The following is a 72089-nucleotide window of genomic DNA, read 5'->3' as shown; positions in this document are numbered from 1 at the left end:
CAAAATATTATCTATGCCAAATCATTATCGACTTTAGCATTAGACAGGTCATTCATCTGATGATGCAAATTGTATTTATAACAATACAAAAAATTAACTTACTCTTTGTTATATTCAGCAATAAAAATACCTCTTCACCTGCCTCCACCACCACAGTCTTTCATACTTATCATTCTGCCAATTCACGTCCAATCTTTCAACCGAACATTCAATGCTCCACGGTTCCCAAACCACTTAACTTGCTGTCACTTACACCCCCCCCCCCCCCCCCCGAAAAGAAATGACCCTTCCATCACCCACTACTTTACATTATCAGACCACGGTTCATTTCTCTGCCACCTTCATTTCAACTCTAATGAAATTTTTCTCTCAAAGCGACTACCACCATGTCTACCGCTTCAAGCAAGGTAAGCCTAAACCCAAACCTGACTGCATGTTCATTTATTTCCTGATTTTTCTCTTGCATTTGGTTACATTTTTCATCCATATCCCGAACCAAAATTCAACATCCTGCCATCTATGTTTTCTTGAGTTTTCGAATTCCAATTTAGGACAGACATATTGAACAATCCTGCTTTTGAATCCATCATTGTCTCACTCAACTTTCTTTCCTGTGGCAAAGCCCTAATTCAATTTTCCCTGCTTCTGCTTCATTTATTTGTGCCCATTGTGTTAGGTTTCTTGCATACTACGTTATCATCTATCTTACCTTTTAGATATTAGTAACTTTTAAATGTTATTTTTGTCCCTCACACTTTTTGCATTCATGTTGTGCTTTTATCGCAATCCATGTTGAAATTGGACATTTTGTTGATACTAATTCAAAAACCTATTCTACTCATTCTGATGTTCTATTATTAAATACATAGTCAGAAATTTATATATTAATTTACTTTTGTTCATTGGTAACGAATCCATAAAATTATTCAATAATTTTGAATGATGCTACTATATTGTCACTGTCAATGAACCCTAGGTAGCATGTCATCTTGAATAACATTTAATTCATGCATGTAGGAAAAAATAGCTTATGCATATCCTATGTGATTATACCCTATCCAAAACAAAACAGATACAATATTAAGTTAAATCTTTTTAAATGTCTATTAAATTTTGTAGCATTCTATTACCATTATTTCGAACTATTGTATTAAGATTCTAAGTAGTTCAGTTATCTGCACAATCTATTACATTGTTTTTATGATGCCGACTCTGCCCTTTCAAACTTTCTTGCTTTTGGTCCTTCATTACCATTTTGAAGTGTATCTTCTTATTTGTTCTATCATATCATCTCTGATATACATCATCTATTATATTCTCTTTATAATCCTGATTCTGCTCTTTCAAAGTTTCTTGCTTTAGACCTTTAATTCGAATCATGAAATGCATTTTCTTATCTGTTCGATCATATGATATTTGTATTTGCTTTTGCTGCATTTTCTTATCTCTGCAATGTTCTGTATTCCTTATTTTCATGCTTTGCTTCTAATTTCCTGCGTCTTATATTATATGCATCTTCTCTTATCTTATTTTAATTATCCTAAATTAGAATTGTTAAATCCAATTACTACCACATTGCAGCAACACAACAATTTAGACCTGCAGACAATTGAATTAGTCAATATACATGTTTTTTAAATGCTAAGCCCATTTTTTTCCTCATTGTACTGCAGTTGAGATTGCCTGCTATCAGACAACCATTGATATTGCAGTTTAAAGCTGCCTTCCATTGTGACAAGGTTAAATCAAAGCCTTCCTTTCCATATTTTATCTTTTGTGCTTCTGATATTGTTTTCCTTTTTTAAACACTTTCCCCCATTGCAGGACGCCATAGAAATACCAGGCTTCTATCAGCGCCAATGGTTACCAAATTATCCTGAAATTGTTGAATTTAAGTATGATGGGGAAACCTACGAAATTCAAGTCAGACAACAGAAAGACAAACTTTACTTTGCTGATGGCCTAACAAGATTCAGGACAGAACTGCAGATTTATGAATCTGTCACGATAAATTTCCTGGCCTGCGACCACCCTGCAAAATTTGACCTCCACTTCACTCCACCATTAGACCAGCAGAAATGCAAAAGGCGCCGTGCAACAAGAAAACACATCTGGACATATGAAATCACCCAATCAATGCTAGGCGCACCATATCCACTGGTAAAATATTCATATCCATATATATCTTCCATACAAATATTAATTTCAATGCCTAACTCCTTTTTTTCCCCTGTAGCAACTTCCAACCTCTGTCACACAATGCCTAATCCACTGTGGTGATCATATGACAATTCTCAGAAGATTCGGACCTCCACTGCAATGGAATGTAGTTGTGCTCGACAAAGGCATCGGTGACAAGTATGTCACTCTCCCTTGGTACAAATTCCTTCAAGAAGGTGATTTTAGCCATGGAGACGAGCTCTCATTCTATTATAGGCGTGCTGAGAAGATCTGGGAGGTTGTCATCAAGCGTGCAATTGATTGGGATGATAGTGATATAGATTAGGAAAATCTATGGTGTCATTTTGCAAAACAATGTTTGTTTATGTTTATTTCAGACATCTTTATATTTATCTTCAAACAATTTGAGATTACAACAATTTAATATGAATGTTGCTTCTTTTATCTTTTTATAATGTCTTTTTTATTATTCTTCCATCGAAAATCATTTAGACAAAAGACCCGTGCATGCGCACGAGTTACCGACTAGTTTTTCTTATAAAGGAAAAGACTTCAATCAGGATAACTTTTACAAATATTGTTGAGAGTGACCTTGAAGCGCAAGATGGAACAAGTGGAAGAAGAGAATCAGTTCTCATGTGTGTTCTGCAGCAAAAAGTCCTCGAGTCCTCAAGCTCTAGGAGGACACCAAAATGCCCATAAAAAAGAGCGAAACCTCCTGATCAGTATGAAAAAAGAGAAAGAGATGAATGCTTTTGGATTTAGCCCTACAAATGTTCCCATGCAAGCTAGGACACCGTTTTATCTGTATTCATCACATTTATAAATTCCCTTCCAAGCAAGGACATGTACATCCTCTTATAATGGTGCATACATGCACCCCATGACAGAACTTGGCTATTGTATTAACCAAGGATTTTCCTTCTCAAATCTCCATTAATTACTCAGAGTGAACTACAAGATCCATTGTTGGTTCTTCTTCTAGAATCAGTGTTGGTTTTGGTCAACTTCAGAAAAGTCCAAGTGAATCAAACAAAGATTCGCGTCACGTCAGAAGTTTGGAATATGTCACCAAAACTTTGAAGTTTTGCAAATTTGACACATTTTGATCATATATATATATATATATATATATATATTCTGATTTGGAGGTTCATTTTATCGTTTTTATATATAGCAAGAAGGAATGAATATATCAAATAAGTCAAATATTTTATCCCATTGCACATAGTCTTTTTGAATCAAATCATAGCTACTACTCCTCAGCCCATAAATCTATTTACCAGTACACGTTAATTTTTATAATTTATAATTAAATCGAATATCAAATTTTTTATTTATGTATGATCTCACTTTAGTTCTTACAAAATACATAAAATAGAAACGAACTTTCATAATTTTAAGAATTAATTCAAACTCAAAAAATTTACAAACAATATTCCAGTGAATGAAAATTTTAGGGACCAAGTTCTTTATTTACTCCTTTAACTTTTTTTTATAAGAAACTGACAAGCTATATACCAAATAATGTTAACAAAAAAAGGTAAAAAAAAAAATCAAGATGGAAAGAAATAAAGACTTAGTGGAATAATAAAATATTTAACCATATAAATAGAATTTTGATTATGAATATTATTTAATATATGACCGTTATTCAAATTTGGTTCCTCCGAATCATTTGAGCTAAATTTATTTCTTTTTACATTTTTCTCTTTATAAGAATAACTTTTGAATTATTTAAATTGTTTATTAAAAAATTAAATGTATATGAATACAATTTATAATAACAAATTTTTTTAAGGTTTTTAACGTCTATGTCTTAAAAGTTTTTATAAAAAATTGTTTAAATAATATATAGATTTGTATTAAATTATTTGATTTAATATTTCCCTTTTATTCACAAAAGTTATTGAAAAGAATATAATTATTGGATCATTGGTACGCACAGTAGCGGATGCTGGAATTTTTATCATTTTGAAAAAATAGTTTTAATTTGGTTACAAAAAGTTTAGATATATTTTTAGTGTTTGATAAATTAGTAAATCTTATTTTCGATTCCTTGATAATTTTTTGTATTAAGTCCATATTAAAACAAAAATTTGTTTTAGTTCTTATAAAATTTTGTTCATTTCGTATCATTTTCTTTAAAAAAATATTGATAGAGACTAGTAGCAAATGATCTACATGCTATAGAGACAAAAAAAATAAATATATCAAAAAGATTAAAATAAAATAATAAGGACAAAAAAATATTATATTTTATTAGGAACTCAATAAAAAAGCAACTTTAGTATGAATCTAAAATGAAATTTTCTAATTTATAAGGGACTAAAACAAATTTGAGTAAAACAAATCTAATTTGGTTAATAAATTTTCCTTAATTTATTTATTAGGTTTAATTTGGTTAATTTATTTTTAAATATTCTAATTAGGTCCATTATTTTTTTTCAATAGATTCAATTTGGTGTCATCTAAAATCAATATTGGTCTCATTTTTTCAGAGATAACGGAAGAAAAATAAGACCAAAATGAACCAATTTTAAAAAATAAATGACTTAATTGAATATTTCAAAAAATAAAAGGACCAAATTGAATCTAATAAATAAATTAAGAGAATAAATTGAACCTAAAAACTAAATTAGATAAATAAATTAGTAATCAAACCTAAATTAAAAGGATAAAATAATAGATTTAATATCAATTTATTTATTTTTCTTTTTTACATTCATTTTTAAAAAATTAGCTGATGAGGCAATACCAATTTTTTAATGGAGCACTTTTTTTATTATAGATAAACAAATAAATAAAAACATTATTTTGGAGGCAATGGCCCGACGACATTCAATTACTGTTTTGAAGGGAATGATCCATACAATAGCTTACTAATGAAGCTAATGAGTATCGCCCATGCGTTGCATCATAGCATGGGACAAGCACACCCTGCAAAAAAAAAGTGAAAAAAAAAATTGTTCCGACCTATTAAAGTGAAATGTAAATGAAGTAGAACAAATTTTTGCATGATTTAACTTCATTTCATTTGTTAAAAAAAAATTCATTTCTGTATCCTAAAAAAAAAAAAAAAGATAACTTTTCTGTGCCACATATTACAACAATTAATTTGTATTGTAATTATATTACATATACAACCAAATATCTAATTTTAACTCTCTTTAAATCTCTATCCTTAAGTAGACAATAAATTTATGGAATATCTATGTTTACATTTAAACATAAAATAGGATGATTGAAACTGGAAGTTTTCTTTTTTTATTTTACCAACAAGATCTAACATATTTCAAGAGTTACTCTCACGATTTTCAATTATGAAAATATCTTATTTTTAACAAAATTGAATTTTTTTAAAAAAATAAATAAGTGATAAATAATAAATAATAAGCATTTACACAACTTTTACATTTATAAACTTAATATATTATCTCATTTTTATCTATAATAATTTGTACATATTTATTTCTTTTTATTTCTCTCCTTTTATTATCACATCTCATGTTATATTTTAATTGTCACTCTCTCCTCTTCCTATCTATATTAACACTCAAGATGGATACACTAAAGATTACATCTTTGACCATCCAATTCACTCCCATCTCACTTGAATAAAAATTAAAATCACGAATTGAGAGTGTGCTCTCTTTATGTGGCATATGCAGAACTTAAAAGTCAATCTCTTAGGATATTTGATTTTTTTTGCTCCATCCTTACCCGAATCCAATCGCATGAGACTTGCATATAAAAGGAAAAGAAAGTTCTGAAGTGAGTTATGTCATTCACTTATACACAAACCCTAGCGCAACAGCTATGTAGTGATTATTGTTCTTTGGGTGTTGCTAGATGCATCCAGCATAATGCTGGTGCACTCAACATTTTTTTAAAATGTCAAAATTGTCTCTGTGCTTTCTTCGCATTTGTGATGAGTGTGCATGAGGGTGGTTCGTAAATCGTACGAATCAAGTTGATCCGTAAGACTTTTATGGATCAAGTTGATCCGTAAAAGACTTTTAAAAAAACTTACGGATTAACTTGATCAAGTTGATCTGTAAGCCTTTTACAAATCAACTTAAAAGACTTAAGAATCAAGGATATCTCAGTCTTTTTCCCTTAAGTTCTGGTGTACCAGCAATAATACTGGGTACACCTAACAACCCCCTTATTTTTTGCTCATCCCTACTCCACCTACTCATTGCAGTGTATTTCTTTCTCATCCTTCATCTTCCATTCCGTTAAGTCACTTTTTTTTTTCTTCCATCTCTCACTCCGGTTCTTTAATCTTAACCCTCTCGTTCAATTTGGTTCTTCAATCTTGAACCCAATCGTTGGATTGAGACCTTCCATCACTTTTCTGCTTCATGGTCTTACCATTGACACATTTGGTCTCATCGAAGGTGATGATTTCAACATGTAGATTACTGTGAAGGAGGTTTTTTTTATCATTAACGCTTCACCTCATGAAACATGTAGATTGATGTAGTGTATCTACGCAACTAACGGATTGATAAAAGGAACATGCTTTGTTAAGAATTTAAGATTAAAGATTAACATTTGGCATCTGATTGACAATAGTATCTACAATGGCCAACATGTGGTTGCGGTAATGAGAATTTAATAAGTGGAAAAAAGGTAAACAACAAACTAAAATCTGGTAACAAAAATTGATTTGGGCACAAAAATTGAATAAGGCCACTTAAAGTTCATGATCGACACAAATCGAAGCTTGTTTGGGCGGAGACGGGCATGATGTTTCTCTCTTTGGATTACTGCAGGTTGGGATTTTTGGGCCCGAATCCGCCCGTACCCACCCGATGATCACCACTACCCAAAAGCAAGGCACGGCGTGGTCTCACCTCCTGCTAGCACTCATCTTCAAAAATCCCAACTTGATTGTTTCACTGCATAACTCTAATTATTTTCGCCAAATCACTTTTTTATTTTACTACATTGTAATTATTCATGCATAAAAAAAGTGAAATTATTCATTATATATGAAATTCTAAGTAGTTCTCTTTTTATTTGTTTTATCTTAATCTTTTTATTACTTTTAAGTTCGTTTAATGTTAATATCATAGATATATTTATACACAAAAGATCAATAGAAATAGAAGCAAAAGTTAAAATAATATCATTCACCAAGTTTCTTTAAGAAAAAAAGTATAAGATTTATGAATTAAAAATCTTAATTTCATTATTATATTCATTTTATATTAAAATTCAACATGTATTATTTATTTAATTCATTTAAGTAAAAGAATTAGATCACTTAAATATATATGTATTTTCATAAATATTTAACTAAATTATATTTATATTGAGTATTTAAATATATGTATTTTTCTTAAATGTTATTCTAGATAAATTATATTTTTTTATAAATACTTAACTAAATTATATTCATATTGATTATATTAATATATGCATTTTTCTTAAATGTTATTCTAGATAAATTATATTTTTTATAAATTAATATATACAAATTAGTAAAATAAAAAAATTAAAACAAAAAACAATTAATTTATAAAAAAACTGTAAGAAAAAAATAGAACAACAATTTAGAAAAAAAACTAAAAGAAATAACAAAAAAAATTAAAAAGAAAAACTTAGTTCTCATCCTGAACTGAGTTTTTCTTAAAAAAAAAAACTAGTTTAGAAAATGATTTCCCAGAAAGCGATTTCTAAACTAGGCAAAAAAAAAACCTATCAGTTCCTGGCGAACCGATTTCTTAAAATAAAGAACTCTTTTTTTTTTTTTTAATTTCATTTATTGTGGTTCTAACTTTCATTTTTTTACTTTGATTTGTCAAGCTCTAGGGTGTGAGCTAGTTATAAAATACTAGCCACATTTATAAAATATAAGCTAACATTCCTACATGTTTATAAATTAATATACAATTATCAATAATCCCCAAAATTGTAGTTATCGTATATCTTGTGCAGTATTTATTTTAACTCGTAACAACAGAGTATCTATAGATCACCCTTAAAAGTCAGTATTTGCCACATTATCCTGTGTGTGTAACATATAGATTATATAGCTTAATGAGTATATGAAAAATTACCCATATAAATTGTGAATATGAATTTTTAGTTTTAAGTTTAGTTCAATGTTTCATTTACAAGATACTTTCCTAATCTATGCATATTTATCACATGTATATCTTTTACGTATAATTCTGTGCATTTTGGTAGAAAATCTTATGACCCATGTTTTGATACTTCAATTTACGATCTTAGGTAAGATCTCAATTTTGACAACATTGGGTATAACTATTTATTCAAGTTTTCTAAAACTCCAAGCACAACAAAGCATTTGATGAATGCAGCAAAATGAACATTTAATAGCAATGCGCCCCTTAGCAGTCATCATCACACATGCACAAAAGCAGGTAGCTCATATGGCACTGAAAAATTCAGGCTTGAAAGCTCTAGAATACATACCACTGCTTAGATAGAGTTGGCCTGATAAAAGCATAATAATGTCCACCATGCACACCACCACTGTGAACCAAAGCGCTGTGGAAAAAAAAAATAATCGGTCAAATAATGAACATCACAGATAAAAATATGCATTTACATAAAAAACAAGATAATTGCACACTAATGGACATATCATCAGCACTGAGAAAGAAAAATTACAAAATTCTATGAAATTTATTGATTATTATTTTTAAAGGGTAACTTTTAAACTTTAACATTAACAATCCTAGTTTACTGTCCCAGGTTGATTCAAAAATACTATCCCCCACTTGATTTGGAAAACTCAGAAGGCCTATGAGATGGATCTCCCAAAGAGAAATTGTTTTCTTCTTTCCATTCTCTATCCTCACATCATTTTCTCCTTATTCAACTTTATCTTCTTTTTCTTTCTATAGATTTTAGAAGTCATGGAATATGGATTGTACTAGGCTTTCATGGAACATGGATATCACAACATATATACCGAAATTGGCTTCTACAAAAATCCAAGCAAAATTGGGCATCATGCACCAAATCACAATCACCAAATAAAATATCATGAAACAAGGAGAACTCCTAAAGAACTCCAATACCAATTTGTCACTCAGTTATTCCCTCTCTGCCTCTCTGGCAAACAATGCATGAAGTGGCTCCCTGAACTATTAAGAACTATTTAAATTGATCATATAAAAGCCAATAAATAGAGTAACAGAAAAATGCGGGGGTTTCTCCACAGATCAAAAGAGTGAGAAAGCAACAAGTACCTTCCATGGGTTGGTGATTATTCTCAGCCAAATCCATGTGCGAGAGAAGCATCTTCTTGTCCTCCTGCTACTGCTACAAAAAAACCAAAACAAAAAAAATCATCACTATCACCCTACTTCGGATCCAGTAAAGAACCCACTCCAATCAAATCCCCCGAAATCCGAGCACGAAATGCATCGTAATTGAAGCAAATTCCACTCGCGCAGATCAAAACCACAACCTCTAACATGAAACCCCCATCCACTCCACGACAATCCAACCATCCCCACCCAAAACGACATTCAAATTGACACCATTTGCCAAAACAACAGAAATGAATGAAAGTCATCCAAGCAAATAAGAGAAAGCGAAAAACTACAAGCGAACTTGAAAACACGCAAGTGATTGGAAGCGCGAGGGAGTTGTAGAGTGAGGAGGGTAAAGGAACGTACGTCAATGGGAGCAGGAGTCATCACAGTCATGGCGATTGCGAAAATTGACCTAGTGTGGCGTTGCTTGTGGAAGAGAGAGAAAGGGGGAAGAGAGCACTGTGAGAAAACGAGATCACCAGAAGCTATTGCTCAAGACGAGAGGGAGAAATGTCTTGGGTTTTGATGAAAGCATGTCAATACTCCTAACCTCCGATGGAGAATTAGTGGAGGCGGAAGGTGAGGGCGAAAGGCGAGGAGAAGAAAGTGACTCAGGTTAGGATAGGGTGTTCATTTACAATATTGAGTTTGTCCATGTTGGGGGATTTCATGACAATACCATATCTCAAATGTACGTAATATTGAACGTAAGCTAAAATTTCTATGATGTTTGATAGCTTTTCCATTATATAAGATCTTTTAGTCAGATCAAGTTGGATCGTGTTGGGGGATTTTATGACAATACCATATCTCAAATGTACGTAATATTGGACGCTGAAATTTCTATGATGTTTGATAGCTTTTCCATTATATAAGATCTTTTAGTCCGATCAAGTTGGATCATGCATGGTCTCATATATAGTACTGGTCCACATAAATATCTATATAAATTATTGTGTATATATAAGAAGTGTATTTTAAATTGTAATTTAACTAATAATTAATTTTGGGTTAAAATATCTTTCTCAACTATGCTAATTATCATGAAAATTATTGTTATCAAATATGCTTGCCAAGACCTAGGGCCAGTTCTATGCCAAAGTATCTATCTTCTTTTTACAGATAAGGATTACTTTCAGCCTCTTCTTTAAGATCTTTTTTCATTATCAGATCCCAATAATGGTTGCCTTTAGGCTTTTCTTTAATTATTTATTCTTTGTATTCTCCTGCCTTCTTTTCATAGGAATAGGTGGTAGATAGAAATCCAGAAATTGCACTTTGTATTGCTTCCACCAAAATGCTTGTATATATTCTCGATTTAATGAAAAGATGCAACACCAATTCATTCGTCTCAGATTATTTACTGTTGTTTTAAATCAAGTATGTTGTTGTGGTCCATAAAAGGGGACACACAAGTTGAATACAAGGGCTCGTGTCAATTGTCAAGGGGCCATGCATGCATGCATGGGTCAAGTATAGCCAGATAAAGGCAGACACTAAAGGCTTTGCACCTTTGGTAAGAGTGATGAACCCGATCATACATGTCCATTCATGTTTTTTATAAACCTAAGAGAATTTTTAGTGTTCAAGATCTAGTCTTTATTAGATATTCCACTAAAAATAGTAATTTAAATTGATAGAAAATTAAATCAAGAGAAGAATTAAACAAAAATTTAAATTAATTAATTAAAGACCAAAAAATTAAAGAACCCAATAATATTATAGAAGTAAATTTAAAATATGAGAATGTTGGGACCTTAACCTACCGGAAATACTTTTTGATGTAATATTAATAATTTTTTTTCTATTTATAATTATTTCAATTTACACCTGCATCTACTAGTATACTCTAACTTTGGTCCCCCGCATGAAAGAGCCTAATTTATCTATTTTCTCTCTCAAATCCCTTTGCAGAGCTAAAATAGTAAATTGCATTAAGAATAAATATGTATCACAGGCTAAATAAATATCAATTTATTCCTAGTGATGACTTTATTTAGATACATTTTCCTAGTTCTATTAGAAAATAACATCTCCCAATACTACCCCTAAAACTTACCATGCAAATGGGTGATTAAGGCACAAACAATAATATTAAGCACAAGAAAAGATAATACAAATGTAATATTCATAAATAGATAGGAAGAGAAATTACATCAAGAATAATTGGATGTCAAGTTCTCAACAAAGGGAGTTTAACCTCTTATAGTCATAGGAGGTTTTACAATTCAAAGAGGAGAATATTTAGTGAAGGGAAGTAAGATAATAAAAGGGGATAGAAGGAAGGAATGACTTTTAATGATTACTTCTTCTTCTTGCATTTGTCTTCTATAAGAAATTGTATTCTCTTGGGATTTCTCTGTGTTTTTCCTTCTTCTTTCTTCTTCTTTTATAGATGCAGATTAGCTTAGCTAAGCGGGCTTCTGAATTAGCTTGCTTTCCTTAATTAACCTTGTTTTTCTTAATTAGCTTGCTTTTAATTAGTATATTTTCCTTAATTAGCCCTGCTTTCCTTAATTATCTTACTTTTTTGGGCTTTATTTTATTCACTAAGCATCATAAATTCATCACTTTTAATATATTGTATACAAAAACTTAAATGATGTTAATTTAACAATTATTTACTCAAAAAGGAAGAATTAGAAGAGAAAAATTACAAATTCCTATATATTTTAACCACAAAATATACTCATAATTAGCAGTTATCAATGTCAAACACTCAAACCCCTTCCACTGTAAATTCTCAAAGTTCTAAAACATTTCCTTCAATCCCACCAAGCAATCCTACCATGGTTTCAAATGATGAAGTTGGTTCACAATTTTCACAAATTTCTACCCAAATTGGGCTAGAAAAGATTGTCGTTGAGGAAATAGGAGGATCTTCTATAAAAAGGAAACCTCGACTCATCTTTGCAATTGAAGAAGATACACACCCCATTAGTTCATGGCTAAACATCTCAATTGATTCAATTGTTGGTATTGGTCAAGGAAAATAAGTGTTTTGGTTGAGAGTCACGAAAGGTTACAACAAATTTCGAGGTAAACTCTGCAAAAGAGCAATGAATCAACTGAAATTATGATGACAAAAAATTAATTTGGGCATGCAAAAGTTCAAGGGTCATTACAAGTAAGTGGTATCATTGAAGAAAAGTGGTTGCATGGATAACGATGTCATGTTTCATGCATGTGTCATTTTGAAGGAAGACGAAGGAAGCAATTTTGGTTTGGAACATCCTTGGCGACTTCTAGAATATCAATCAAAATGGTTAGACTAGTTTACTGAAAATTGCTTTAAAAGGATGAAGATTTATGCATCTGTGGCATATTCATCATCATCTAATCCAAAAACACTGATCAAAGATGCTGAAGCTGACATACCATCTCCAATTGTCCGTCCAGTGGGGCAAAAGGAAAAGTAAGGGGAAAATAGTAAGAACATCTACCAATTCTATGGACTTGATTGTTGTGGAGGAAACAATCAGGGAAAGAAATATTCTCAACGCCAAACTAACAGTCATAAGGGAAAAATAATTGAAAAATGAGTATTACAACATTTTAATGAAGGACACATTTACAATGTCCAAAACTTAACTCGAAGACCATCAAGCCTTTTGTACAATAATTAGGTGTAAACTAGGAATCTAGTATTAATTTCATAGGTAGTTTTAATTTGTTGTATCCGTATTTTAATTTGAATTTTTAGGAATTGTGTTTGACTTGTCTTCTTTTTTCATTTGTAACCATAGTGTTGTTATGAAACTAGTCGTTGCATAAGTAGTCGTTACAAAACTAGTTGTTATGAAATAGTCGTTATAAAACTAGCCGTTATGAAACTATCCATTGCATAAGTAGTCGTTGCAAAACTAACCGTTGTATAATTTGCTATTTAACTATTCAATTCTCATTCGTTGTTGTACGTCTCCTTCAAACAATATTCTTCTTTTACTCGTTTATGTAATCAATCATTCATACAACATATCAAAATAATGACTTTCATAGAGTTTGGAAACAAATTGTTTATGAAACACTTGACGATGATAATGATGAACAAATCATGAACTACTTACGTGCGATGCAACAACAAGGAGGCAATAATAGTCAACACAGAAGGCCTAGAAGAGTTATTAATCACAATCGTGAAGATGGACATCTATGATTGATGAATGGCTACTTCTCAGAAAATTTTGTACACACAGAGACTCAATTCCGACATAGGTTTCGAATGCGATAAATATTGTTCATTCGAATTGTCAATGCTATTAGTAATCATGATGAGTATTTCCAAATGAGACCTGATGTTGTTGGTAGAATGGGTCTCTCACCATTGTAGAAGTGCATTGTAACTATTCGTATACTGTCATACGAATTACCTACTGATTGTGTGGATAAGTACATTAGAATTGACAAATACACTACAACTTAATGCTTATAAAAATTTGTAAGAGGTGTTAATGAGATATTTGAACAAGAGTACTTGAGAAGACCCAACAACAATGACACCAATTGCCTACTATAAATTGGAGATGCACAAGGATTTCCAAGTATGTTAGGTTCTATTGATTGCATGCATTGGGAGTGAAAAAATTGTCCAGTTGCATGACAAAGTCAATATCGTAGAGGTGATCATTGCAAACCCACAATAATACTTGAAGTTGTCGCTTCACAAGACTTGTGGATTTGACATGCATATTTTGAAGTTGTAGGTTCAAACAATGACATTAATGTGTTAAACCAATCGTCTGTGTTTGATGACGTTTTGTATGGTCGAGCTCCTCTAGTACAATTTATAATTAATGGAACTTCATATAATATTGGGTACTATCTTGTAGATGGTATTTATCTTGATTGGGCCACATTTGTGAAGACCATACAAATGCCATAAGGCCCCAGAAGAAAATTATTTGCAAAATGTCAAGAAGCAACAAGAAAGAATGTGGAACAAGCATTTAGTGTGCTCAAATTTCAATTCGCATTTATATGTGGTCCATCATGTGCCTGAAACATGGATACAATGAAGGATATAATGTTGACATGCATTATATTGCATAACATGATTGTCGAAGACGAACAAGATACATTCAGTGATAATGTTGATGTTGATTATGATCATGTATATAATGAAATTCCAAATGTTGAAGAATCTCGTGGTGTTCCTCATAACTTTGTTACATACTTGCAAACAAGATGTGTTATGCATACAAGAGAAATTCATCAACAATTTTAAACAAATTTAGTGGAACATATTTAGAAACGTTACGGTCACAACAATAATGAAATTTAATTTTTCTTTGACATTAATGTGTTGCATTTTTTTATTACCAAATTATGTATTTTTCATCTGTTTAACAATTAGTCATAAATAAAAATTAAATTTATGTTCATTTTTCTATTTATTAATATTTATAAATTTTTTTCTTCTATGTTTCATTAAATTTAATTATTTAATTAATTATATTTACTTTAATAAATATTTAAAAGTTGAAAAGTTATCTAAGATCCCAAAATGAGATCTACCACTAAAGGAAAACATGAGAAAAATCTTGAGAGATCTTCAATCCTACATGACGTTGTAGGGTGTACCAAAAAGTGGTCTAAGATTTTAATTTGAAATCTACCATTAAAGATTCTCTAACAAACACATCTCAAGTATCTCTATCTCTCTATCTCTTTCCATGTGTCAATTATCAAATCATATTATTTATAAAGCCTATATTTTTTTTTTCACTTTCATCTCTCTCACTAGGTATTTATTAGCACATTGGTGTTTATCTATAATTTTTCCCTTTGCTAATTAATGAGGGAGCATTTGAGTTTGAATTTTCTGGTGGCGTGCACCACGAGTACTTTATTGAGCTATTGACCAAGGGAATTGCATGTACGGGGGCATAGTTTTGGTATGGTATTGTGTGCAAAATAATTTAGGAGGGTTTTGATGTGTACAGGGTGAGTATACACATAAGGACATAGGTATTTTGCTTATTGTTAATTACGAGTTTTAGGTGTGTTCATAAAATGCAACTTATGATGGATCGGTGTTAGTACCATTGCATTAGAGTAGATGTTGAGTACATGGGACACTTTTAATGTAAAGGGTTAACTTTGTATGTAGGGTTTTTTTTCTTTCTGGTTTTTATATGTTGTATACTTTGTTGTTGGTAGTATTTTATGCAACAACCGAATATTATGTAAAAAGCTTAGGTACCCTTGTGTTGGAATTTTCTATTCTAATAATTAATGTGGGTTAATATTATAAGATAATTATATTAGTTATTTATTATTAGTAAATTTTATTTTATGTGATTAAAGTAAGTGAGTCTGTTAGACAACTAAATCAGATGATATAAACTTAAATAAACAGATGTCACTGTTGGTCCATTAGGAGATAATGAGAACTCTATTAGGTTAACACGCTATAAGAATGTTATGGTCTCCAATATATCGAGTCGTCATACATAGTTTTTATTCTCCCCATCTAAAGAGTTACGGAGGTACTAGTGAGAAATACAGAGATTTCGATCGAGGAAGAACCATGAAGCTACTGGTTACCGTTAGATTCAGATAATCTAACGTAATGTGTTCTTGGTGATTATTGGTATTTTATAAGGATCTCTAAAAATTCCAACACCTTTACTTATACCTCACTTGAATAAAATTTATTTATTTATCTCATAAAAAATACAAGCAATATTATTAGTCCATTATATATAAGAAATTAATTATAATATTTGTTAAAATATTATAATTAATTTTAATATACAATAACAATAAATTCTTATCCCATTAGGTTTATAATTAATTTTAATATACTAAATTAAATTAATTATAATATAGTAAATATTAATGTTTATTACAGTTTAGTTTATTTATCGTTGAATGGATATAATATAATTCCCATTCAGCCAAAAAAACGATATAATATAATTAAGTCAATATGATAGTGTTGTTAAAATATTTATTTGCATGTTAATGGATTGATATGTTTCAATATAATGTGAATGGTATAGATATCTACAAACAAGGATCGGGTTAAAGCTTTTTTTTTTTTTAAATGTAAATTATATTAAACCCAAAATGATACAATAATAAACGGGGCATACCCCGCAATTAGAGAAAATTAAAAGTCTTCCTAATACAAGAAAACCTATATCAAGATCCTAAAATAAATGCAAGTGCGCTTGTCTATACATAAGAAACTTAATCTTACTAATAACCTCTATTACAAAAAATTGATAATCTTCAAAAATCAACTTGTTCCTAGGCAGCCAGATTAAATTCCAATAATCACCAAGAACACATTACATTAAATTATCTGAATCTAATGATAACCAATGACTTCATGGTTCTTCCTCAATCGAATTTTCTGTATTCTTCACTAGGACCTTTATAACTTTTTAGATGGAGAGAATATTTTGTATTGAGTATTGAAGTAGCAGCTAAACCACACTTTCCACTCTAAACAAACTCACACAAACACACACCAAACCTGTTTCATGCGAGATGACTAGACAGTAGTTGTACCATTCGTGCTTACTAGTAGCTTCAAAACCCTAGCCATGGAGAAAAAACAGAGGAGTAAGAGAGAGTAGTACCAGAATCCAGATCCAATGATGGTGCCGTGCCTTTATTTGAGAGTGTGGACTATGAGTGGTCCCTTTGTGCAGTGCAAAGAATATTTTATTATTTAGCTGGTGACCCTCAGATGACACGGGTAGAATTTAATATTCAAAATATATAAACATAAGTCTAAATAAATTCCTAAAATATTGACAAGAGAACAATGTTACCACGTTTTAATTCTAAAATTAGCATTCCTTCCTTGATAATGTATCGCTAAAAAACGAAAAATTAATTGTCTCAATTGACTTATGTTTATATATTTTAGGAATTTATTTAGACTTATGTTTATATATTTTGAATATTAAATTCTACCCGTGCCATCGGAGGGTCACAGCTAAATAATAAAATATTCTTTGCACTGCCCAAAGGGACCACTCATAGTCCACACTCTCAAATAAAGGCACGGCACCATCATTGGATCTGGATTCTGGTGCCACTCTCTCTTACTCCTCTGTTTTTTCTCCATGGCTAGGGTTTTGATGCTACTAGTAAGCACGAATGGTACAACTACTGTCTAGTCATCTCGCATGAAACAGGTTTGGTGTGAGTTTGTTTAATACTCGATACAAAACTCTGACAAACGTTGGTTAATTTCTTCAGTCCGCATGAAATATATTTATTTAGAATGTGAATTTATATGTTCGGGTTAATTAACTATCTAATACGCTCCGATAAGTGATACGGCTACGCGGTACTCGGATGTTTCAAAGAATTGCTACACTAAGGATACATAGGCACTACGTTTTGGTACACTATTTAAATTTATTAGTAGATTCTATCATATAAATCAATATTCTGCTAATATTCTTTATCTTATAAATTACACAGTCAAATAGTATAAAAGATTATAAATAATTATTAAAATATGTTCATTGATATAGTTTTTCAATCACACTTCAATAATAATATTTTTTTAGTTACTATAAAAATATAAAATAACTTAATTTTATAAGTGATTTTTTAAATTAAAATTTTAGTTATTGTGAAACTTTTTCCCACGAAAAGAAAACTAATCTATACAAACAAATTTGAATTTCGAAACAACCGACCGTAAGTACGAACCAATTTGCGGGCTGATAAAAAGAAAAAAAAATCTAATTCACGGTTTATGTTATCAAGAGGACTATTACTTCGCGCACCCAACATAATTGTGGGTATAATTAACACAACAGTATGATTCCCCTTTTATTCTTTCATAAAATTATATAAATTATTGGACGTACAGATTCATCAATATAAATTTTAAATAAAAATCATAAGTTTGATAAAAATTTCATTAACACCTCTTTTTTAAATAAAAAACAATGATATTTTTTAACACCCTTATTTTGAAAATTCCATCAACGCCTCTTTTTTTTTTTTTTAATATATCTTTCTCTTACTACATTATATCAACTATCATACTTATAATTTCTTTCTCTAGGTGTTAATCAACATTTATTTGGGGTGATCATATATTTTTTTCCTAAAATAAATTTAGAGAGAGCAACAAAATGTGGAGGCTGAAGATAGCAGATGGTGGAAAAGATCCATACATTTTCAGCACAAACAATTTTGTAGGAAGACAGACATGGGAATTTGATCCTGAGGCAGGAACTCCAGAGGAACGAGCTCAAGTTGAAGCAGCTCGTCAAAATTTCTATAACAACCGTTTCAAGTTCAAGGCCTGTGGTGACCTCCTTTGGCGCTTTCAGGTACTAATCACTTTATTTGAAGTTTGCATTTAATTTACATCAGACTTTCTTTTTCCTTTTTGAGTAAGGATTGTGACATACTTGCATCAAACCATATATATACGTATCCGAAACAACAAGAAGCTTAATCAACCAATTGGATACAAATTATTAATATGTTAGAATTAAAGTTAAAATATTTGGATAATAATTATCTGAATTCGATCCTAGATGAGAATAATTATTTTGTCATATTTTATTTATCTTTCAGATAAATTTAAGTCAGACTTTCTTTTTTTATTTAAACCAGGAGATTAGAAAAAAAATTATTGTCATAAACATCATATTTAATAATAAATAATATATGCTCATACACAAGGAGAGGCATTTACTTTTTAAGAAATAAATAATCGTGTTTGTATTATTATTCAATAACAATTCAACTCTTAATTATGGAGAATTTTTGTTAAATAAATCAAGTTCATAAAGTTTTTCATAATTTAAAATGTAACTTTATAATCATGTATAATCTTTTTATTATGAACCATAAAATAATAAAGGTCAATTGTAAAATTAAATATGATTAATATTTACGATTAAATTATTATTATTATTATTATTATTATTATTATTATTATTATTATATTGCATTGTGCTATTATTTTTCTCATTTTTATAACTTTTTTTCCACTGATTAATGTTTCCTGCCTCGTGTAGATTCTGAGAGAAAATAACTTCAAAGAAACAATATCTAGTGTGAAGATAGAAGATGGAGAGGAAATTACATACGAAAAAGTCACAGCCACGATGACAAGGGCCGCACATTATCTATGTGCATTACAGACTAGTGATGGTCATTGGCCTGCACAAATTGCAGGAGCTATGTTTTTTGTTCCTCCTTTGGTAAGTACTAAATATTCGTATTAGTACATTTTCTTGTTATTTATCTATTAAATGAAAATAATAAGTTATAAATGTAAAAATATATATATACTGATCTAAATATGCAAATCAATTTAAATGACATATTCAGATCAAACATCGTAAATTAAAAATATTACGAGCGTATCTCCAGCCATTGCGAATTGAACGCGAAATGACACACACACGAACCTGAAAGACAGTTTTGTTCTTTCAGACCCTTACTCTGAATAGATGGTGTAATTTTTCTGAATAGAGAAGTGAGTTTGATGATACAAAATTGAGAGCACCCCATCCTATTTATAGAGTCTGTCCATCACAGAACTCAACTTGTTATCAGAACGTGAAATAAGAAGTTATCAGTACGTGAGATAAAGGATGAGTACGTGATTTGTTACTGAAGGTGGTTGCAAATATATTTGCAAAGATATGGGTTGAATGTGTAAGGAAAATGGATCAGATTCAAAAATAACTAAATTTTCTAAAATAATAAAATATAAAAAGAATGTGCAACATGAACGTAACGTGCGCTTCCAACATTCTCCCACTTGGTCCATTTAACCCAACATCAACCATAACAAGAAACATAATATATGAGTCATGGCGATAGGTCCTCTGATGATGAGTAGTATCTTTCATGTACCACAATATATCAAGTCTCTCAACACTAGCTCTCAACTTAATGAATAAACCATATGTTTATTTTATATCTAAACCGAATGGTTTTTCTCAAAATAAATAAATATGTGCACAAAACCATATGAGAAAATATCTAACTGAATAAGAGTTTCATTGAAAATAACAAATGTGCGTACAATGAAATTACATCATGGAACCAAGTCCTATTCGTACTACATGATCCTTAAAATTCTTTGGTGGCATGCCTTTAGTTAAAGGATCAGCAATCATCAACTCAGTGTTGACGTGTTCAATGACCACTTTCTTTTCTTTAACACGTTCTCTTATGGCTAAGTACTTGATGTCGATGTGCATACTTTGACTTCCACTTTTGTTATTTTTAGCCATAAACACCGGAACAAAGTTGTCACAATACAACTTTAATGGCCTAGCAATAGAGTCCACAACTCTAAGGCCAGATATGAAACTCTTCAACCATACACCATGCGTGGTAGCCTCAAAACAAGAAACGAACTCAGCCTCCATAGTGGAAGTAGCAGTTAAGGTTTGCTTGGCACTTCTCCAAGATACAGCTCCACTAGCTAACATAAAAATATAACCAGATGTTGATCTTCGTGAATCAACGCAACCAGCAAAGTCTGAGTCGGAGTAGCCAATCACTTCCAGACAATCAGTTTGTCTGTACATGAGCATGTAATCCTTTGTTCCTTGAAGGTATCTCATCACTTTCTTTGCAGCTTTCCAGTGGTCAATACCTGGATTACTTTGATATCTTCCCAAGACTCCAACAGCGAATGCAATATCAGGTCTAGTGCAAACCTGAGCATACATAAGGCTTCCAACTGCTGAAGCATATGGAATATTTTTCATGTGTTCCCGCTCAAAATCATTTTTGGGGCATTGACTCAAAGCAAGTTTGTCACCCTTCACAATGGGAGCTACACTTGGTGAACAATCTCTCATATTAAATCTCTCTAAAACTTTGTTGATATAGGTTTCTTGAGACAAGCCTAAAATGCCTCGAGATCTTTCTCTATGGATCTTTATGCCTATGACATAAGATGCCTCTCCCATATCCTTCATATCAAGGTTCTTTGAGAGAAATTGTTTCACCTCATATAGCATACCCTTATCATTAGTCGCAAGCAGAATATCATCTACGTATAATACAAGGAAACAAATCTTACTCCCACTAACCTTCTGGTATATACAGTGATCGATGACATTCTCTTCAAAGCTAAATGAAGAAATGACCTCATGAAATTTTAAATACCACTAACGGGAGGCTTGTTTCAATCCATAGATGGACTTATTAAGCTTGCAGACTAAGTGCTCACCAACACTAGATAAGAATCCCTCAAGTTGTTTCATGTAAACCTCGTCTTCTAGATCACCATTCAGGAACGCCGTTTTCACATTCATTTGATGCAGCTCAAGATCAAAATGAGCTACTAATGCCAGAATTACTCGAAGAGAGTCTTTCTTAGATACAGGGGAAAAGGTCTCTCTGTAATCGATTCCTTCTCTTTGAGTGAATCCTTTAGCAACAAGTCTTGCCTTATGTCTCTCAATGTTGCCTTCTGAGTCTTTCTTTGTTTTGAAGACCCATCTACATCCGATGGCTTTTACACCAACAGGCATTTCAACGAGATCCCAAACTTGGTTAGATGCCATAGAATCCATCTCATCTCTCATAGCATTATACCACAAATTTGATTCCTTAGAACTCATGGCTTGTGAAAACGTCTCAGGATCATTTTCGGCTCCAATGTTGTAGTCTGATTCTTGTAGGTACACTACATAATCACTAGGAATTGCTGTCTTTTTTACTCCAGTAGATCTTCTTAATGTTGTTTGGTCATCTTGCTGAGGAACTTGTTCAACTGGTTCTTTACCAGTTTGTTCAATATCATCATGTTGTTCCTCACAAACAACTTGATCTACATGATCACTTTCAACAGCTTGTGGAACTTCAATCACTGGTTGTCTAACACCCATTTTAACTTGAGGGGTGGGAATGACTACCAACCTATTACTTGTCCCAGAAGGTTCAACTTCATAGTGATCCCTTTCATAAGAAATGTTCTGAAATTGATCACTCCCACTGATCAAGTCATTTTCAAGAAACTTTGCATTCCTTGATTCCACAATCCTAGTGTTGTGGGATGGACAATAGAACTTATACCCTTTAGACCTTTCAGCATATCCAATGAAATACCCAGTAATAGTCTTAGGGTCTAGTTTCTTCTCTTGTGGATTCTAAATTCTTACTTCAGACGGGCATCCCAAACGTGTATATGTCGCAAACTTGGTTTCCAACCCTTGAATAACTCAAAAGGTGTCTTTGAGACAGCCTTGGTTGGAACTCGGTTTAATATATATGCAGTCGTCTTAAGAGCATCAATCCACAAAAATTGAGGAAGCTTTACATTACTCCTCATGCTTCTTACCATGTCTAATAAGGTTCGATTTCTTCGTTCTACCACACCATTCTGATCCGGAGAACCAGGCATAGTGTATTGGGCAACAATCTCATGTTCTTGAAGAAATTTCGCAAATGAAGCTGGTGCTTGTCCATCCTCTGTGTATCTACCATAGTACTCCCCACCTCTATCTGATCTCACGATCTTAATTTGTTTTCCACATTGTTTCTCAACTTCAGCCTTAAAAACTTTAAAAGCATCTAAAGCTTCATTCTTAGAATGAAGTAAGTAGAGATACATATATCGTGAATAATCATCTATAAAGGTTATGAAGTATTTTAGACTATTTGCATCCATGTCTGGACAACATATGTCTGTATGTATGATTTCTAATAAATTAGAACTCCTCTTTGCACCCTTTTTAGACTTGTTAGTTTGTTTACCCTTAATGCAATCTACACAAGTCTCAAAATCAGTGAAATCCAAAGTACTAAGTACTTCTTCATTTACTAATCACTTGATTCTCTCAATAGAGATATGTCCTAATCTCCGGTGCCACAACATAGAGGATTCTTCATTCACAATACACCGTTTTAACCCAACAGAAACGTGCATAGAAGTAGCGTCGTTTTTCAATTCAATCGAATAAAGACCATCAACCAATTGACCACAACCAATAATTTCAGATTTATTTAGTAAATTAAAACCAAAGTCTGTAAAATTAAAATAAAATCCCAAAGGTGCAAGTTTAGAAACAGAAATTAAGTTTTTATAGAAACTAGGAACATAAAAAACTTTCTCCAAATGTAATTTAAAGCCACTACTTAAAACTAAGATGCACGTTCCAATGGCCTCTACATGCGAGCTCTTCCTACTCCCTGAGTAGATGCACTGCTCACTTCCCACTGGCTTCCTTAGGCTTTCCATACCCTACAAGGTATTAGAAACATGGATTGTAGAACCAGAGTCAATCCACCATGTATTATGATTCACATTAATCATATTAGATTCATAACAAACGAAAGTAAATGGTGTACCTTTCTTCTCAAACCAACTTTTAAATTTGGGGCAGTCCTTGTTCATGTGTCCTTTCTTTTTATAGAAGAAACACTTTGACTCCTTTTTAATTGTTAGTTGAGTCGGAATCCTTCCTTTATTGGTGCCTACAGACTTCTTCCTATCCTTTCCAGAAGTAGAAGTAGCCAAATTTACCTTCTCACCCTCTTCCATTATCAATCTCTCCTCTTCTTGAACACACATGGTCATCAATTCATTAATAGACCATTTATCCTTATGTGTGTTGTAGGAGATTTTGAAGGGTGTATACTGTTGAGGTAGGGTGCACAAAATGAAATGTACCAGGAAGGATTCAGACGTGGTAACTTCCAGGGTTTTCAACTGAGCCATTATGTCCCTTAAGCGCATGATATGTTCACGCATACCTCTCGTTCCAGTAAGCTTAATGGAAGAGAATTGCATAATGAGTGTGCTAGCAAGCGACTTCTCAGAGGTCGTAAACTGTTCATCAATGGCTTTCAACAGATCTCTGACCTTATCATGCTGGTCAACTGAACCCTGGATACTAGCGGATATGTTGGTTTTTATGAACATAACGGAGAGACGATTAGATCTCTCCCACTTTTCATAAAGATCAACAACATCAGGTTTGCTAGTTTCAGTAATAGTCGATGGCTCATCCTTCCTTATAACATAGTCAATATCCATCCAGCCCAAATGAAGGAGAACTCTTTCCTTCCAAACCTTATAATTATCACCTTCCAAAATGGGAAGGTCACAAGAAATATTCATAGATTGTGAAACTGCAAACAAACACACATGCTCATTAAGAAAATTTGAGACTAAACAAATGTCATGTTTTGCTAATGCAAATCATGTCTCAATATATGAATCTAGTGACACAAAACTTGCATACGGGCTAAAGTCCTACTCAATTAGATTCCTCATGCAACTTTATGATAAAACTATTAAATCATGTTCTTTTCCTTAATTCCTGTGGGTAAATTAAGAAATATAATTTAATATTTTATCTTAATTAATCAAACAAATATAACAAAATTCCTGTGGGTAGATTTCATCACATTACATATGATTAATCACAATTAATATTTCTAATGTGATTATAAATTTAGCATATAATTTTACTCAATTAAAGATGTTGTGGCTATTCTCTAATTTAATAAAATTATATTAATCACTTAACATTCAAAAATAATCCTTGCATAAACATACTTAATAATGCAAATGTGCTCTGATACCAAATGTAAAAATATACATATACTGATCTAAACATGCAAATCAATTTAAATGACATATTCAGATCAAACAGCGGAAATTAAAAATATTACGAGCGTACCTCTAGCCATTGCAAATTGAACGTGAAGCGGCGCACAAACGAACCTGAAAGACAGTTTTGTTCTTCCAGACCTTTACTCACTCTGAATAGATGGTTTAATTTTTTTTAATAGAGAACTGGGTTTGGTGATACAAAACTGAGAGCACCCCATTCTATTTATAGAGTCTGTCCATCATAGAACTCAACTTGTTATCAGAACGTGAGATAGGAAGTTATCAGTACGTGAGATAAAGGATGGGTACGTGATTTGTTACTGAAGGTGGTTGCAAATATATTTGCAAAGATATGGGTTGAAAGTAGATGGAAAATGGACCAGATTCAAAAGTAACTAAATTTTCCAAAATAATAAAATATAAAAAGAACGTGCAACGTGAACGTAACGTACGCTTGCAACAATAAATACTAAATTAAAAATAATTTTATTTGATTTTTTAATCCATAGAAATTAAATACCATATCAAAAAATTTATAATACTCGCATATCTTATTTAACTTACTGAGTTATATTTCTTTATGTGTTCTTGCTAGACTATTTATTCAACATTTTATCTGTACATATCAAATTATTAATGCTTTTATAATTATATTATTTTCATTTAATAGAATAGTTATTAATATAATTAGATAACTATTCATTTAATAATATAATTTTTAAAACATCAACAATTTTATAATATAAAGTAAATCTAGGCACATGGTCTATTTCATGGGAGTTTAGGAGTAAAACTAATTCATATCAATCTATTTAATTGTTCTTTTTATATAATGCAAATCAAATTAATATCACCAAGATTAATCTAGTTAATTTGCTCATGATAAAATAAAAAACAGGAATTATTTTATATGTTTTAAAGAACTTTATCCTGAATCATTATCTTTTTATAATATTGGTTATTTTTTCCCAACAATAACCGAAAATAGTAATCAAAACAATTCAAAAATGTTGATGCTAGATTGACATTAAAAAAATGTTGATATTGCTTTTACTAGTATTTAGTTATATACTTTAATTATTTGATATTACATCTTGATTATTGAATATATGAGGATAAAATAAATATAAGATTAAAATATAATTTTAATCCCTCTATTTTTTACTATCCATAATTTTGATTCCTATATTTTAAAACAAAAACACATTTAGTTTCTCAATTTTAAAAATTCACTAATTTTAGTCCGATAATCTTAATGAAGAGTACTTTTTTTTCCCCAAACTGGTATGGTTAACTCTGTCAGATTTGGAACACTGCTCTAACACATGTCTAGCTATCGGGAAGCAAATAGCAAATCTCACTACTAGAAAATATACTTTCAACATCGGTTATTTAGAACATTCTACATCGGTTCTAAAACTGATGTTGAAAGTGACGATGTTGAATGTATGAATGTTAACATCGGTTTTGGAGAACCGATGTTAACATACATATGACAACATCGATTCTCCAAATACCCGATGTTAAACACAATGAACAACAGCAAAAAAAGTGTAGGCATGATGAACGTTGACATCGGTTTTCTAGTAAAATCGATGTTAATATGTTAGTTTAACATCAGTTTTCTAGAATAACCGATGTTAATGTATGCCCTTAACATCCGTTTTTCTAGAAAACCGATGTCAATGTTGATGATGCTTACACTTATTTGGTGTAGTTCTTTGTGTATAACATCGGTTAATTATAAATAACCGATGTTACTATTCAAATATTCACATCGGTTATTTATAATTAACCGATATTAATGTACAATAGTTGACATCGGTTATCCACAGATAACCGATGTTAAAATACAAACGCTGACATCGGTTATATACAAAAAACCGATGTTAATATACAAACGTTAACATCGGTTTTCTATTATAACCAATGTTGGTTATGATATTAACATCGGTTTTTGTTAATAACCGATGTTGTTTTCAAATATTTTTTTTATATATACGTTCTGTTTTTACAGTAAACCCAAAATTGTACCTTTCAAATGCAATTTCAAGAGGTCCAATTTACAGCAAATAAACATTTTATTCTGCTTTCAAGTAGTTTTAATGATAATAAACATCAAATAATTGATTTATATATTATAAAGAACAATCAACAAATGAATTCAATGTTCGTGTAGAAAATGTAAAAAATGTCAAAAATGTTAAAAAATGTCCCTAAATCCTAGGCCTGATCTCTAACTCGGAGATAAAATTGTGCCCACTGAATCCGCAATGCTTTTAATCTCTCGGGCTCCAATGGTCTAGGGTCGTTAAAATACTGCATGATTAAATAAATCATATTAAGTTAATAATGTAATACAAATTATAAATAAATCGATTTTCTTTGAAATAAACTTACCGCTTCCCAATTATTTCTAAAACTTCCTAAAATGATGGTGGACATCTAGTGCATGACATAGTAGCCGCACTCAGTAGTTCCTTTTTGTCTATTACACTAAATACATAATGAAATTTGGATATTAATTAAACAACTAGTGTACAGACACATAAAGAAATATATATATATAAGTGGAAGTTTTATGTAAATGACGTACCTTGACGACAATCCACCTAGCAGGAGCCTTTGATTTAGGCTGTGGAGCATCATCAAGACCCTTGATAGCACTGTTCCATATGAGTAACAATTAAAAACTGGTGTTGTACGTTGAGGTATTACAATGCAAATGTATTGAAAAGAACACTAACCTATTAATAATCCCCTTAAGGTAGTTTTCTGGCCTGTTATGCAATGAACAAAACCAGACAACTAAGTGTTCCTTGGGCAGGATGACCACCATCTGCCAATGTCCGCTGCAGTGGAACCTAAAATGGGTTAGTACATTAGTAAACATTAATTAAATTTTGTTATTTTGTGACTTACCCATTTAGGTAGGCTCCAAGATACACATTGCGTTGTGAACTCTGCATCCAACTCTTTATGTAACTTTCAGATTCAAACTGCGGTTGCCCAGACCTCTGAATGGACTGAGGCTCGAGGAATCCATAGATATCAGAATTCCCCGCTCGCATACATGTTTCAGTGAGATGCCTGTTTATGTTAAGTCAAAGTTAAATATTTATGAATTGAAAGACATAACTTAGGTAAATAAAAGCCTTTTATATAAAGACTTACAGAATCCACAACTATAACACTGATATGCTGAGACATTGACCACCGTGTGCGATTTCGGAGAGGTCTTCGTGCTTTATGTACAGGGGGAAATCTGGATTAACGACCCCGAACACGGTGGCATCCCATCTAACCTGATAAGGCCTCAAGAAAAGCTCTGGGATGGTCAATGTCATCAGATAAAGCGGATCATCGACCTCCGGATCGGGCTTCGGAGGTGGTTTTGGCGGAGACACAGCTACCTGTTCATGAAACAAAGTTAAATAGCCTAATTTGAAAAGAAGAAACATATAGTAAGGACAATAAGTACCTGCTGTGATAAAGACTTGACTAGATGTGTCGGCCAAGCAAGGAAGGTGTGAAGTGCCTGCCCCACTAAGGAAACCTCATCAGTGGGTACAGGAACTGGAGCATCTGCATCTCTAACCTCCTCCACACTCACCTTTACTTGGCCAAGCAACAAAGGAGTGTTATGAACAACAGTGGATCCCTCATAAACTCTCCCGATGGCAACTAGGCGGGCAGGATCTGCTTCTATGTACAAGTCGCACCTGTCAGAGTCACCGGTCTCAGGATCGTTTCCTGAGGGATCAACATAACTCCCCTTTGTGCTCACTCGAGGACCGGAGGGACCAGGACCAACCAGAGGCTCAGGAAGCACTGCAAGTCCCTGAGATTGCATCTACGACTGAAGGTGGCTGAAGGATGCCATGACCTGCCTCGTCACTTTCTCTGTGATGGACTCCTCTAGCTGGTCCCTGATCTGCTGAGTCAGCTGGTGTAATTCGTCAGGAGGCAGGGACGAAGCGCTGCGGGACGTCTGTGGAGCCGATCCAAAGTATTGCTTGATGGTGACACCAGCTCCAATACCACGGACACGTCCAGGGTGCTCTGGACGTCCAATAGCAGCGGCCAGAACATCCTGACGTCCATGGGGGACAAACGATCCCTGTGTGGCCTGCTCCTCAAATGAATCCTGCACAGAAAACACACAGCGGTACATGGCATTCTCAAAATATTCAAACATAATTGTAATGGTTAGTTGAACATGACTTACAATCTTCTCAGCGATTTCCTTTGCGGCCTCAGTCGTCATCTCCCCTGTCTTCTTCGTGCGGGCCATCTTCCACTTCACGTGGCGTCTGACCGGGGATGGAGGGTCGATGACGCCATCAACGCTTCCTGACTATGCAGCTTCCTACATCTTCTTCTTGGTCTTCTCAGCCAGGAGCTTCTGCTCCAAATAATCATAACCCCCACGAGACAAAACGTGGGGGGCAGTATTCTGCTTCTGGATGGCCTGTGCCTTCATGCGCACATCCTGAAAAAATTAAACAATAATGTTTGAAATGGGTAGAATGAAGTATAACAACATCATGTTTAATATGAAAAACAAATTAAATGGCAAAGGAACATACCTCCCAAGAAGGGTCTCTGCGAGTCTGGCAAAACTGGGACCATTTTTCCTTGCTGATGTCGTATTTGTCACAGACAGTGTCCTCGACACCGTCCTAATCGGCTGCAAGGGCCCATTTCCTCGTGAGGTCTGATTTAAACTGCCTCCATCTCTCCCCCACGGTCTGTAGTAACTTCCTTTTCGTCCTACTGTCAGAAGCCTCTGGGATATCAAATTCCGCCTGACAACATGAAACAAAGTTTATTTGTTACAATAATGAAATTTTTTGGCTATTAATTACACACAATCAAATAAGAAAAGAGAAATACCTGAATATCCTCCCAAATCAGGTCCTTCTAAGCAGTAGGGGCCTCCTTCCAGTTCTCGTAGGTGATGTCCACCTTATCATGTGCCACAATCCCCAAATATATTCTTAATTTCTTCTTGTGGGGACCGTCGACCTTCCCTGTAGCAGGATCAACATGCACCACTGGTCTCTCAACACCAGGTGGTCTAGTGGACAACGATCGTAGGCGTGAGGCTTTGCGTGTCCGCTTCACGGCAGACGTCGAAGCCGATGCGTCTGAAGTAGGAGGAGGAGGAGGAGGAGAAGGAGGAGAAGGAGGAGGAGGAGCAGTGGAGGCAGGTGGAGAACCCATGATCTTTTATACAATAACATACAAAATTTGATTAATGAAAAGAGGATTAGTGATAAGTTTTTTTTGGAAGGCAAAAGTATAAGATTATTAAACAAAACCCCACCACATAAGGAGACAAGACAAATTAACCAAAGGACTCTGAAAGATAGGTAGTTGTGCTTTTTAATTCTGATTTCATCCATGTTTTCTTTGATATTGATTTTCTTAGGACTTCATCCATGTTTTGATAGCATTTGATTTTCTTTTTTGCAGAAAAGAAAGAGGGGAACGAGCAACAATTTGAAGGTTGTACATTCAGGAACTAAAGAATTCAAAATAGCTAGTAATAAGAGGGATTTGTTTTTGGGATTTTCTGAGCACCAAGAGCGGCTACGCAAGAAGCTTGCACTTGAGGAGGGAAGGATATTTGCAGCTAATGAACAACTTTCTTAACTATTTGTCCTTCAGATTTTACTGTTTTTTTTTCTTATATGTAAATATAAATAATATAAGGTTATGCCATAGGGACATGGTCATTTTTACCCCTAACAATCTTAGAAGTAAATATAGACCATGTTTTTACGCCATACCCTTATACCATTTATATTTACATATTAGCAAAAAGAAACAGTAAAATCTTAAGGACAAATAGTTAAGAAACTTGTTCATTAGCTGCAAATATCCTTCCCTCCTCAAGTGCAAACTTCTTGCGTAGCCGCTCTTGGTGCTCAGAAAATCCCAAAAACAAATCCCTCTTATTACTAGCTATTTTGAATTCTTTAGTTCCTGAATATACAACCTTCAAATTGTTGCTCGTTCCCCTCTTTGAGAATGAGGAGGATCTTCATAGGACTTTATCCAGCTGATGTTTGTCGGCAGTTTCATCATCCACCACCCTTTTCTTCTGTGCCTTCTCATGTTCATTGTTGTTAAACCCATATTTATGCCTTCTTCCCTTCATGTCTTGTTTGATCACAACTTTAGTTGAATCTCCCATCTTCAGCATAGTTGAATCTCCTGTCTTATTGTCCAATGCCACATTTTGATGGCCTGTATCTCTTTTGTTCGTATGTTCTACTGCTTCAGCTTCACAATGCATAGAGCAATCAGAATTTTCGAGTCATCACCAAAGGCTTCTGCATCAGCGTTGACACTCTCCACCCTTTTTGGTTTATGCTTCTGTGTTTTCTTCCATGCTTCCTCCTTATAATTCTCAGATTTATTGGAGGTCCCACTAGAAGGATCAGCACCAATCCGTGCCTGTTCCTCCTCTACCAGCTCAATATCTTTCCTTTCACCTTTGCTTTTGAAAACTACACTGTAATTTACAAAACAAAAGTTGAAAGGAAAGATATTGACCTGATAGAGGAGGAAGAAACACAGATTGGTGGTGATCGTTCTAGTGCAACCTCGAATAAAGCTGAGATTTATAACGAGGAGGCACGGAAGAAAACACAGAAGCATAAACCAAAGAGGGTGGAGAGTGTCAATGCTGATGCAGAAGCCTTTGGTGATCACTCGGAAATTCTGATTGCTTTATGAATTCTAAAGCTGAAGCACTAGAACATACGAAGAAAAGAGATACAGGCCATCAAAGTGTGGCATTGGACAATGAGACAAGAGTTTCAACTATGCTGAAGATGGGAGATTTAGCTAAAGTTGTGATAAAACAAGACATGAAGGGAAGAAAGCATAAATATGGGTTTAACAACAATGAACGTGAGAAGCCAGAGAAGAAAAAGGTGGTGGATGATGAAACTGGTGACAAACATGAGTTGGATGAAGTCCTAAGGAGGCAAATTGAAACAAAAAACCGATGCCTCAATAAGAGAAAAATGTAGTTGTCACTTACTAGGTTTGGTGACCTCTGTCTCTGCAGAAAATTACATTAGCCGATGTTAATCAATTCTCCTTCATCATGATCATTTCGATTTGCATGAACGTCGTCAGCTTCTTCTTCTCCGACAATGTTACCAGTGATTTGAGCGGTCAAAGGACTAACATAGGTGTCCATGTATGAATCATCATCTTCTACATTAACACCAACTGTTTTGCCCTGCAGAACCACGCACCACCTTTCATCACAAGGGTCTTGCACGTAAAATACTTGTCTAGCTTGTTCTGCCATGATGAAAGGGTCATTGTGGTAACCAAGTTTCTTTAGATCTACCAGGGTAAATCCTATATCATCGGTACGCACACCGGTGTTGCTGTCAACCCATTTACATTTGAAAACACATACTGTAAATTTCACATAATTAAGCTCCCAAATTTCATCAATGAACCCAAAGTAAGGGATGGAAGCTACACAGGGATTGGCGTCATTGACACTTGCAAAGTGTTGAGATTCAGCCCTTAGGGTGACCCCGCTGTTCTGCATTGTACTTTTTTCATCTTGTGCTTTTGTGTAAAATGAATACCTGTTTATGTTGTATCCTTGCCAGGTTATAACATTTCTTTTAGGCCCATCTGCTAGTTTTCTTAATGTTTCTGAAGCATTCTCATATGCAAAGATTGTATCTTTAAACCAATCACAGAAAGTTTTGTTATGCTTTTTCAACACCCAATTCTTTGACATTTTCGGATTATTCTGTTTGACTAAAGCTTCATGCTTAACTATTTATGGCAAAACTTCATTACTGTTGTTCAAGACATACAAGTGAACTTGTAACAAATCTTCTACACTTGGAGTGATCACCTGCAGTCCTCTTGAACCCTTACCACCCACTCTGTCATCATGCCGACACTCAGGAAGCCCAACAGCTTTAGCCTTCTCTAAGTATTCTGAACAAAATTCAATGGCTTCTTCTGCAATGTACCTCTCAACAATAGATGCTTCCGGACGATATAGATTCTTTGTATACCCTTTTAAGATCTTCATGTATCGCTCAACCGGGTACATCCACCGTAGATAAACAGGACCACAACATTTGATTTCTCTGACCAGATGCACAATCAAGTGAATCATGATGTCAAAGAAAGCAGGGGGAAAATACATCTCCAACTGGCACAGTATAATTGCGGCCTCATTTTCCAACTCATCAAACATTACTGGATCAATCACTTTGCTACATATAGCATGGAAGAAAAAGCACATGCGAGTTATGGTGAACCTGACTTTGTTTGGCAAGATGTCTCGTATAGCCACGGCTAACAATTGTTGCATGAGCACGTGACAATCGTGAGACTTTAACCCTACAAGCTTAAGCTCCTTCAACTGCACAAGGCTCTTAATATTTGAAGAGTATCCTTGTGAAACCATCACTTGACGAAGACACTGACAAAAACTTATCTTCTCCTTCTTGGACAAAGTATGGCAGGCTGGGGGCAAGTAAATTTTCTTCCCATCAGACCTTGGATGCAACTGTGATCTTATACCCATATCAGCTAGATCTTGACGGGTATTCAAGCCATCCTTCGTCTTGCCTTGAATGTTAAAGAGCGTCCCAATCACACTGTCACAAACATTTTTCTCCACATGCATAACATCAATACAATGTCTAACGTCAAGATCACACCAGTACGGAAGATCAAAGAAAATGGACCTCTTCTTCCATATGCAACTCTGACTTTTATCCTTCTTTTGGGTCTTCCCAAATACAGTGTTCAGGTGTTGAACCCGCTGATATACCTGCTCACCAGTCAACGGTATCGGCGCAATATCATGCTCTTGACTTCCATTAAAAGCTTTTCTCAGTCGTCTGTAAGGATGATTGGGTGTTAGAAAGCGGCGATGCCTACTGTAGACTGTTTTTCTCCCATGTTTCAGTTGTATGTAACTTGTATTTTCTTCACAGATGGGGCATGCATGATGACCCTTAACACTGTAACTGCTGAGATTTCCATATGCTGGAAAGTCATTAATGGTACAAAAAAGCATTGCACGCATTTCAAATGTCTCCTTGCGAAACACATCAAACACTACAACCCCCTCATCCCACAACTTTCTCAGATCTTCAACCAAGGGACTTAGATAAACGTCAATGTCATTTCCTGGCTGTCTTGGGCCCGATATCATCATACACAACATCATGTATTTTCGCTTCATGCACAACCAAGGAGGCAAATTGTAAATTACTAGCAGAACTGGCCATGAACTGTGTTGAGTGCTTAAGGTGCCATATGGATTCATTCCATCACTGGCTAGTCCAAGTCTAAGATTTCTTGGCTCATTCCCAAAATCCGGATACAAACCATCAATCTTCTTCCACTGGGAGCAATCAGCCGGATGACGGACCATTCCATCAGAAATCCTTCCATTTGCATGCCATGTAAGGTCTTTTGTGTCGTCCTCGTTAGCAAACAGACGCTTAAACCTTGGAATGATTGGAAGATACCACAAAACCTTCGCTGGGGGGCCCTTGTTGGAGTTTTCATCAGAATTGCTTTCCTCTTCATCCTTCACTTTGTACCGTGAAGTCCCACAGACAGGGCATTTGGACATTTCTTGGAATTCATGCCTATAGAGCATGCAATCATAGGGGCAAGCATGAATCTTCTAATACTCCATACCCATCAGACACAATATCTTTTTCGCCTTATAGTAACTTTTAGGCAATGTGTTGTCCTCTGGAAGCAGATTGTGCACTACCTGAAGCAGTGAGGTGAAACTTTTGTCACTCCACCCATACCTGGCCTTCACATTAACCAGACTTAACACAGTAGACAACAGGGTTAAGGAATTCTTGTAGCCTGCATACAAAGGCTTCTTAGAATCACTCTGCAATCCTTCATACACAGGGGCGTGTGCTTGCTGGAAAGACTCCTGTCCAAGGTCACGAATCATGTCCTCTAACTGATCTCCCATTTCTACATCAAACGGTTCAGATTGGGACCCACTCTGCATGTCTGTCACTTCACCATGCCATATCCACGTTGTGTAATTCTTCTTAATCCCATCACACAATAGATGGTCCCGTATGTCATCGAGTAATTGTCGTCTTCCATTCAAACAGTTGATGCAAGGACAATAATATTTTCCTTCTTCATTCGGTCGACCTCTTTCTGAAGCAAATTGCAAGAACTGTTCGACGCCATCCTCATATTCTGGGCTCATGCGACTTTCATTCATCCAACTTCGATCCATCTACGCAATTCCAAGCATGAAAATCTCACTTTTTTATTTATAGGTGTGGGCCTATCCCATTTAGGAAAACTGTCTTTTATGTTAGCTTCAATCGTCAAGGTTACCATTATTTACAAAAATTTGACTAAATTTCGGCAGCATTTCGCATTGGTCTCTAAGTACACGACACGACATCGGTCAAATGAATTTCCCGATAATCAAGTAAGCACTCGGAGAACAACTTGAAATGCAGTGAACCGAAATTTAATCAAACTAATGAAAATAATAATAACCTTCACGAATGAATGTAACATAAAAAATACCAGTCTCCCCAAACTGTCCAAACGGACAATTCAAGACTAAATACAATGGCTAATGCAAACTGTCCGCAAGAGTCATTGCATTCAGTCTCAAACGGGAATCTAAGGTTCACTCACCATGAACAACAATTGTTTATATAGCAAATTACACTGATCACATACAAGAACATACAAAAGGTCAAATTCAATTACAGACAAATATAGACATCAGCAGTTGTTTATGTAACTAATTTCAAATGTTGGGTTTGAAGGGTGCTTATGGTTTAATATTGTAGTTGGGTATATGTGTGTGTGTGTGCGTATCATGAGGATCTGTGTGTATCATGAGGGTTGAGACAAGGAGACCCTTTGGCTCCATTACTCTTTCACTTAGTGGCTGAAGGACTGACAGGGCTAATGAGGGTCTGTGTGTGTGTGTGTGTGTGTGTGTGTGTTTCTGTGTGTGTGTGTGTATGGCTGTGTGTGTGTGTGTGTGTGTGTTTCTGTGTGTGTGTGTGTGTTTCTGTGTGTGTATGGCTGTGTGTGTGTGTGTGTGTGTGTGTGTTTGTTTCTGTGTGTGTGTGTTTCTGTGTGTGTGTGTGTGTGTGTTGAAGAACCTGCCCCAAGACACAGCAGACACTTGTGCATACAGGATGCTGCTGCTGCTGCAGAAAGGCTTTGCCCAGCCCTACAACTATTGGTCTAGTAATTTATCAACAACATTTTTTGATTAGGGTAGCAACTTTAGTTAAGAGTCCTAAATTCTAAATATGGGGATTGGTCAGAATTCCAGCTTGGCTCTAACAAGAGGGGTCATTCCCATTGGTCGAGGGATATTAGAAAGCTATATCATCAGTCGGATCCTAATATTTTCAATCAGCATTTGACCTGGAAGGTTGGGAGTGGGGAAAGAATCAAATTTTGGACAGATAAGTGGCTAGGGACAGACTACACTCTTGAGCAGAAATATAATCAACTTTTTCAGATTAGTAGACAGCAAAGTTCCCTCATCTCTAGCATGGGTAACTTTAATAATAATAGCTGGGAGTGGGATCTCAGGTGGTGGAGGAATCTATTTGATCATGAAAATGATATAGTTGTGCAGTTTATGGAGGAAATAAGCTCCATTCCTATCCAGAGGAATAGTAAGGATTCTATGGTGTGGCTAGCTGAACCCCACGGGCATTACACTACTAAATCAGCTTACAAGTTCTACACTAAACCCAGTACATCAAACTCAGATGGGAAGATATATAGCATAATCTGGAAGTTGAAAATTCCCCCTCGGGTAGCAGTTTTCTGTTGGAGACTCCTTAAAAATAGACTACCTACCAAGGACAATCTCCTAAGAAGAAACATTACTATCCAGGATCAAAACTGCCCTTTGTGTGGTAATGCACAGGAGGATGTGGGCCACCTATTCTTCAACTGTAATCTGACAAAAGGTTTGTGGTGGGAATCCATGAGATGGATCCGGGTAGTAGGCCCCCTTCCAAGTCACCCAAAGTGCCACTTTACTCAATTCTGTGAAGGCTTTGGGAACCCTGTATATCAGGACATAAGGGGTGGATGGTGGAGTGCCTTGACTAGTTCTATCTGGCACCATAGAAACAACCTTATTTTCCAAGGAAGACCTTTTGATCCATATAAAGTTATGGATCATGCTATATACCTAGTTTGGTCCTGGTTCAAGGCTAAAGATAAAGATTTCAATATTAGCTTAAATCATTGGTCTTCAAATATTTCGAATTCCTTTGGATATTCTGCTGGGCTTTCTTAATTCTGTTGTATTAGGGTGGGTTATTGGTTGGAGGGCAGCACTCTGGTGCTTTGTAACTTTTATTTATGGTACCACTGGTACTAGTTTACCTATTAATAATATATATATTTTGCCTTCCAAAAAAAAATTAGATTGGCACCTGATTTGTAGGACCTATGCTTCTGCTAGTCTGCTGGTTTCTACCTTGTATATTTAGTACCTCTGGTACTCACAATTATTAATACAAATTATAATTTTGCTGATAAAAAAAAAGATAATACAGGAGAGAGAGAAGGGCAATGGCAGTTACAACATATATATAGAGAAGGGCAGCAGATAAAATTACAAAAACATTCAACACTAACAATGAACAAGTTATGAGAGTTTAAATCACAGTAAATACTTCAAAGATATCAGTCCAATGAAACAAAGGTCATGTAGACAAGCATAGCATAAGTTACAAATATACCAGTAATGCATACAAAAACAATTTCAAATTAGTTTTTGAATCAAAGATATAAATACCTGACTTTGAGGCTTCAAAGATATAATCAAAGCGCTTCCGCAGCAACGCCAATTAGCAGTAGTAAATGATAGCCCTAAAAAAAACCATACAGAAATTAGCCACAGTGTATTTAAAGCCTTTTATCAACAATATGACTCTCACTTCATGGTGATAAATTGACTCTCAAAAGACATTATACTGAGAGTGTATTTAAAACCTTTTTCAGTCATTCTATCAAACAGCTCATTGACCATTTTTTAAGAATACATATCATATGAATCTAAATGACAGACCTCTATCCCAAGTGGAAGTCACTCTTAAGAAATCTCTTCAAGTTCAATTATGGGAGGCAGCTTATGCATATGAATCTATGTTGAGACAAAAGGCTAGAATTAAGTGGCTAAAAGAAGGGGACAGCAACTCTACTTATTTTCACAGATTGATCAATCATAGAAGAAGAAAAAATGCTATTCCAGGTATTTTCATGGATGGTGTGTAGATTCAAGATAAATTACTCTAAAAGCCACTTTGGTTGTTTGGGTAAATCAACAAGTTGGTGCAGGGAAGCTGCCCAATTCCTTAATTGCAGTACTTTGGAATTTCCTTTTACTTATCTTGGAATTCCAGTTGGGGTGTCCTCTAAGAGCTGGATTGTGTGGCAGCCTATTGTAAGGAAGTTTGAAGTCAAACTTGCAAAATGGAAGCAAAGAACTCTATCAATGGGGGGCAGAATCACTCTTATTAATTCTGTCCTCTCAGCCTTACCTATCTACCTTCTATCCTTCTTTAGGATCCCCAAAAAAGTGGTGCAAAAAATTATCTCCATCCAGAGAAATTTTCTGTGGGGAAGTCACCAAGAGGCCAGCAAGATTCCTTGGGTGAAGTGGGACAAAGTTTGTCTTCCTAAGAACAAAGGGGGTCTAGGGATTAAAGACTTATCTTTATTTAATGCGCAGGATAGACCTTTGGGGGATGATTAAAGACTTTTCTTTTGAAGCAGCAGTTGCATCAAATTGATATTTCAGCCCAAGACAGACCCTTAGGGGATGATGAAGTGCAGACCATGAAGTCCATTCAGTAGGAATTGTGGGAGATTTCTTTTGCTCATGAATCAATCTTGAGACAAAAATCAAGGATCAGATGGCTCAGGGAAGGTGATAATAACATGGCCTTTTTCCATAAATCTATAAACTTCAGAAGACACTACAATGCAATTCAAGGTATGTTCATTGAAGGCACATGGGTTCAGAACCCAAAATTGATTAAGGATCAAGCTGTAAGCTTCTTTTCTGCCAGATTCTTGAGGGAGGAGTTGATTGCCCCATTTTCAGATCTTGATCTTAGGGAGGCTGTGTGGAGTTGCAGTGGAGATAAATGTCCTGGGCCGGATGGCTTCAATTTTAACTTCATCAAAGAGTTTTGGGAGATTTTCAAACCAGATTTCAGGAGGTTTGTAGATGAGTTTCATGTCAATGGAAGATTTCCTAAGGGTAGTAATGCATCCTTCTTGGCTTTAATTCCTAAAATCAATCACCCATAGTCTTTTGATGACTATAGGCCCATCTCCCTCATTGGTTGTATGTATAAGATCATTGCTAAATTACTGGCCAATAGGTTAAGAAAATTATTGCTTGGACTCATTGATGAGAGACAAACAACTTTCATATAGGATAGACACATCCTTCATGGAACTTTGATTCTCAATGAAGCAATAGAGGAAGCTAAAAGAAGTAAGAAACCAGCTTTGGTGTTTAAGGTGGACTTTGCAAAGGCTTATGAATCTGTTTCATGGAACTTTCTGGATTATATGATGGTTAGAATGGGGTTATGTCCTATATGGAGGAAATGGATCAATGCTTGCAATCAATCAGCTTCTATATCCATTCTCATAAATGGCAGCCCCTCAAATGAATTTGCCCCCACTAGAGGTTTGAGGCAAGGGGACCCCTTAGCCCTTTTCCTTTTCAATATTGTGGCTGAAGGCTTGACTGGCATGATGAGGACAGCTCTATACAAAGGTCTGTACAACAGTTATTTAGTAGGAAAGCAGAAGGTGCCAGTAAACATTCTGCAATATGCAGATGATACTGTCTTTGGGGGGTCTTGGGATTAAGGATATCTCTAGTTTTAATGCTGCCTTGTTGGGTAGATGGTTATGGGCTTTAGCCTCTACTCAAGATCAGCTGTGGGCTAGAATTCTTATCTCAAAATATGGTGGTTGGGCAGATCTTAACAATGGCAGTGATACACCTTGGCACTCTCATTGGTGGAAGGATATTCGAAAAGTAAGTAAGCAACCTGAATTTAGCCCTATTCATCAGCATCTGGTTTGGAAGGTAGGGGATGGAAGCATAGTCAAATTCTGGAAGGATAAATGGCTTGGGGTTGATTCAAACCTTGAGCAGCAGTTTAATCAACTGTTTCTCATCAGTAAACAGCAGACCAGTTCTATCTCCAATATGGGTATCATGTCTCATGGTCATTGGTGCTGGGATTTAAAATGGAGAAGGAACTTATTTGATCATGAACAGGGTGCAGCTGTGGCTTTTATGGAAATCATTAGTAACGTTCACATTCAACCTCAAATGAAGGACACCTTGAGATGGACAGCTGAACCTTCGGGTTTATACTCAACTAGGTCAGCTTATAGATTGATAATCACTGCTAACAACAATCATCCTCAGGCCAATATATACAAGACAATTTGGAGGCTTAACATCCCTTCAAGAGCTGCGATTTTCGCTTGAGACTTATCAAAAATAGATTACCCACTAGACATAATCTCCTAAGAAGAAATGTCCCCATTCAGGAGCAGCATTTCCCCTTATGTGGATCTCATCAAGAGGAAGCTGGGCATCTATTTTTTCATTGTAAATTGACTAATGGTCTTTGGTGGGAATCAATGAGGTGGAAGCGAGTGGTTGGACCCCTAGCAGCTTCTCCAACAGCTCATTACACTCAATTCTGTGATGGATTTGGTGCTGGGAAGAATCAAAACAGATGGTACAGATGGTGGATTGCTTTAACAAGCTCAATATGGAAGAATAGGAATCTCCTCATATTCCAAGGCAAAAGATTTGAAACACCAAAAGTCATGGAGGATGCTTTATTCCTTTTGTGGTCATGGTTGAAGTCTAGGGACAAAAATTTCTGCACTTCCTTTAACTATTGGTTGTCTAATCTTGGAGACTTCTTTGCCTAAATTAGGTTCTCTTGTATTTGTGGGGGGTTTTGTTGTTCTAATCCTGTAATGGTGGGCGGTTTTAGATGCACTGCATCTATGTAAATCACCAGTAGTACTTCTGGTGCTGTTGTGTCCTATTATGATTGATATATAAATTATCTTTTGCTTTTCAAAAAAAAAAATTTAATGCGGCTTTACTTGGCAAATGGGGGTGGCAGCTGGCTAACAATCAAGACCAGCCTTGGTCTAGAATTTTAATCTTTAAGTATGGTGGGTGGAAGGAGTTGATTTGTGGTGGAAGGAGGAATTTCACTTCCCAATGGTGGCAGGATTTGAAGAGTATCTTCCAACAACATCACAATGAATGCTTAACTGATAATTTAAAATGGAGAGTGGGAAAGGGGTCCAGCATCAATTTCTGGAAGCATAAATGGATGGAGGACAACTGTACTCTCCAAGGAAAATATCCCCAGTTATATTTAATAAGTAAACAGCAGAATTCGTCAATCAATTATATGGGAGATTTTGTGGAGGGTAGGTGGGAATGGAAGTTATCATGGAGAAGGACTTCCAAATACACTTTAATTTCTGGTCAACCAATCTAAAGGATGTTCTTTCTTAGAGGGGATGAGTTTGTATTTTTGTGGGCTATATTCGGTCTCTCCTAATGGGATGCAGACTGTAATTGTCTTGCTTTTTAACTTTTTATCTTCAGTACACCTAGTACTGAATTTCATACATAATATATTGATTTTTGCTGTGCAAAAAAAAAAAGTGTCTTTGTAATCTGTAGTACCACTGGTACTTCTAATTATCAATATAAATTATCTTTGCAGTTCAAAAAAAAATTATTAAACAGAACAATACCATAGGTACTGAAAATAAAAGATACAAGACACAAAAGTGCCACCTTCCAAAAAGAAAAACAAACCCAACAATAACCCAGCACAAGGACCCCAATACATATAATCAGAAATTTAACCAAAGGCCGTCATAAGCACCTTTTGAGGTTCAAAAGGAATGCCATGAAACAGTAAGGAATTCCTAAGCAATCACCAGACCTTTCTATTTCTATTTTTTACACATTTAAAACTCAAACATATAAAATAAAAACTATATAACAAACTAACAAAGATAAAGACAAAAAAAAGGAAATATAAACTCACCTCAGTTGGTGCTGCTGCCCATCATTTCACTCTTACAACAAATAGGAATCATGTACCTGCATGGAAGAAATAATCACACAACACACAATGATCAGAATAAGCAAATGCATATAATTAAGCATGATACAATATCAATATTCATGGAAGTAACAATGACTTGTCAAAAATTTGGATGAAATTCAATATGTAAATCAAAGCTTTGTCCCTGAAACCCTCTGTGTAAATCAAAGCTTTGTCCCTGAGACTGATAAGGTTGCTAGTGAACATACAACAGATTTAACAACTGTGTTGGGAAAGGACAATATTGACTCATGAATATTTTATCCTTTAACTCTAGAGGGTTGGGTAGTGGTGTCAAGTGGTCAGCCATCAGAAAAATGACCTTGACCAACAATCTTGATGTTCTATGTATCCAAGAAACAAAAATCGAAGCCATTGATAGGAGGATATATCAGTATTTATGGGTTGACTGTAATGTTGCCTCGGAATGTGCCCCTTCAATTAATCCCACTCTATTTTTAATAAGCAATCAGCAGGCCTCCTCAATTAATTCTATGGGGAATTTTGTGGAAGAGAGATGGGAATGGAAGCTAACATGGAGAAGGAACTTTTTTGACCATGAAATTGACATGGTAGCTGATTTTATAGCTGACATCGAGTCAGGCAACATCAATCACTCCAGCAGGGATTTCCTTTGTTGGAAGTCTGATCCTAATGGCCTATATTCCACAAAGTCTGCTTACAAAGTGCTGCAGGAGGGTCATGCTAGTGCTATTGAGGACAGGGTTCTTAACATCATGTGGAGTCTGAAAATTCCCCCAAGAGCTAGTGCTTTTTCATGGAGATTATTCAAGAACAGGCTCCCTACTAGGGATAATCTTAGAAGGAGGCAAGTGTCATTGCATACATATAGTTGCCCCTTATGTGACCTTGAAGAAGAATCTGTCAATCATCTTTTTTTCAACTGTTCCAAGACTAGGAGTCTCTGGTGGGAGCCTATGAGATGGGTTAATAGAGTGGGTCCCTTCCCCACTGACCCAAAGAATCATTTTCTGCAATTCTCTCAGTGGAATAGGTCAACCTACACAGTCAAGAGATGGGAATTTGTCTGGATAGCTTTGTCAGTGTCCATTTGGCATCACAGAAATGACATGATTTTCAATAATCATCCTTTTAATCCAGAAAAGGTCATGGATGAGGCTCTATTCCACACCTGGTCCTGGCTCAAGTGTGTGGAGAAGGGTTTCCAATCACATTTTAATTTCTGGTCAACTAATCTGAAGGAGGCTTTTTCTTAAAGGGGTTGGGTTTGCTTTGTAAGTTGTCCTATCTACCGTTTCTCCCTAGTGGGGTTTAGGCTCTTTTTGCCTTATATTCCTATCTTATTTTCAGTACACCTAGTACTAATCTTTATATATAATATATTGATTTTTGACAGCCTCATGTCTCCCTTCCTGAAAACCCACTAAAAACTGTCTAACCCCCCTGCTGTTACTCCATAATTTATTCTGCAATAACTGCTTAAGGCAGTTACATATGGTCCTAAATCACTACACATTCAGTTACGATTAACCCTTTGTGCCTAACTAAGGTTTCGAAACATCACAACAAAGACACACCATTGAACAATGGATTTTCATCATTAACATACAACAGAGACATACCTTCGATGGAAGCGTAGACACGAACTCCACAAACGCGAACTCGACAATGTGGTTGCAGTCACGGAAGCGCAGCCCAGTTTGCGACAAACACGAACTAAGGCAGAAGGAGAAACAACAATAAAGCCCTGGGTTAAAACGACGAACGCCTAATGTTAAAACGACGAACGCCTAATGTTAAAACGAAAGGACGTACCTCAATGGATAAGTGCCAAAGACGATCTCCACAAACACGATCTCCACAATGTGGTTGCAGTCACGGAAGCGCAGGTGACTTTGACACAAGGAGAAAGAAGAAGAACAATAGGGTTCAAGCGCAAGGAGAAAGAAGAAGAATGATAGGGTTCAAGCGCAAGGAGAAAGAAGAAGAACGATAGGGTTCAAGCGCGGGTTGTGCAATTTCAGAAGTTTAATTTATAATGATAACAACATCGGTTTTTAAAACTAACCGATGTTAACATCAACTACGTAACATCGGTTATAATAAAACCGATGTTAACATCAACTCGATAACATCAGTTTTTACAAAACCAATGTTAACAATGACATACTAACATCGGTTTTTCCAAAACCGATGTTAACTACTCCATAGTAACATCGGTTATTAAAATAACCAATGTTACTATGGAGTAGTTAACACCGATGTTAACTAAGTCTACTTATTTACAAAAATGCCACCGCGCTTTCGTTAACATCGGTTTTAGCTATAACCGATGTTAATTGAGCGATGTAGAAAGCTGTTTTTTTAGTAATGTCTTCGTCACCAGGGTCCTTTCTCTTTCTTTTTGTTATCAATGTTTTCCTTCCTCTTTTGTTGACTCCACGTGAAGTTTTGATGTAGTTCCTTTACATCTTGATAAAAAAGAAAACAAGCAAATAAATAATATATATCGACCGGGTTCGTGATTAATCGAATTGAGTTACATCCAGTTCAAATTCAACTTATTTATTTAATGACTTCAAATTTTAAGTAACAAATGTGTTGTTGAAAATTTGATTTGCACTTAAGTTCCTATGAACTCATATATACATTAATCAATATTAGCTTTTATTAATTTGTTCAAAACATATTGCAGGTTTTTTGTATGTACATTACAGGACATCTTGATTCAGTATTCCCCGAAGAGTATAAAAAAGAAATTCTTCGTTACATGTACTATCACCAGGTATACGTATCAATTCACGACATATTACCAATCAAGCATGATTAACTTGTAACATTTTCTTTTTTAAAAGTTGTATTTGCTAAATCATGAAGTTTTAAAAAATTCATTGCAACAATAATGAATAACTAATATTGTCCATTTTACGCTTTCATTTATAGAATGAAGATGGAGGATGGGGACTACACATTGAGGGTCACAGCAACATGTTTTGTACTGCACTAAACTATATATGTATGCGAGTTCTTGGAGAAGGCCCTAATGGAGGTCATGACAATGCTTGTGCTAGAGCAAGAAAATGGATTCATGATCATGGTGGTGTAACACACATACCATCATGGGGAAAAACTTGGCTTTCGGTATTATTCATTTTAATATAAATATAAATACACAAACTAACAAAACTAGTATGTATGTTACTAATTTAATGGCCAACTATTGTAGATTCTTGGGGTATATGATTGGTATGGAAGCAAACCAGTGCCCCCAGAGTTTTGGGTTCTTCCTTCATTTCTTCCTATGCATCCATGTATAGTAAATTTTATTTTATTTTGTCACTCTTTATAGAATGATATATATTTAAATTGTTAAATATGCAATGTTTAATCATTGAATCTCATTTTCACCATAATTATTGTAGCTAAAATCTGGTGTTACTGTCGATTGACATATCTACCTATGTCTTACTTATATGGGAAGAGGTTTGTGGGTCCAATCACACCACTTATCTTACAATTGAGAGAAGAGCTCTTTACTCAACCGTATGAAAAGGTTAATTGGAAGAAAGCACGTAACCAATGTGCAAAGGTGAGAGCCATTCTTTAATCAATCAGAATGTGTACATGTATGTAAATATTTTATCTCTTTATCACAAAACTGAAAAATCAATTCTATCTATCACAGGAAGATCGTTATCATCCTCATTCTTTGATACAAGACCTGGTATGGGATAGTTTATACATATTTATTGAGCCACTACTTACTCGGTGGCCTTTCAACAAGCTAGTAAGAGAAAAGGCCCTTCAGGTAACAATGAAGCATATCCTTTACGAAGATGAAAATAGTCGATACATAACCATTGGGTGTGTGGAAAAGGTAGTTATATCACAACAATAATGCATTTATATTTTTTAGCCTTATGAGAAAAAGATGAACCTTTTATTTTCCTCTTCAAAATGAAATTCATTCAAATATGTAACTAACATGTATATATTTTAGGCTTTATATATGCTTGCTTGTTGGGTGGAAGATCCAAATGGAGATGCTTTCAAGAAGCATCTTGCAAGGGTTCCAGATTACTTATGGGTTTCTGAAGATGGAATGGCCATGCAGGTACGTGTGTGTGTTATTATAACCAATGGGATATATTCCTTAATTAATTAATGCACTTGCCTATATAATGTAGAGTTTTGGTAGCCAAGGATGGGATGCTAGTTTGGTTATTCAAGCTTTGCTTGCCACTAACCTAATGGAGGAAATTGGTCCTACACTTGCAAAAGCACATGATTTCATCAAGAAGACTCAGGTTTGCTTAATTTTTATTACAAGCATATAAAAAAATCATAATTCTCCTTCTAGTTAAGGAGTGTAAATTCCCCAATGAACCTAGTTTATTTAAGTTATACAATTCACTAATTGGAAATATTCAAAATATACTTGGGTCTTATTTATAGAGTGATTTAACCTATTAAGTAATCAATTTACTAACTAATTTACCAGCTAACTAATAATATTAATTAAAACTAGCATAACTATATTATTCGAATTAAAATGCATATTTAAATTGGACGACGAATTTAGTGTTCATTAGATTATTGATTAATATGTAATTTGCTAGCTTTACATAGCAGTAATGAACTAACACTCTTATTTCACAGGTGAAGGATGACCCTTTAGGAGATTTTAAGAGTATGTATCGTCATATTTCTAAAGGGTCTTGGACATTCTCTGATCAAGATCAGGGATGGCAAGTTTCTGATTGCACGGCAGAAACTTTGAATGTAACTAACTTAGCTCATAAACAACTTAATTTGTTATAAGCTTTATCAATCACTACAAATATATGTTAATTTAGCTTTTTTTTTTTTAGTGTTGTCTACTTCTATCCATATTGCCATCAGAGATTGTAGGAGAAAAGATGGAACCTCAAAGGTTATATGATTCAGTCAATATCCTATTGTCACTTCAAGTAAGTAACATTAAATTTTGGTAGAAAATTGAACACAAAACGATTTGGAAGAAAACAACATCAAACAAAAAATATAGAAACATAAAATTGTTACGATATGAATAGCATACACTAAAAGTGTAATTGCAAGTTGCTTAAATACAAAAGCTAGCTATTAAAATTAAAGCCCTTGATTGGACACAGAAATAGAACAATCATTACTCATTTTAGGTTTCTTTTAACCCTATAAGGGTAATTTAGAAAAATATATCAAAATGGATAATTTTAAAAAATTATTCAAATTTAAATAAATTATTGGTTCGAGTGTTACTAGATTTGATCCTCCTAATCCGGATTTTGAGTTCAAGTTTTAGATAATTCTTTTATTATTATACAAGTTAAATTAATTTGAGTGGTCATCAATGCACACCTTTTTTTTAAAAGGATCATGAGTGGCCATTATTGTACACAATAAGTATTCTTTCATTTTATTTTTTTTTTAATTTTTGAAGTTAGTTTTATAAAATTTATACCACTTTTCTTTCTTTTTCTTTATTAACAAATTCATTTACCATCGAATGCGTAGACGAACTGGCACGGGATTGTCCTAACTTAATCAAAGGTTTTAAGTTTGAGTTTTTGGCATACATCTACATTAAATACTAGGAGGGAGAGTTTTTTCCTTAGTGATAACAAAATTATTTTCCGTGAAAGATACATTAGGTCTATAAAAAAATAAAATGAATTCATTGCAAACATAAAGATTCACCAATTCACTTAATAAATGAAAAACAAAAATTAATAGAAGTCATGGGTGTGAGCATGACTTAATATATGCATACACGACTTCAATTAATAAATAAAAAATTATAAATGTAGCTTTTGTAATTTTCTTTAATTTAGTTTTTATTATTTTTTAAAAAAATATAAAAGAAATTGGTGTTTCATATGACAACTTCAGTAAATGAAATAAAATAATAAAAAATAAAGCAACCTTGGGTTTTACGGCATGAACTCTGTAAAAAAACTGTTAAAGATATTTAGAATAAAAAATAAAAACAAATAAAAGTTGTAAAAGTAAAACACAACTTCGTAAAAAAAAATGAAAATCTTGTTTACTTAGTAAATCCAAAAGTCACATAATAGTATACAACTTCCATTTAGAAGTCATGTTTCATAAACATGATTTACCCCAATTTAAATAATTTTTAAAAAAATATTTACTCATTTTGATAATATTTCCAAAAATTACCCCTCCGAGGTAAAAAATATTTACTCATTTAGAAATTTGCAAATGTTAACACCATTAGCCTACAACTAGTTATTTCTTACACAAGCAACTTTTAATATAATTTGAGGAAAGATCTCAATTTCTGACAATTTAGATAAATACTTAATATTATGAAATATGTTATAGTAAGTTGTCTATAAATTAATGGCTAATAGCTGACATATGTTGATATGATAGACTCCCTGTCTCAAATCCAATGCCACATCATTTATTCAAGATTCGTGAAATTTGTTTGGTACCATATTGTATTTCTCCTAAATTCATGGTCATATGCTTTTAATTAATTAATAAATCAATCAATTGATGGTCCTTCTCTTTGTTTAATCTTTTATCATTGGGAAGTTGGGGTTAGCGCAGACGACATTAATAATTGATGTTTGATTTACTTTTACTACTAGAATATTTACTTTTGATGCAACTGTGGTTCTTTTTTCTCTTAATTATTGCAGAGTAGAAAAGGTGGTTTAGCAGCATGGGAACCATCAGGAACTCAAGAATGGTTGGAAGTAAGTATTATATAAGTTAATAATGCATGCAACAAGTACATATTCATTAACCGATAAAAAAAAGTCATCCATTAATTAATAAACTAATCAATTTTGTCATTACTTTTTAGATACTCAATCCCACAGAATTTTTAGGGAACATTGTGGTTGAACATGATTATGCTGAGTGCACTGGATCTGCTATTCAAGCTTTAGTTTTGTTTAAGAAGCTATATCCAAGGCATAGGGAGAAAGAGATAAAGAATTCCATTGCCAATGCAGTTCAATTCCTTGAAGATACACAAACAGCTAATGGTTCATGGTATGGAAGTTGGGGAGTTTGCTACATTTATGGCACTTGGTTTGCACTTCGTGGTCTTGCAGCGGCGGGTAAAACTTACACTAATTGTGCTGCCATTCGCAAAGGCGTTAAATTTCTACTTTCAACACAGAAAGAGGATGGTGGGTGGGGAGAAAGTTATCTTTCATGCCCAAAACAGGTTTGTAATTGAATGGCCATGGTAAATACTTAATGTTCTTCACTTTCACTAGGAATTAATAATAATAGTAGTAATAATGTCTTACTAAATGAAAACAATTCAGATATATGTACCTCTTGAAGGAAGTCGATCAACAGTTGTGCACACTGCTTGGGCTCTTTTGGGTCTAATTCTTGCTGGACAGGTTTGCTTTTGATATGTGTGTGTGTGTGTGATTATAGGTCCGCTACATCCTTATTTAAATTTCAAAATGCTTAAAATTTTGTTCTAAGTACCATAAATCTTATAATAAGTCCACCCCGGCCCCCTATTCATCTTTAAATTCCTATGTATAGGCAGAGAGAGATACTACTTCTCTTCACCGTGCTGCAAAATTGCTCATCAATTCTCAGTTGAAAGAGGGTGATTGGCCTCAACAGGTACGTATCAATCCTTTGATATTGATAATGTCTCTTATTTAATAAACTTATTGAGCAATAAATTTAGTTGAACTAGTAATTATGCGTTGTACAAAATAAATGTTTTTTTTATATTATTAAAATTCATAATAAATAATTTTTAAATATATAAATTATAGCATAATTAAAAATCACAATAAAATACTAAATATCTTTATATACATACATATATATATATATATATATATATATATATATATATATATATATATATATATATATATATTATAGATTGGGTCACTATGTTTATAGTTCCTAAAAAAGGGTCTAAATGTTTACCAGCAAAAAAAAAATTTGGAACTAAAAACAAATCGTAAAAAGGTTAGGAACTAAACATTAGAAAACCTTTTTAGATTTAAAAAGAAAAATTTAAATTATATTGTCAGGTTATTTTTAATTATAGGTAATTTCTTTATTAAAAATCAATTTAGAAGTAGAGATAAAAAAGGACTTTTTAAAAAAAAAAAAGATGGACGACTAATAAGTAAAGAGTTTAATGCTATGTAAAACTCTTTTACACAGTTATTTAAATACAAATTATCGTTTGAATTATTTTAAGATAATTATTTTAAAAGTTAACAAATTTATTATACATGGATGATTGTGTAAATTTTTTCACTATACCAATGTATAACCCTTCTTCTTTTAAGTAAAATATACATGTAAAGGAACTAAAGATAGTAGCTTGGAATAGTCAAAAGATAAAAGGTTTGGCTAGCTGAAAGAATTAATAGTGTCTGAAATACACATTGAAAGCAGAAAAAAGAGAGAATGTTGAAAAATGAAAATGTTTAATGGAGAGTTTTACTATTCAAATTATATATTGGAGTTTATAATATAGGAGTAGATTGTAGTAAAGAAAAAAGTAGGCCAATACAAAATTTAAAGGTCAACGAGATTGAACTTTATACAATATATACCTTCAATTCCTAACAAATTTTTCCTCCGATCTTAAATATAAGAGAAAAATTATTTCATGCTAATTATTCATATTAAATTACATCAATTTCAATTAAAAGTTAATTTTTTTTCCTAAGTTATCCTTCGTTACAATTAGAATTTGGTATTATGAATAAAAAAGAATAATTGAAACTAAAATTATATTTCAATTAGATTAGGAATATTTATAACCTAAAATTAGTTGAGATTTTTTTAGATTTGAGACCAACAAAATGATATTTTTTTTCTTCTTATATCTAAGATGGGAAGGAGTATATATTTCAATTCGATGTTGATATGAGAGTTGGATTATGTGTTTTAACTTCCTATGTAAACAAAACTTCAAACACAAACTTTAATATTTTGATTATTTTTAATTTACAAAAATGATGCAAAATGTCTATTATTAATTTTTTTTAAGCAATGATTCTTCAGATTAATGATTTTTTTTTTCTATTTATAATTGTTGTTTATGACTTACTTCTACTAGGAACTCACTGGAGTATTCAATAGAACGTGCATGCTGCATTACCCAATGTACAGAAATATTTATCCAATGTGGGCTCTAGCTGAATATCGTAGGTTGGTTCCCTTGCCATCCACTGAAGTTTAATTTGAAAAGTTGTGCCCATAAAAAGGCAAAGCCATGTCAACAAACATTAAGACATTGTTTTTCATCTTATGGCTCTTTTTAGTTTTGTAAAGACACAAGGCTTAACTCTTTTATGTTATGGTAATGGATATTATGCGATCGAATGCTTGCATATCTTACGTATTTTCATAGGACTTTAAAGTATCGGGGTTGTATTAGTATAATAAACTTGTAATGAAGTTGGGTTGTTACAAATAATTATTGGTATGATTTTTTTATGTAATTATTGTAAAAATTAATAAATTTATTGTAAAATATAGTATATATAATCTTTTTTCTTATAGTATTTATAATATTTATTTTAAATTTAATTACTCTTTTGGTTCATATAATTATAATAACTCTCCCTTTTAATTTAGTAGTTTTACACTATTAGTTTTAATTTTGTAACCATTTTAAAGTATTTGAATATAACAATGTTAGGTGACTTTAGACAATCTTGACCAAAAGGGTTAAAAAATGCAATTATAGAGATGCAATCTTGAGCTAAGAAAAGGAATTGGCAATCAATTATTCATATGAAATGTGTTAGCACCTTATGACGTCTATTATAAAAAGAGTTACCCTTATCCTAATATTATGAAGTTAAAAATGTCTTACTCTCTTGCTCCCAAAATTATCAACCTTATTCCTTTTCTAATTTTATTTATTTGATTTATTTAAACATTCATTTTTACCCTCTGAAAAATATATATTCTTATTATATGTTAAATTTGGATTATTTTGTGAAGGGATTTTTCAAGAAAAAGTGGATTATTATTTTATAACCCAACCTTTGAAATTTTGACAGTCTTTGCAATTTTTGTAACACCCCTGGCTACTATTATAGTTTCTCTTAACTTAAATTTCAAAATTATGGAATTAATTGGATTTGAATTATTAAACATCCTTTCTAAAATCATGAATAATTTTTTTTGCCTTTGTTTGAAAACGGCATTACTTGAAACTCAACGAAAATTGATAGTCGTCAAATATGCTTTAATTTCACACATGATTTGAGGCGATTAATTATCTAGCATTTTTATACATCGAGCCTTGTTTTAACTAAAAAAATAGGATAAATTAGGAATTATCATGTAGGATTGTTGTTTTGTTAGTTTTTTGGATTTCTTGATGTTTTTGTGGAGTTTTTTTTTGCAAAAAATTAAGTAAGAAATTACCAGGGGAGATCTACTTGCTTAAGCAAGGAAAGGAAAAAGCTAAAACTTTTTAAGGCCTGCCTTAAGCGAGGCGCTGTTCACGCTTAAGTAATGCATTATTCATACTTAAGCGAAGAAAGTTAAAAGATGTCTTGAAAGGAATAAGAAGGTCTCGCTTAAGTGAAGCATTATTCACACTAAAGCGAGGAGATACAATAACTATATTGCTCCAATCTAGAGGGTTTCGCTTAAGTGAGGCATTACCCACGTTTAACCAATCGAGGAAGTCAGGTCAGGCCCAAGCCCATAGTAGTTTATAAAAACCTGATGTGCGAATGAAGAGGGATCTCAACACGAATTGGAGCAGTTTTGATGTGACAGAGAGTAAATCATTCTTAGGCTTTTAGCTTGTTATTCATTGCACTTTGCATGAATTCTTTCAAAGATTGTAATCAAGTTATGAGCAGCTATTTTTGACTTCTTGGCAGCTCTCACTCTATAGCATTTCACGCGGTGACACTTCACTCAACTTCTCGTTGGTCAAAATCCTCTACCAGTCATAACCCTTCATTGGTAGTCCTTTTCGAGACCTTGACAATCTGCTTCAGCTGATTTTAAGATCAATGATTGTTCCCATAAACCAACACAAGACTTTTCAGCATGCTTTGTCCTCACTCACACGCTTTCCCGGAAACTTCCCAGAAGGTCAGTTGTACAATCTCATACCTGCACAGTCTCTAGATCCCTCTCATTCTGGTGTGATTCGATTGGGGTGTTATATGCCCACTCACACGCTTTCTAGGAAACTTTCCTGAAGGCCACCCACACTACTAGAAAAGAGGCCTTCTACGACACTATTTTTATGTCGGTTGTATGAAAAATGATGTAGTAACTAAAATAGTGGCATTTTCGTAAATACTTATAACTTTTTAAAGACGGGTCTCTGAAAACCAGCTTAAAAAATGTTTTACGACAGCGATTTTAAAAGATTGTCTTTGAAAACATGTATTTTTCTCTCTCTATGATGACGTGACACGTTATAAGTGGATTAGCTTAAAAACCCTATATCTTACTTTTTCTATACCCTGACTCTTCCATTTTCGAGCCGGGGAGAGAGAAGAAACAATGGTGCCCCACTCACCTCTCCTTCCTCCTTGCTATCCGATAACGGCGACCCCTTCCACTCGCCGCAAACTGACCTCCGCGACAACTCCCGCATCATCGTCATCATCGAGACAACATCAACTCAGTTCACCCAGGTCGCGCCAAAATTCGAGCACCGAAACCCACCGCGGTGGAATCCTTCAAGGAGTTAGACCATTTTCAATCTGGAAACATCGTGCCTTTGGCCACATGGAGGTAACTTATTCAGCTTTCATTTCACTGTTCATTAATTTTAAAAATACCTAAAAAAAGTATTTCGACACTTCTTTTTTCCCAAAATCAAATATTGCAGGAAGTCATGGCGGCAATCAGAGTTATGTTTGAAAAACTAAAGGAAGAAGTTGATTCTGACTTGGATGGTTTTGCTGGAGATTTGGTGGGCATTCTTGAAAAGAATGTAGTGTCTGATCGTGAATGGAAAGAGAGGTTGGAGGATCTGTGGGTTGTTACTCTACAATGTGTATGTGTGCGCTAGGTGCTCTGCTCCAGCCAGAACTCGCTGCTCCAGGTGCAAAAATTGTTAGATATTGGCAATTCTTTTAACTTACTTTAGCTTCAAATCTATTTTTCTTTCTCCCATTTTGTGTACTTAAATTAATTGTGTGGAAGCATGCTTTGAATACTCATCACAATATCTGCCTTGGGAATAAGGATACATGGCTGCTAATTAGATTGAAGTTTTACACCATTACCATGCCACCAAATGAAGAATACACTTCCTTAGGAGTTGTGCTCAATTAGTTCTCAAATATGTAATGTCTACTCAGTTTTCTCTAATTGCTATGAAATAATAAACCCATGGCTATAAAAATTAGTTCTTGGCCAGTAAAATGTGGTAATTTATTGGTTGGCTTATTGCATTGGCAATTTGCTAATTTTGTGCTTTTGTTAGAACAACTCTTATGTTGATTTCTCCATGACATTTTGTTTAAGAGTTTTCAAGACTTTAACTAATGGAAATGAAGTGGAATGATTAAATCTTGTTTTTCGAATTGGAAGAGAGAAGAGGAGAGACAGTGTATATTATAACCTATATTAAACAACTCTTGTATATGCTCTTTTATAAATTTTCTTCTATAACATGATTGTTGGGGAAATATTATGTTTGACCTTAAGATTATTTCTCAAAATTTGAGCTGTAAGTGGTTTGCAGCTCTGGAAATTGTCAAATAATCCATTGGAGGCTAAATCACAAGCAAGGATGCCTGCAACCGTAAGTATCTTTATTTATTGACAACTGTAATTGGTACGTGCTAGGCATTACTCCTCAGCATGTGCATTCCCTTTCATTTGTTTGTTTATTCTGTTATAGCTGAGAATAAATATAGAAAAGGGAAGGCACTTTCTATTAACTTGTCCTTACTATTTTATTTTAAATTATTGTAACTAGGTTAGAATTGTTAATTTTTAGTTATTATATAGGAATCTTTTGTTGGAGCTGATTTTCTACATAGGTTATAGCTGGCATTTTGTTGATTAATGTTGTTTTTTGTACCGTATACTCTGTTAATTAGGGATTTGAGATTGCCATTTTAAAGTAACTTGGACAATTAGACTTTAGAATATAATCATACTTATAGAACTACAAAATGTTTGGATTATACTGTGCTAAAAGTCTAGAGATCTAGGAACTCGAGTCTATAGTTATGGTAATGAACAAAAATTAGATATAGTTATTAGATAATTTTTTATATTGTTTTTTAATTAAAATTAAAAATTTACTTTGATAATTTATGGAATTTATCCTTATTAAATAACTTAATTCTTAAACTTACCCCACTATCAATGATGTATTAGATTAGACTATATTTGAAAAAAAAATATTGATTAAGCTTTAAAATTCTAAAATTTTAATTGTTTCGGGATAATTTTCAAATTTAATCTATATATATATATATATATATATATTGATTAAGCAATGATGTTGTACTCCTCAAATACACTCTATTCATTCGGATTGAGAGTGAATAATCCAAAGAAAATCAGCATCTATCATGATGTGCATAAATTTTTGCAACTTCATTTGCATTACTTTCTTGCAATAGGTAGCCACTTTTTAGGTTTTGAGTTATTTCAATCCATGCTTGATTCGAGTATGGCTATTGAGAGAAATAACTTTAGAACATCACGTGGAACGCATCGAGAAATAATGTTTATTTATTTATTTTTAACGGAAGTTATTTATTTATTAGAGGAATTCCTGGTTTTCTTTTCTTGTCTTATTAATTCTATTTCCCCTTTCTCTTTTTATTCTTTTCTATTTCCCCTCTCTAACATATTACAATAACCTCTGGAATTTAAAATGCTAATTTTGTTTTTTTTATCACTCTTTGTATCCCCTCTTCTAAGTTATAGCCTTTATGTGAATAAGTTTCAAGCTAAAATTAAGCTTATTGTTATTTTTCTAAGCAAAAAGTAATATTATTAAAGCATTACAGTCAAGCTCCAATTAAGCTTATTGTTGATTCCATACTTGTACTCAATTTGATTCAGTCACATCAACACTAGTGCTTAATTATTACATCTTTATATGGATAAAAGTTGAATTTAAATTTGAACTTCATATATCATATATGCATGTAGTGGCCAAAAGTGTCAAAGGTAATTAAGTTTGCTTGGATTTTATGTGTCTTATGGTTCGACAGGTAATAACATTAAGATACTTAGATTAATTTGAATTAATCAAAAATAATTCCAAAGAAGCATTTTTTTAAGGGAGGGTGCTAAATATATTGTTTTATGTTTGAATGCAGAAATATAGATCTCCAATGTTAAATTCATTTTCTCCAATGTTATTTTCAAAGTTCCTGCTATAGTGAATGGTTCAACTCCCAATAAGTTGAATAACCTCATTTCTTACAGGGATATGCAAAGATTTCTAGCAGAAAGTACAGTCGGGAATGAATCAACCAATTCCACAATTTGTGATGAAGTCTGCCAGCTTAAATCATCTCTTCTAGAGGGAATTTTAGTGGTAAGTTTCCTTGTCCATTTTTACAAATGCAGTAGCTCAATGACCTGGGAGGTGTCTTGTTTTTTTAACTATATTTTTTTTCTTTTCCTTGATAAGTAAATTCTATGGTGCCACAACTATCTATACTCTTGTTGGAGGTCTTAGTCATTCTTTTTCATTTGCTCTCCTAAAAGCTATGCAATTGGTTAAATTTGGTTTTTGTTAAAAAAAAATAGCCAGTGTTACGTGGCAACATTCCTTGTAGAACTGTCCTTCAATCTATAAGATGTGAAAACATGGTAAACTTAGATATTTTTAGTAGACATTCTATTTTCCAGTATATTAATCATCTTATCAAAAGTGAGACAAGTCCAAAATTACTTGAGTGATGTTTTAGCTACGTTCTTGGTTCTCATTGGCTGTACTTTTGAGATTAAAACAGTTAGAGTTGATAGTTGTAAGGTTTTGTTATTAAAAGAAGGTTGTGTGCAAGTTATTGTGGTTACTGTTCTAATATATTTTAATTTGTTGTTGTCTTCTTTTCAGAGAGTTGTGAACATGAAGATAGCAGAATTTCCAATTTTGGGTTGTATCAGGAACAATAGAGTTCGAGTGAAGGATACAACTTTCTCATCAAGGTAAAGAGATACATTGTTCTATTGTATACATGTTTTCTCTCATTATTTTTTTAGTAGTTTTATTCTGGTCGGTAGGTAGGTTGTGTATAGTTTCATCAACTTAAACAAAAATAGAGAGTTGGTTTCTAGAGTAATTCCTACACTGTATATTCTTAGCATTTTTTGAGTGAATTACTTTGTGTATGCTTCTATTTTCTGACTTTTCAATCATTCGAATATCTACCTTATCAATACTTAATTGATGGTTTGGTAAGTAGTATGGGACCAGGGAAAGTAAAGAAGTTACAGTAGAAAGGAGAGTTCAGTTTGATTTACTTCAGCTTTTGTCCATATTGTTTTGCTTTAACTACCTTGTGCTTCGGCACACTGAGTTTATTGCTTAATAGGTTCCTTTGTTATGTTCTAATTTACAGGTTATGCAAAGAGACTACAAATTAAGTTCTTATTCACTGAATTCTGTGTCATCACACTTCCTTTCTGAGCAGGTAAAGTCATTCTTTTGGCATCATTTCAAGCAACTTTTTTCCCACTTTGTTTTGTGTGCCTTGGCACAATGTTAAGGATATTGCCTTGTGACTTGGAGGTAATGTGTTCAAATCCTGTAAAGCTTCTCTGCTTGGGGTTGAGTTAGGCCTAAATCCAAATTCAAATAGATTGCAATGGAGTTGTAATTTGATAGATATACATTTCAATTGGTCATTTTATTTATTGTCTGTATGTTCCTATGTTTGTCTATGCACTTCTCCATTTGTGACCTATTTATACGCCTACCATTTTCTAAACAGCTTCATTTGCTGGAATCTTGTCTTTGTTCTTCAAAGTTATATTCACAGTCAATTTATTGGCTTGGTCGCTTCATGTTTGTATGTTGCAGAAAGAGGATGTTCATCATTCAATTATATTCGATCTTCAAAATGGAAATGCAGAAATTAGGAGGCGCCTTGCTGTGTATTGTTTGAAGGTTTGTATTCTGGTTCTTTCATCTAGGGATGCTCTTTGTTGCTACCTTTCATACTTTTCTTGTGTTAATGCTGGATGCATATCTCCCTTATTGAGTTTTGGATAAATTGATGTTCATTTACAATTATGTGGAAATGGCTCGAGTAACAAGTGTCCCAATTTCTTTTCTACTTTCCAGCGGCCAAAGCATTAAAGTAAGCATTGAAGTGCCTTTTTCCTATCAATAATTAGAAAATAAAAATGCATAAAATGATTGATCATTGAATTTGTAGCATTAATTGCTTGTTTTCTTCCTTTCCAGCTACTTTCTCAACTTCTTAGGAAGACAAGACAAAGGAATCTGCTCATTCCTAATGCCAAACAAGCTGGGTCTGAACAAGGAACATTTGAAGGTTCCACTGTAAGTTCATTCTTTTCTTTTTCATATTCATCATTTTAAATGATTAAATGGAATTGATTCTTTCCACTTTCAATGTATGTACATGCATGTTTGCGTGTGTATGGATCTTCCAATATGAAATGAAATTTATTGCATTACCTACCCAGTCATACAACTATACTATTCTATGTCATCCAATATGGATTGATTAATTGGCATTGATTCATAGATTCTGTTGCCAATGCAGGAAAAAACACAAAAAAATAATAATAATTTTACATCGGTTATCCTCATAACCGATGTAGCATGAGGCTACATTCTACGACTGTTCACTGCTCACCCGATGTAAAGTGACGTAAATTCTACATTGGTTATCACAACAACCGATGTAGAATGGTTTGCGTTTAAACGATCCTACTACGGTTCGAACAACACCCGATGTAGAATGATGAACATTTTACGACGGTTCAAAGCTAATAACTGATGTAGAATGTTAATTAATCTAAGACGGGTTTGACTAGACACCCGTCTTTGAACCCGAGGTATTCTAAATCGGTCGGGGAACCGTCGTCGTAGGATGCGTGTGATTCAACGTCGCTGGCTACAACATCGGGTGATAACCGATGTAGAAAGGGGAAATTAACCGATGTAGAAAGCTCGATTTCTAGTAGTGCCATCTCATAACTACTCCAAGACAAACACGCTTAATTATGAAGTTCTTAAGTGATATGCTACTGAAAAGTATATGTATTTTGTTGGTATAGGTAGTACCAATTAATTCCTTTAAATCATTTTTAGTCGTACAGTCTTATACATGCATAGCTTCTAGATTCTTTTCATTCTGGTGTGATTCGATTAAGGTGTTACAATAGGAACCTTAGTTTAGTTGACAGACACTCTTTTGGTTCCTGAACTGAGAAGAGTATCTAATTTAGATTGTTGTTAGACATAGATCAATACCAATTAAGATTCGTTAATTCTTAATTGCTAACGTTGATTATTTTGATTAATTTGCCAAGACATTGGAAATTAATCTAAATAATTTAGGTTTTTTCACTTATGACATTAGGGTTAGAATATATTTGTGAATTGGGGATAATTTTTTTTGAATGATTAGACTAATTGTGGTTATTACAATGAAATAAGGGAAACGAAGTTCAACCCCGACTATCCAAACCTCACAATTCTCACAACAACACTTCATTCAATTCTGCTACTTCATTTTACATTGGTTGTATTTATACAATTGTTCTTTATTTTATTACTATTTTTGTTCATTGTCTTATAAGGTATTCCAAATACCCTTTTTGAGAAAATACCTTTAACAAAACCTCAATTGTTTAATTAAAATTGCTTGGATAAACATTAGTCCTTAAAGTCCTATTGCTATTCAAAACTTGTGATTTCACTTGACCAAACGGAAAATCCCTAACAAAAATCATCCTCAATAAACTCATCATTCATTTTTAAAAACATGTGTTAGTGAAATATCCTTATCAATGAAACAACTTGATTTATAAAACATTAGGTTCACAATATACCATTAAAATGGTACAAAATTCCGTTTAAAGTCCTCAATCCCTCATTAAGCAATTCTAATACACAAATATGAAATCAGTTTCACATATTTGAAAGTAATTGCATTGTACATTTGAGTCACATATATGGGAGCAATACATGATAATATTAAAGTATAGTCTACCATTTTTTATATAAGAAATAAATTGCAACTTAGAGCAACGGAAAAATAAAATCCAACCCTTATATACCCATTTAACCTATGAGACATCCTCATGAGGGTATCTTCCTTTCCCTAAACAAGTCAATCCACATCCTTAGCGCTTGTCATAGTCTTTCCATTCCATCTCTGGCGATCACATAGAATCATTCATCTCTATTTGAAAAATATAGGTGTATGGAGTCCTTCACTTCCTCTAAAATCATAAGCAAGACGACCTTATTGTCACCTAACAACCTACTAACAATGACAGTGTGGTTCTCTACTATCTCCAATCGTAACCCTAATCGGTTTCATTCACTAATCTCTTATCTCAACATATTTAGAATTTGATCTCACTGAAACTCCTAGAACTTAGTTGTCTTACAAATTCTTAAGTTATATGACTATTGGGAATATATTTTTTTGCCACGGTACAATGATAAGACTCTCACCAAAACTGTTATGCCTCACATTTGTTGGGATTGTCAAGTCGACTGCATGACTCATGGTCACAACTACTCGACACCATATCCCCAAGGGCATCGCAATCCAACGATCATTCCTTTGGTACCACTATGCGGTCATCCACTATTTCTGATGAATGACTCCTCAATGACTCTCCTGGTGAGGATCGTCATTTACATGTCTACATGAGATTCTTTGTCAATGGTATTAGATGGTGGTTAGTCAAAAACCTGGGCATGCATGAGACCACGCCTTTAGCTCAATAACATATTATTCAAAGAATTAGCATCTTCACCACCCCAGGTGGTCGTTCTAACCCACTCTCCACAAATTATATTAATTTATCATAAACAGAACCACCCACATGACCATTTCCATGCCTGCTTTCATAGTTAGTCATCACAAATCTTTGTATTTCTTGAGGCGCATATTGTCCAACACTACACACACGTCCCGTCCTTGAAGATCTTGCCACTGAAAGATAGAAGGACACTTCTTCATCTTCAACTCATAATCATTTGTGAACTTTCACACATCACATTACAACACAAACAAGCAAGTGCATCAAGCACCTACGGATGAGCAGCGGTCAGTTATGGAAGGGTTCGGGCTAAAAATGCATGAACCATTGAAAATTGACCATAGCAAATGTTGAATCACAATCGAAAGTTTGAAGCTTTGATTTTGTTAGGTTTGGATAACGCAGTTGATGGGTTATGCCGGTGGGTTCTATTAGTTTCAAGAAAACATGCCATGCCCAGCAAAAAGGATGTCGGGAGGAGACTTGTGATTGCTGCATGTTGGAAAGAGACTTGGTGGTGGTTGGTGGATGTCGGGAAGAATCTATGTGGTGGTTCATGGACGCAGGAGATGGTTCTTCACAATGCCTTCAAGCTTGATGATGATAATACTTCACAGAAAGAGGAATGGGAACATATATTGAAATTTTGAAAACAAGAAAGAAAGAACTGAGAATAAAGAGAAAAAAATATGAAGAACTAAGAAGAAAGAAGTAAGGATAGTGGAGAGAGATATAAAGTAAGTTATGTGAGTTGTAGTGTTTCAATTTGTTTTTCTCAGTTCTCAGTCAGGTGACAAATTTGTGCTCATCCCTATAAGCACCATTAGGCTCATCATGAACTCAATTCATGATTTCCATCATTTTAATTATTATTTTTATGTAATTCTCACCCTCTCAAGTCTTATGATGAGTTTTCAGTCCTAAGTCTTCAACAAGTAAAGGTTCTAAGGCTTTATCAAACATTTACTAACTCCATCATTATATTATTCACACTCAGTGTTAATTCACTATTCTTCATAGTGAACATATTACTCATTAGAACTAGCTTCTATTCTCAAAAATGCACTCACACTAGAGTCCACTTGTTTTCCCCACAAGGATCCTATGATCCTCATCACAAATTCAACACAATTTCACACCATGCAATTTGAGTTCCTGCACTCATTTGCCCGAGGATCACATTTCTCTTGGTCTCATTTCAATCGATAGCAATTCAAGATTCAAAAACTTGGCAATTCAAGGGTCATAAACCACACTCAATCCAATAATTATACAACATGGTACAAGGTCTCCCTTTAGGGTAGACCCACTCATTCATGCTCCATAACAGATAAATAATACTCACAAACTAATTAAATTAACAAAATTTCTTTATTAGTCACATATTCAAATTTATACCACAAAAATTATTTGACATATCAAATCAAATCACAATGGCTTAGAAATTTGCAGATATATACGTCATTCATCATACATATTTCAACATATAAATTCAGCCATCCAAATTTCATCACCAAAGTAATATTTTAATTTAAATTCCTCTGCTAGACTATCTCTGTAAATCAAGATTTGGGAATTTTGAAAAATAGTAAAACACCTCATAATTTCAAGATATTTTACAAATATCATATGAAACATCATAAATATCATATAACTTTCTCAATATTTAATATGTACCACAAAAATCATTTTTACAATTAATCATCCTTGTTGGCAAAAAACAGAGTTCACACTAGAAAATAGAAATTAGAAATTATCAAATCAGATTTTAAAATTATGAGAAAATTCAAAGATTTTCCAAAGGGTCATTTTCTCAACATTTATTTCACACTAAAACTATTTTTACTCATGAAGACGTTGCAGGGAAGATTTTAGAAAACATAGTAAATAATCAAATTAAAATATTGAAATGGCTTATAACGAAGAAAAAATGACATCACCAATGATTTATATAAGGAGTTTGGGCTTCCAGTTCTCAACAAACATCACTAAAACAATTTATTGGGTCAAAACATCTCTTAGCACAAATTAAGAAAACCATGAAAATAATTCAATAAAATAGTAAGAGCGCTAAAAAATTTTGAAACTTTTTGTAATGAATCCAGAGACATAAAGACAATTGGGAATGGTTCTAGTTATCAAAGAAATGTCACGAAAATAATTAAATAAAATTAAGAATAGTGGTTGCCACATGAAAAAAAAAAGGAGCAATTTTAAGTTTAAAAAAAATCAATTTCAAACTATATAAGGTCACAAAAGGCCTCCAACACATCAACAATGGTAAAAATTTCAAGAAAATATCACAAAGACTTAAGGAAAGAGAAGAACTTGTCCATACCTTTGGTGGGTTCACTTCAAATTGCAAGAAATGAGTGTTGTTGGATAGCCCTTGAACTCCTTTACACTATATCTCGAATTGGAAGGAAAAAGCTTTGATCTTGTGGCTTGAATCTTATAATGAAGAAAAGAATTTCTAGAAAGAGTTTAGAGAAAATGAGGGTTTTTCTTTTGAAGAGGGAGAGGGGAAATGCAAAGCAAAAGGTGCTTCCTTCCCCCTTATTAGGGATGATGAACACTTCAAGGTCAACTAGTGTCTCACTTTTTTTGGGGCATTCTAAGGCCCATTTAGGGTAGGATTAGGTTAGGTTTTGAGTTTTGGATGTTTTTAGTGTAACGACTCATCGTCATTACATAAAGCTAAGAACTAACTCAAGTGAAAGATTTTATTTTAATTCATTTAAAACTCTTCTATTAATTTCATTATGAAAAAACTTTTAAACCTTTTGTGTTTCAAAGGTCAAAGCTATATGCACGATATCAAGATAAAAACATCACATGTTATATATACACGGCTAAAAATACCATGCATTATATGGCACTCCAACATAACATAATCATATACAACATCAGAGCCATCCAAACCTCCTCAAAGAAAACATGTAAACAAAAACAACTCTCTAAGGAAAACTACGTAGACTCTAAGTCGGTCAATCTTATAAATAGCCCTAAAGATTAAACATAAACGGATAACACACCTTCACGTCCAGGTATGCATATCCATGAAGTATCCAAAGACACAGAGTCACCTACTAGCCATTTGATCCCTCACATACATTAATTACAGAATCATCAGAGGCACAAATCACACAACAACGTAAGGGTAAGCTTACCAAAAACAAGCAAACTAAAACAACAATACAACTTAACAATTAAAGCATAACCATATACCATCATACATAGAATATAACATGTGGAAATCATGTATAAACCATAAAGCACTACTACAAGGTTTCTTGTGAGGTGAAAGAGGAAAGTTCCTTACCACTAAACTAGCCCTCAAACTCGAATAAATCACTACTACAAGGTCTCTTGAGCAAAGGAATTCAATGTCTGAAGTTCTCCAAGGTTGTCTTGGAGAGGGAAAAAAGAGTGAAATAAGAATGTTTTGTGAGTGGTTTAGATTTAAACCCCCTTTTATGCTAAGTCTATGACTATCCCTATTCCTTCTAATCAAGCTCTTCACTCAAGGTCCACTCATCTCGGTCCAACCATTCTAAGACTTATTATTCAAACATAAAACAAGATTTCCGCATAAGTAATCATAATCATATATAAACATCACAAATCATCACCTCATAATTAATTAATTACATACACTTTATTTATATTTAGTTACTATTAAAGTCTAATTAAAATTACTTAATCAAACATTATGAAAAATAAGGTTACATTTAGTCTCTCATGCTTCTATTAAATTAATCTATCATTTTAATTAACTTACAGCGTGTGCCACATAATTAATTATTTCTCTACTACTTATATAAGATTTAATTTAATTTAAATAGGATTTAAAAAACAATTTCCTTAATCATGTCTCTACATCATTAATTTCTATTAATTACTTAACTTTATTAATCATAACCATCACAAGCAATTTCTAAATGAATTTAGCCATGAAAGAACTAATTCTCCGTCTATTTAAAAGTTTGAGTTATTTACAACAATGTCATTAATAACTCTACTCCTTACTTTGACCAAAGTTTGACATTGGTTAACTAAGGTCACATTAACTTAAACTTAATTAAAATTAATTGCCATCATAATTACACTATTTTTAACCCTTAATCAAATTTATTCGCATAAAGCACGTCTTTCTTATTTAACACAACTAATTCACAATTAAATCATACAACTATTGGGTTGTAATTTTTAGGATGTTGTAGTTTCTTGTATAGTTTTATTGTTGGCTTTGTTTTCATATTTACAAGAAAGAATACCTATCTCTAATAAGGGATCAAATTTTTTATCCCTCTTTACACCTTTTTAATCAAATATCCATTATTACTCTGTTGCTCTCTGCATAAATCTTTTTCTAGTCCATGTTAATTTTTATGATAGAAATTGGTTTTTTTTATGGACAAAAATATAGACATAAAAAAGATGTAATTATTATGCAAGTCTACATATTTTTATCAAATTTTTAATTAGGTCTTGATTTTTTTAATTGGAGCCTAATTTTTTTTTTCAACTGGATCCTCTCATCTAATTGTTGTTGTCTAAAATTAGTCGCAATGGATTGCTGCTTGTAAGTGTATTGTAAGAACGACATAGTCAATTATGAGATTTTTCTACAGAGTTTTAACCTTCTAACCAATTTTTTGTATAAGTTGTTGTCAAGAAAATGATATATGGTAGTTTTCAATGATATGAAACAGTAAATAAATACATGATCCTCTCTATCATCTCTCCATGATTATTAAGGACAAAATATCAAAACAAAATCTCAAATAAAAAGGAAAAAATATACAGGGATTTGGATCAATTACAATTTAAATTCAAATCAAAGCTAATCCTTACAATTAATGAATTCTAACACCCCGTTTCAAGTTGGTGCATGAATGTCACACATTTCCAACTTATCAAGAGAATTACTAAGGGTCTTGGATGCTACTGCCTTGGCCAACATATCAACATGTTGTTATTCTGATTTTACAAAAGGAAAAACAATAATATCATCTTCAATCTTTTCTTTGATGAAATGTCTGTCAGTTTTCACATGTTTTGTACGATCATGTTGGACAGGGTTGTTAGCAATCTCTACGGCTGATTTATCATCACAGTAAAGCTTCATTGCATCCTTTTGTTCATATCCAATATCCTTCAAGAGACTTCTAATCCATAACAGTTCACATATTCCAACAACCATCCCTCTAAACTTTGCTTCAGCACTTGATCTAGCAACTACTTATTTCTTTTTACTTCTCCAAGTTACTAGATTTCCTCCCACAAAAGTGAAGTAGCTCGCGGTATACCTTTTATCATCTGCTAATCCAGGCCAATCAACATCAGTATAACCCTCAACTTTGAGGTGACCATGATTTGAGAATAACACATTTTCCTGGTGCAGATTTTAAGTACCTTAATATCCGTTCAACAACATCCATATGCGGTTTTTTTGGGTCATGCATAAATTGTCTCACGACATTGACTGCATATGCTATGTCTGGTCTAGTATAAGACAAGTAAATTAACTTTCCCACTAGTCTTTGATATCTTCCTCTATCTGCATTGGTTGCATCAACACAATGAAAATTCTTGTTGTTTTGTTCTATGGGAGTATCAATTGGTTTACACTCAAGCATTCTTGTTTCAGTTAACAAGTCTAAAACATACTTTCTTTTAGAAAGAAAGATACCGTGCTTAGACCTTGCAACTTTGATCCCTAAAAAATATTTGAGATCTCCAAGTTGTTTCATGTCAAATTCAGAAGCTAAATGTCTCTCTAAGCTTAAGATTTCATTAGGATCATTTCCAGTCACAATCATATCATCAACATATATTATCAATGCAGTGACTTTATCTTGATTATGCTTGAGAAACAAGGTGTGATCAGAATTGTTTTGTGTGTAACCGATAAACTTCATAGACTTTGTAAATCTTCCAAACCAAGCTCTTGGTGATTGTTTCAATCCGTATAAGGCCTTTTTAAGCTTACACACCAAAGGAATATTTGAGTACTTTGGTATACCTGGAGGAGGATCCATATAAACTTCTTCCATTAAATCTCCATTTAAAAAAGCACTTTTTACATCAAATTGAAGAAGTGACCAATCTTGATTTGATGCTAGTGATAATAGCACCCTAATTGTATTGAGCTTTGCAACTGGTGCAAAGGTTTCTTGGTAATCAACCCCAAAAGATTGAGTGTAACCCTTTGCAACTAGCCTTGCTTTATATCTCTCCACACTTCCATCAGATTTATGTTTGACAGTAAACACCCATCTACAACCAACTATACTTTTTCCATCCGGTAAGGTTACAAGTTCCCAAGTAGCATTTTTCTCCAATGCTTCCATTTTTATTTTCATTGTCTAGATCCACCTAGAATCTGCTAGAGCTTCCTGCAAACTACTAGGAGTAAAGGCAGTAGATAATTGAGATACAAAATTGGCATATGACTTGGACAGCCTTTCAGATGACACATAGTTGTTTATGGGGTATTTGAATTTACAATTAAGAATGGGTTCATACTTAATTGGGGGTTGTCCTTTATTAGTACGAGGTGGAAGAGTGTAAGAGCTCACTATAGGATCAGAATTTGGGGTAGAAGAGACATTGCATTGTATATCTGTGGAAACATAGTTTTGTGTATCAGCAACAGAATGAAAAGGAGTAAGAGTTTCAGGTGATACCTCTACAAAATTATTTTCGAATTGGATCAACAGTGTGATTGAGGCCGTACCCGAATCAAATAAACATTAAAAATGCAGTATCTAGGAAGTGATCCTAGGTCGTCTTCCAACGAGCAATGGTCAATCAAACGTTCATAACAGATAGTAAGAAAATAGTAATGAATTGGGGGAGTTATTTGTTTTGGTAAATTAAACAGCAAGCAAATTTGAATTAGAAAATAAAAAAATTAAAACATGTTGTTTCCCCTTGATTCACAAGCAAGTCTCTTATCCTAGGTTGCGAGAATTTATCCTTAATTAGTTCAACCACTTAATCCAACCCTAAATTAAATTACTAAGAGAAAATTAACATAAGGCTGTCATTATGTGATTAAGCAACACATACACCAATTAATCATGAACGAAACTGATCATTAAGCATTAACGTAAATTAAGTGCAGAGACAATTAATCAAGCACTAAGCATGCATGAATTAATAGCAACAAATACAGAGTAATTGGTGAAGAGGAAAAACTGATTAGAATTCAATAGCAATAACGAAACCTCAAAGAGATTTGTGCTTGATCCTCAAGAGAAAACAACGCTGGAGACTTAGCCTTCCATTAATCAGTAGAAAACGAAATAGTAGATTGAAGCAGAAACGAAATTGCAGAAAACGAATTTTATTCTACGTGAACAGTGCGCATGAACAGTAAAAACTGAAATTCTAAAATCCTAGAATTATTCTCCTTTTTCGAAAAACTTTCTAAAACTAAAACCTTGGTATTGTTATATAGGTCCTCAGTCCCAAAGCTTACAAATCTGTTTTAAGTCCAAGCCCATAAATAAAATAAAATCCGGACAAGATAAGATAAGATTGGATGAAATAAAATCAAGATGAAATAAAATCTGGATAACATAAGATAAGATTGGATGAAATAAAATCTAGATGAAATAATATCTAGATGAAATAAAATTTGGATAAGATTTGATAAAATAAAATTGTCTTCTCTCTTCAAGTCCAAGCCCAATTCCCGATTCAAGCTCAATTGCTTATAATTCTCCTAAAATTAAATTAAAAACACAAAATTAGTCCAGTAGGTCCAAATGATAAAACTGCATAATTAATTTGACAATTAAGGCTAATCAATAATTAAAATGGTGACAAAAAGGGTTAAGAAATATGAGAAAATAATGGCACATCAAATCCTCCCACACTTAGCCTTTTGCACTCCTGGGCAAAATTAAAAAGCAAAGCAAGGAACAAATCCAGAGACATTAAAGAGAAACAAACAAACACAAAAACAATTATATATTTTTCAATGAATCTCAAGGAATGAAAGGAATGGGCAACATCCAACATGTAGAGAGTTAAAGAATCAAGATAGTCATGAAAATCATCCAAGCATCTCAAACATGGCAAGGTAGTCAATCAGCTCAAGAATGAAAAGTGATAAAGCCTCATAAGATATGCACTCTATCTCTCAAGTGTCTAGGCTACTGTTTACTCTCAGAGCACCCATGAAAACAAATACCACATAGACTTGGCAAGACTCTAAAATTGACAAACACATGCATATGAGGATCAAAAGGTCTTTTAAGGTTGTAATGAGGCCAAGGACAAGTAGAGAACTAAGAAAAAGTAGTAAACCCCAAAACCAAAATTAAAAATTAAGCATAAAGAGTAAACCTAAAACAAAATCAACCAAGTCCTCAAACCAATTCAAGTCTTCAAACCAAGACCTCATTTATTCAACTTCATTCTTTTTCTGTTTTTTTCATTTTTTTTCTTTGTTTTTATTTATTTATTTATTTATTTTGAACATGAAGAGTAGCAATTAAAAAATAAAGCAACAATTAGGCAATATATGTATATACATCAAGCATGGCCAACAAAAACATATCATCCAATGAAACATACCCCCCCCCCCCCCCCCCCCCACTTATTCCCAAAACAATTCCAAAGCTCCAAAATTCCTTAAGGGTAGGGTGAGATCATGGTTTTTCACTTAAGGCTTGTAATGAGCTTCAAAATAAAGAAAAGGGAACATAGGCTCAAAAGGGCTATCAAAGGAATTAATTCAAGGTAGGCTCATTTGGCTAGAGGCTTATAAGAACAAAATGCCTAGATCATCTCCTAACATTCATGTGAAGCAAGAAGTTGTTGGATCGAGTGGCCTCACAATAATTAAGAAGGGGGGGTTGAATTAATTATTCCTAAACCTTTACTAATTAAAAAATTACTCTTCTAAGGCTTTTACTAAGTTGTTAAGAGAATAAGGAGTAGAAGAGAAACTTAACAGAAAGTAAAAGCGGAAATTAAATGCACAGCGGGAAGTAAAAGAGTAGGGAAGAAGGAAACAAACACACAAGAGTTTTTATACTGGTTCGGCAACAACCCGTGCCTACATCCAGTCCCTAAGCGACCTGCGATCCTTGAGATTTCTTTCAACCTTGTAAAAATCCTTTTACAAGCAAAGATCCACAAGGGATGTACCCTCCCTTGTTCTCTTTGAAACCCTAGTTGATGTACCCTCCATTAGAACTGATCCACAAGAGATGTACCCTCTCTTGTTCTCAGTCAAACCCAAGTAGATGTACCCTCTACTTGTACCACAAAGGATGTATCCTCCAATGTGCTAAGACAAAGATCTCAGGCTGTTAAACCTTTGATACTTTGTGAATGGGGATACAAAAGAATTCTCAGGCGGTTAGTCCTTTGAACACTTTTGTATTAGGGAATGGGAAGAATTAAAAGAATTCTCAGACTGTGTCGTTTTGAATTCTTTAACAAGGGAGAAGGGAGACACAAAAGAATTCAGGCGGTTAGTCCTTTGTTCTTTTGGAAAAGGGAGAAGAGAGACACAAAAAGAATCCAGGCGGTTAGTCCTTGGCGAATTCTTTTCGGCAAAGGGAGAGGGGAATGAAAAAGATGAATAGCACAAGTTTTCAAGGTTTGGAAAAACCAGAAAACTTTGGAAAGCTTTTGGCAAAAGGAAGAAGAAGAAAAAGTTCAAAGAGACTCAGAAATCAATGTGGAAAACTTGCTTGTGTAAAGAATGAATTGGAAAAGATTGATTGATAGAATGAATGAATGAAAATGCAAAACAAAGCCTTGCTTTTATAGACTCTTCATGTCTAGTCAAGAAGACCATTTAGAAGAGTTATAACTTTTAGAAAAACTTAAAACCAATTTGAAAAAGTCAAAAACCTTTTGAAGAGTTACATCTTTTGATTTATCAGAAACAGTCACTGGTAATCGATTACCAAATAAGTGTAATCGATTACACAAAGCTTTTGTGTGAAAGGATGAGACTCTTCACATTTGAATTTGAATTTCAACGTTCAAAGGCACTGGTAATCGATTACCAAAACATTGTAATCGATTACAGCTTTTTGAAAATAATTGGAACGTTGTAAATTCAATTTGAAAACTTTTTCAAAACAATTTTGCTACTGGTAATCGCTTACAACAATCTGGTAATCGATTACCAGAGAGTAAAAACTCTTTGGTAAACATGTTTTGAGAAAAATCCATGTGCTACTCAGTTTTTGAAAAAACCATTTCATACTTATCTTGATAAAGCTTTTTCTTGATTCTTGAATAGCCTTTTCTTGATTCTTGAATCTTGATTCTTGATTCTTGAATTCAACTTTCCTCTTGAATCTTGAAGTGTTCTTGATTCTATCTTGAACATCTTGAACTCATTCTTTGATTAACCTTTGAGCTTTTTATCATCACCTTTGTCATCATCTTTGTTATCATCAAAACATCTTTGAATCACTCTTGATTCATCATGAAGCTTTGCTTCTATAGAAGTATCAACAAGAGTCAAGCCAAGGCTATTGTGCAAGCAATCAAGGGGGCAAAACACACCGAATAAAATAGAAGATGATGGCTCAAATTCTCACCAAGGGTAAATCTATCACTTCTAATTCGAACTTTCAAAACTAACTTGACATGCAGAGAAAAACAAGGATTTCAATTCACAAAATGCAATGAAACACCTATTTCAAAACCAATTACCCATTACCTATACATAACCCAAAATTCAAAGAGAAACATGCAATGTTGTACACAAAACATAAAACCAAAATAGCAAAATTAACCTAGAAAACCTAACAAAATTAAACTAGA

At 33.6% G+C, this 72089-nt stretch overlaps 2 protein-coding genes and 1 long non-coding RNA gene across 6 annotated transcripts; 2 read left to right on the top strand and 1 right to left on the bottom strand.

The window, feature by feature from the left end:
• Positions 1-4895: 4895 nt before the first annotated feature.
• LOC114406589 lies at positions 4896-10276 on the bottom strand. 3 transcript variants are annotated; one of them, XR_003665455.1, is made up of 4 exons: positions 9846-10272; positions 9414-9483; positions 8632-8706; positions 4896-5121 (listed from the first exon to the last, which is right to left on the bottom strand). It is a non-coding gene; the product is annotated as an uncharacterized LOC114406589 (long non-coding RNA). The 3 variants fall into 3 exon arrangements; XR_003665456.1 differs by lacking the exon at positions 4896-5121 and adding an exon at positions 6728-7098 and having other exon boundaries at positions 9414-9486; positions 9846-10276; XR_003665454.1 differs by lacking the exon at positions 4896-5121 and adding an exon at positions 6728-7098 and having other exon boundaries at positions 9846-10268.
• Positions 10277-17505: 7229 nt separating this feature from the next.
• LOC114406588 (beta-amyrin synthase-like) lies at positions 17506-51673 on the top strand. 2 transcript variants are annotated; one of them, XM_028369340.1, is made up of 17 exons: positions 17506-17635; positions 18580-18793; positions 19490-19675; positions 44983-45072; positions 45231-45428; positions 45514-45598; positions 45710-45876; positions 45973-46164; positions 46288-46401; positions 46475-46594; positions 46947-47069; positions 47159-47257; positions 48977-49033; positions 49144-49512; positions 49616-49696; positions 49848-49931; positions 51400-51673. In XM_028369340.1, the coding sequence occupies exons 2-17, from the start codon at positions 18593-18595 to the stop codon at positions 51520-51522; spliced, it is 2289 nt and encodes a 762-aa protein (XP_028225141.1). In that variant the 5' UTR covers positions 17506-17635; positions 18580-18592; the 3' UTR covers positions 51523-51673. The 2 variants fall into 2 exon arrangements, with proteins under 2 accessions (XP_028225141.1, XP_028225142.1); XM_028369341.1 differs by having other exon boundaries at positions 18523-18793.
• A 2145-nt stretch (positions 51674-53818) lies between these two features.
• Positions 53819-54484, top strand: LOC114405591 (probable serine/threonine protein kinase IREH1). Its single transcript, XM_028368052.1, has 2 exons — positions 53819-54059; positions 54157-54484. Exons 1-2 carry the CDS (start codon positions 53826-53828, stop codon positions 54337-54339), a joined length of 417 nt encoding a protein of 138 aa, XP_028223853.1. The 5' UTR covers positions 53819-53825; the 3' UTR covers positions 54340-54484.
• Positions 54485-72089: the final 17605 nt, after the last annotated feature.

Source organism: Glycine soja, chromosome 3 (genome assembly GCF_004193775.1).
Source record: "Glycine soja cultivar W05 chromosome 3, ASM419377v2, whole genome shotgun sequence".
NCBI classification, from domain to species: domain Eukaryota; kingdom Viridiplantae; phylum Streptophyta; class Magnoliopsida; order Fabales; family Fabaceae; genus Glycine; species Glycine soja.
Note: the sequence above shows the minus strand (reverse complement) of the source record. Positions and strands in the feature narration are given on the sequence as shown.

What these genes read in the sequence shown, in the direction of transcription:
- LOC114406588 (XM_028369340.1), top strand. Translation starts at nt 18,593, where the DNA reads ATGTGGAGGCTGAAGATAGCAGATGGTGGAAAAGATCCATACATTTTC. An exon ending in GTTACATGTACTATCACCAG is followed by an intron (nt 45,073 to 45,230) that starts GTATACGTATCA and finishes TTTCATTTATAG; the next exon opens with AATGAAGATGGAGGATGGGG. An exon ending in ATATCCTATTGTCACTTCAA is followed by an intron (nt 47,258 to 48,976) that starts GTAAGTAACATT and finishes TAATTATTGCAG; the next exon opens with AGTAGAAAAGGTGGTTTAGC.
- LOC114405591 (XM_028368052.1), top strand. Translation starts at nt 53,826, where the DNA reads ATGGTGCCCCACTCACCTCTCCTTCCTCCTTGCTATCCGATAACGGCG. An exon ending in GTGCCTTTGGCCACATGGAG is followed by an intron (nt 54,060 to 54,156) that starts GTAACTTATTCA and finishes CAAATATTGCAG; the next exon opens with GAAGTCATGGCGGCAATCAG.